A 56,719-nucleotide genomic window follows, 5' to 3' on the forward strand; every position below is an offset into this window, starting at 1 on the left:
ATGTGCCAAGACCACATCCGTCGTACATTCAAAATGTCAGAAGCTTTATTGAAGCGGCCAACAAGCATGCGAATATGCGAAAAAGTAAGGAGATATTGTGCCCATGCATCGATTGTGATAATAAGGTAGCTTGGAGAGATACAGGAGCAATCCAATCACATTTGCTCAAAAGAGGGTTCAAAAACAATTACACGATATGGACAGAACATGGTGAGCTGGATCCGTGTGAAGTGCTTGGTAATGACGAAAGTGCTGTGGGAATGTTAGCTAAAAAGGATGGTAAAGTGGATTCTGTGGATGCCAATCAAGATTTTGTAGAATTTGATTGCGAAGACATGTTGCGCCATATGGATCCAGAAATGTTGAGTTCTATGGGATCACAGAAGAAAGATCTACCTAAATTGGAGGGTTTGGAAAGTGCCTCAAAAGAACCTTTATATGATGAATCAAAGGGCTATGACAAAGAGTTTACTACACTGCGTACAGTTCTTGAACTTCTTAAGTTGAAGGCTAGCGCCGGATGGTCTGATAGTAGCTTCACAGATCTTTTAAAATTTCTGTCCCAACTCCTACCAAAACCCAACAAACTACCAACCAGCACTTATAAAGCGAAGAAGCTTATATCTCCCGTATCTCTGGGTGTGCAAAAAATTTATGCATGTCTGAAAGTACGCCTAGAGGGGGGGTGAATAGGCGATCGTTGCTTAAAACCTGCACACAAGAATTCAGTCCGAGGCTGCCTGGCGGACCGTCCGCTGGGACTGTCCGCTGGGCACTTCCAATGTCCGCTGGGACGTCTCGGGTAAGAAATGTAACCGATTGAAAACTAAAACTTGTATACAAAATCTATTTGAATAGAAATGCTCTAATACAAGTTAGGAACACTAAATGCGGAAGCAATCTAGCACAAGATAGGTATACAAGTAGATCGGGCAAGAATACTACACGGAGGTACAAAAAACAAGTATAACAAATGTGCAAGAGATGATGTGATGTAATCAAACACAAGAGACACAAGATTTTTCACCCGAGGTTCGAATCCACTCAAGGATTCTACGTCCCCGTTGAGGAGTCCACAAAGGACCGGGTTTCTCTCAACCCTTTCCTCTCTCAAGCAACCACAAAGGTCAAACTTGAGCTTTTCACTAGCAACAAGGGTAATACAAACTTCTCAATCCAACCACACCACGAGTTGGTTGTTCTTGAGCACCTCTAACCGTCTAGGAGCCAAGCTTCAAGAGTAATAGATGTGGAAAGCGATGGAGAATGCCAAGAGATGCCCAAGAGAGGTGAATCTCTTGGGAAAGCTTGAATCTTGCTTGGATCTTGCTCAAACCCAACCCTAGACCAAGGATTTGGAGTGGGGAAGCTAGGGTTTCACTTTGGGGAGCTTTGGAGTGCTTGGAATGTGCTTGAGGCTCAGCTTATGCAATTTTGACCGGTAGTTTTTCGTTGGGGGTCGAAGGGGTATATATAGAGCCTCTCTAAAAACTAGCCGTTAGGCTGTTTTTAGTGTCCTGGCGGACTGTCCGCCAGGCCTGGCGGACTGTCCGCCAGGAACACTCGGGTTTGCAATCTTCTGTTCAAGGCATGGGTTCCGGATTTGGTTTATTTGTGTTCTACCACATACTTTCCATATCCCCCTTGATAGTACGGTATACCTAGACTCAAGAAAATATAAAACAAAGAATTATCTTCGCTTGAACCACATTTCTTGAACCGGTACCGTTCTCCAATTTTAACGAATCGTCGGAATTGGTTCTTCTTCCTTCTCCTTTTTGGTTTCTTTGACCCCTGCTCATTATTCTCAATTGAAACATTAGATACACATTTAGGTTGTTATAAATCACCAAAATAGGTCATTAGGCCTAGATGCACTTTCAATCTCCCCCTTTTTGGTGATTGATGACAACCTAAATGAATCAATAAAAACAATGAATTCAATAGAGCTTGAGGAAATAAATATGTGATGAGCTCCCCCTAAATCCATGCATCCACAGGATATTCATGAACTCCATTTCATAATGAGCAAACCAAATAAAGTCAAAGCATCATGATGGGATAAAACCAAGATTAGATAAACAAGGATAAGCAATAGGTTCACAATCATAGCATAGCATCATCCATAAATAGGTTATTACAACCCAACTTAGTTCAAATACGAGATAAGCAATAAACACATAGTCTCACATACATCCAAATATCCAAATAAGTTTTTGACGACACTCAAGCTCACCATGAGTCTAAGAACACATGCTAGGATACAATCTTCTCCCCCTTTGGCATCAAGCACCAAAAAGAGAAAAGACACACGGAAGCTAGGAGCAGCAATAACTCATCATCGAAAAAGACCATATTAACCAATTCGATTCAAACGATCAAGAGAATCCAAGATTTTCACAAACAAGGAATACATTATTTTGAAAATCATTTTGTTGTTAAACGGATTACCATTGGACAAGCAGGTGAGCAACACTTCATTCCAAATTTCTAGAATCAATGATGTTTAACTCATTCCTTAATGCACAGAATCTTTTCTCATCTAAGGGTTTGGTGAAGATATCGGCAACTTGGTCGTTTGTTCTCACATGAGAGATCTCTATGTCTCCTTTAAGATTGTGATCTCTCAAGAAATGATGCCGGATATCTATGTGTTTGGTTCTAGAATGCTCACAAGGATTTTCGGCTATTTTAATGGCACTCTCATTGTCACATAGGAGTGGAATACGATTCAAGGTGTAACCGTAATCCTTTAGAGTTTGTCGCATCCACAAAAGTTGAGCACAACAATGTGCGGCTGCAACATACTCCGCTTCGGCTGTGGAAAGAGCAACGGAATTTTGTTTCTTAGATGCCCATGATACAAGGGATTTACCCAAAAATTGGCAAGTCCCGGATGTGCTTTTCCTATCAATTTTGCATCCGGCATAATCCGCATCGGAATAGCCAACTAGTTTGAAATTTGAACCTTTTGGATACCAAAGACCTAGGTGAGATGTATGAACTAAATATCTCATGATTCTTTTAACAGCTCTCAAATGGCATTCCTTAGGATTTGATTGAAATCTTGCACAAAAACAAACACTAAGCATAATATCGGGCCTAGATGCACAAAGGTAAAGTAGTGAGCCAATCATGGATCGATATACCTTTTGATCCACGGATTTACCTCCAATATCAAGATCAAGATGCCCGTTTGTCCCCATGGGGGTCTTGATTGGCTTTGCGTTTTCCATGTTAAACTTCTTGAGTATATCATGAGTGTACTTGGTTTGGCATAGGAATGTCCCTTCCTTGAGTTGCTTGACTTGAAATCCTAGGAAGAAGTTCAACTCTCCCATCATAGACATCTCAAATCGCTTAACCATTGTTTGACTAAACTCATCACAACAACCTTTGTTAGTGGAACCAAATATAATGTCATCAACATATATTTGGCAAACAAATAAATCATTACCAACTTTTCTAGTGAATAAGGTAGAGTCGGCTTTACCAATTTTAAAACCATTTTCAATGAGAAAATCCCTAAGGCATTCATACCATGCTCTAGGAGCTTGCTTAAGCCCATAGAGCGCCTTATGGAGTTTGTAAACATGGTTAGGATACGCTTCTTCCTCAAATCCCGGTGGTTGCTCTACATATACCTCTTCCTTGATTGGACCATTCAAGAATGCACTTTTGACATCCATTTGATAGAGCTTAAAATTATGGTGAGTAGCATAGGCAACAAGAATACGAATTGACTCAAGCCTAGCTACGGGAGCAAAAGTTTGGTCAAAATCCAAACCTTCAACTTGTGAGTAACCTTTTGCCACAAGTCGTGCTTTATTTCTTGTCACCACACCATTTTCATCTTGTTTGTTGCGGAACACCCATTTGGTTCCAACAACATTTTGCTTGGGTCGCTCCACCAATGACCACACTTCATTTCTTTTAAAGTTGTTGAGTTCCTCTTGCATGGCCATTACCCAATCCGCATCTTGTAGAGCATCTTCCACCTTAAGAGGTTCAAGAAAAGAAACAAAGGAGTAATGTTCACAAAAAGTAGCAACACGAGAACGAGTAGTTACTCCCTTTGCAATGTCACCAAGAATGTTGTCCACGGGGTGATCTCGTTGAACACTTTGGTGCACTCTAGGATGTGGCACTTGATTTCTTGACTCCTCTTGTTCATCATCTCTCTCTTCTTCATCTTGTTCAACACTTCCCCCTTGATCATTGCCATCTCCTTGATGATCATCATCTTGAGTTGGAGGAGATGCCTTGGTTGAAGATTGTTGACCTTGGTCATTGCTTGATTCTTGAGGACGTACATCTCCAATTGACATGTTCCTTAAAGCTTCAATTGGAGCTTCTTCATCATCTAGTTCATCAAGATCAACTTGCTCTCCTTGAGAGCCATTAGTCTCATCAAACACCACATCACATGAGATTTCAACACATCCGGAGATTTTGTTGAATACTCGATATGCATGTGAGTTTGAATCATAACCAAGTAAAAAACCTTCCATAGCTTTAGGAGCAAACTTAGAGTTTTTAGCTTTCTTGTTGAGAATATAACATTTGCTCCCAAAAACTCTAAAATATGAAACATTGGGTTTGTTACCGGTGAGAAGCTCATAGGAAGTTTTCTTTAGTAGACGATGAAGATATAGTCGGTTGATGGCATGACAAGCGGTCTTGACCGCTTCCGCCCAAAACCGGTCGGAAGTCTTGTACTCATCAAGCATTGTTCTTGCCATCTCAATGAGCGTGCGGTTCTTCCTCTCCGCCACCCCATTTTGTTGAGGTGCATAGGGAGCGGAGAACTCATGCTTGATTCCTTCTTCATCCAAGTAGTTATCTACTTGAGTGTTCTTGAACTCACTCCCGTTGTCGCTTCTAATCTTCTTGATCCTTAAGTTGAACTCGTTTTGAGCTCTCCTTAAGAATTTCTTGAGAACCCCTTGAGTTTCACTTTTATCATGCAAAAAGAATACCCAAGTGAAACGTGTATAATCATCAACAATGACTAAGCCATATTTGTTACCGCCGATGCTTATGTAGGCAATAGGACCAAACAAATCCATATGAAGTAGTTCCAATGGTCTACTTGTTGTCATGATGTTCTTGGTGGGATGGCTAGATCCAACTTGCTTTCCTGCTTGACATGGTCCACAAGGCCTATCTTTCTCAAATATAACATTTGTTAGTCCTAGGACATGACCACCTTTTAGGAGCTTGTGAAGATTTCTCATACCAACATGGGCTAGGCGGCGATGCCACAACCAACCCATGTTGGATTTGCAATTAAGCATGTATCAAGTTGAGCTTTATCTTTAGTGAAGTCCACTATATAAAGCTTTCCCTTTAATACACCCTTAAACGCAACCGAGCCATCACTTCTCCTATAGACGGTCACTCCTTCATCGGTAAACATACAATTGTAACCCATGTTACAAAGTTGCGACACGGATAGCAAGTTGTAATCTAGGGTTTCAACAAGAAAAACTTTTGAAATGAAGTGCTCGGAAGATATAGCAATGTTACCGAAACCCAATACTCTTCCTTGGCTATTGTCACCAAAAGAGATTAAGTCGGTAGGGTCGTCGTTCTTTTCATAAGTTGAAAACATGCTTCTTTCTCCGGTCATGTGGTTAGTGCATCCACTATCAATGATCCACTTTGATCCACCGGAGGCATAGCCCTGCAAAACAGATTTAGACTTTGTTTTTAGGTACCCAAACTTGCTTGGGTCCTCTTACATTAGTCACAAGTGATTTGGGCACCCACACACAAGTCTTTGGACTCTTGTGGTGTGGCCCAACATATTTAGCAAACACTCTTCCAAACTTGTTTCTCATAATCACATAAGATGCATTAAAGTCATAGAAATGATTAGTAGGAAGCTTTGATGCATTGGAAGAAGTGAGGCGAAAGGCTGAAATTCTGCCACCCGAGCGTTCCTGGCGGACTGTCCGCTGGGTCCTGGCGGACTGTCCGCCAGGCACTCTCGGGTGCCCAGTTCCGGAAGCAATTTTCCCATTTGTTGCTTCCCTTACAAACTTAGGAAACTCATGCCCATTGATCTTGATTCTTGCATTATGCTTTTCAAAACGTTGAAAACCAATACCATCCTTGATGTTGGGGCGTCTTGAGTTCAAGTATGCACCTCTTGCATATTTGAGTTTTTCCTCCTCAAGATCCTTCTTCTTTTGTTGTGCCTCACCTTCTAAGGATGTGATCTTAACTTTCAAGCTTTCAATCAACTTTACATTAGTAGCACAAGCATCAATATCAATATCCTTGCATCTAATGCATGATTGTGTTATGGAGAGACTAATTGATGAGTCATGTTGAGATGTTGAGGCATTGGACAAGAGAGTGTCAAATTGCAATTCAAGGCTTTTGTTTAAGCAAATAAGTTCATCTTGAAGTGCAACATTTGCACTCTTAAGATTAGTGTTAGTCTCCTTGCTTTCCACAAGTTCCTTGTCCAAGGCCTTACATTTTTCTTCTTGCTTAGTTATGATCTCCTTGAGTTCAAGGTTTCTCTTCTTTTCAAGAATGAGCAAGTCCTCTTGTTTATCAAGGAGATCATTCTTCTCATTTAGCTCTTCTATGAGTTCATTAAACTTAGCAATAGCATTTTTATCTAAATTCTTAAACATGGCAACCATATCAATATCATTATCATTTTCATTAGAGCTACTAGATGTACTTTCATCATCACTAGTAGTATATTTAGGAGAAGAGCATGGGATGGCTTTTACCTTTCTTTTACCTCCCCTTGCCATAAGACAAGTGTGAGTGATATTTTTCCCATGCTTGAGGTTGGGGAAGAGAGAAGTCTTGTTAAAGGCGAGTGTGGCCGCTTCTTCTTCATCCGAGTTGGAGCTCTCATCATCGGAGTCCCACTCCTTGCCAAGATGTGCTTCACCACTTTGTTTCTTCTTGAAGAACTTCTTGTCCTTGGTGAAGTAGTTCTTTTCCTTGTTGTCCTTTCTCTTCTCTTCCTTGTCCTCTTTCTTTTCATATGGGCAATTTGCAATGAAGTGCCCACTCTTGCCACAATTATAGCAATTTCTTTTTGTCCTTCTTTTGGAGCTCTCATGCCCCTTGTTGCCCTTGTAGTTGTGGTTTCTCATCAATTTGCTGAAATTCTTCATGAGAAGAGCCATGTCATCATCATCAAGACTTGAACTATCGCTATCATTATCACTTGATGAGGATTCTTGCACTACTTTCTTGCTCTTCTCCTTCTTGTTTGCCTTGAGGGCAATGTCTTGCCCTTTTGAGGTTGAGGTTCCCTTGGACAAGCTCTTCACATACTTAGCTTCACTTTCCATCATCTCATGGTTGATGATCTTGCCAAGTACTTCTTCCGGTGTCATCTTCTTGTAGTTGGAGCTTTCCCTTATCAAGGTACATAAGGTTATGTTCCTTATCGAGAAGGCCCTAATCATCCTCTTGACCACTTCATGGTCGGTCCACTTCTTGCTTCCAAGATTCCTCACTTGATTGATCATCTTCTTGAGCCTTGTGTACATCTCTTGGGGAGTTTCATCATCCAAGATGGCAAAACCTCCCAAGTTCTCCTTCAAGCATCTCAATTCTTGCTTTCCGAATGGTCTTGGTGCCTTCATGTGCCACTTTGAGAGTATCCCATATCTCTTTTGCACTTTGCAATCCATCCACTTTATCAAATTCCTCTCTACTCAAGGATGAGAGGAGGATGGTTGCGGCTTGAGCATTGCGGTGGAATAATTGTTGCATGGTTGGTCCAAAACTTTCATCATCGCTATCCAGTTGCTCAATACCTACACAAACAATCTCCCAAAGACTAGGGTGAAGAGAAAACAAGTGCCATCTCATGTTAGTCCTCCATTGGGAGTAGTTAGTTCCATCAAAGTGTGGGGGTTTTCCAAGAGAAACGGAAAGAAAATTGTTGTTGGAACTCATGTTATCATAATTGAAAGGAGTGCGAGAGTAGTTAGAAGTAACCGATTTCTTCTTCTTCCTTCTCTTGATGTAGATGGACCCTTCATCACTACTTGATGTTGAGGATGAGGATGACTCAATCACTATCCTCTTGCTTTTGCTTTTGCTCTTACTCTTTTTCTTGTGATCTCCACTCTTCTTGGAGCAATCGGATACATCAAACTTGGCGTTGTCATCTTCCTTGTGCATCTCACCTTCTTTGCCCTTGTTCTTCTCAAGACTCTTGTGTGAATCTTCTCCGACCATGATCTCCTCGAGTTGTTAGACTCAAATTTTGAGGAACCAGGCTCTGATACCACTTGAAAGTACGCCTAGAGGGGGGGTGAATAGGCGATCGTTGCTTAAAACCTGCACACAAGAATTCCAGTCCGAGGCTGCCTGGCGGACCGTCCGCTGGGACTGTCCGCTGGGCCACTTCCAATGTCCGCTGGGACGTCTCGGGTAAGAAATGTAACCGATTGAAAACTAAAACTTGTATACAAAATCTATTTGAAATAGAAATGCTCTAATACAAGTTAGGAACACTAAATGCGGAAGCAATCTAGCACAAGATAGGTATACAAGTAGATCGGGCAAGAATACTACACGGAGGTACAAAAATAAGTATAACAAATGTGCAAGAGATGATGTGATGTAATCAAACACAAGAGACACAAGATTTTTTCACCCGAGGTTCGAATCCACTCAAGGATTCTACGTCCCCGTTGAGGAGTCCACAAAGGACCGGGGTTCTTCTCAACCCTTTCCTCTCTCAAGCAACCACAAAGGTCAAACTTGAGCTTTTCACTAGCAACAAGGGTAATACAAACTTCTCAATCCAACCACACCACGAGTTGGTTGTTCTTGAGCACCTCTAACCGTCTAGGAGCCAAGCTCCAAGAGTAATAGATGTGGAAAGCGATGGAGAATGCCAAGAGATGCCCAAGAGAGGTGAATCTCTTGGGGAGAGCTTGAATCTTGCTTGGATCTTACTCAAACCCAAACCTAGACCAAGGATTTGGAGTGGAGAAGCTAGGGTTTTACTTTGGGGAGCTTTGGAGTGCTTAGAATGTGCTTGAGGCTCAGCTTATGCAATTTTGACCGGTGGTTTTTCGTTGGGGGTCGAAGGGGTATATATAGAGCCTCTCTAAAAACTAGCCGTTAGGCAGTTTTTTAGTGTCCTGGCGGACTGTCCGCCAGGCCTGGCGGACTGTCCGCCAGGAACACTCGGGTTTGCAATCTTCTGTTCAAGGCATGGGTTCCGGATTTAGTTTATTTGTGTTCTACCACATACTTTCCACATCCCCCTTGATAGTACGGTATACCTAGACTCAAGAAAATATAAAACAAAGAATTATCTTCGCTTAAACCACATTTCTTGAACCGGTACCGTTCTCCAATTTTAACGAATCGTCGGAATTGGTTCTTCTTCTTTTCTCCTTTTTGGTTTCTTTGACCCCTGCTCATTATTCTCAATTGAAACATTAGATACACATTTAGGTTGTTATAAATCACCAAAATAGGTCATTAGGCCTAGATGCACTTTCAATGTCCGAACCATTGTATTCTATATCGTGGTGAGTTTGAGAACGCAACAAGATGCCCAGTTTGCAATGTCAGTCGATACAAGAAGAGCTACAATCAAGAGTGTGTGAGCAAAATCGCGAAGATAAATAGAAACAAGAAAGCCGCTATCGGACCTGAAATTGATGATGACACTTTTGATGACATGGATGGCAACAGGAGGTCAAAGATCCCAGCTTTGGTGATGTGGTATCTTCCAGTAATTGATCGCTTGAAGCGTTTGTTCTCGAACCCTAGGGAGGCTGAGCTTATGCGCTGGCATGCTGAAAGTCGCAAGCAGAATAACAAACAGATTCGACACCCTGCTGATGCATCACAGTGGAAAACTTTTGATCATATGTATCCTGAGTTTGCCAAAGAAATCAGAAATGTAAGATTTGCTTTGGGTACAGACGGAATGAATCCATTTGGTGAAAAAAGAAGTATACATAGCACCTGGCCCGTGACTCTGACGATGTACAACCTTCCGTCATGGTTGTGTCACAAAAGGAAGTACATTATGTTGACTATTCTTATTCAAGGTCCGAAAGCAGCTGGTGTTGATATTGATGTGTTCCTGGAACCTCTTATGGAAGATATGGCGAAGCTCTGGAATGAAGGAGTTCGAATATGGGATGAGTATCGCCAGGAGTATTTCAACCTAAGAGCAATTATATTTGTTACCATCCATGATTCTCCCGGGGGCGCCACACTTTCAGGGCAAAAGACCAAAGGAAAGAATGGTTGTGTAGTGTGCGTGGATGGAACTGCTTCCTTATACCTTAAATCATCCAAGAAGTTGGTGTTCATGGGACACAGACGGTTCTTGATGAAGCAGCATAAGTACCGAAAGATGAAAGAGGAATTTAACAATGAACTGGAAAGTGAAGGTGCACCGAAGCCTTATAGCGGGAAACTCATTTTTGAAATTGTAAAAAACATTCAGGTTGTATTCGGAAAGGGGAAAAAACAAAGGAGAAAAGAGAAAGAGAACTGACCCTTCAACTGACACAACTTTCAAGAAGCAATCGATTTTTTTCAAGTACCTCCCATACTGGAAGGATATGGAAATTTGCCACAGCATTGATTTGATGCATGTAACAAAGAATGTTTTTGATAGCATCATTGGAACCTTACTGGGCATGCCGAGTAAGACAAAGGATGGACTTAAGTCACGCCAGGACCTAGTAGATCTTCAAATCAGATCGGAACTTCATCCAGTGGATAGTGGCAAAGGGAAGCCTTACCTTCCCCCAGCTAGCTACAACTTGACAGTTGAGGAGAAAACAAAAATTTGCAAATGTTTGCGTGGGATCAAAGTGCCCACAGGTTTCTCATCCAATATCAGCAAATTAGTTAGGATGAAGGACTTGTCTCTATTTGGTTACAACTCTCATGACTGCCATATGATGATGACGGTGTTCCTCCCAATTGCGGTAAGAGCCCTCGAAACAGAGCATGTCAAAGTTGTCATCACACGTTTGTGTTACTTTTTCAATGCAGTGTCACAAAAAGTAATAGCTTTAGAAGACTTGGACTATCTGAAGGCATACATCATCGAGACTATGTGCAAGCTTGAAATGTGTTTTCCTCCATCATTTTTTGATATGCAAGTACACCTTATCATACATCTCGTGGATCAGATAAAAATATTAGGGCCACTATATTTACATCATATGTTTCAGTTGGAGCGGTACTTGGCAGTGTTAAAAGGTTATGTGCGAAATCGCGCTCACCCAGAGGGTTCAATCATGGAGGGATACACTACAGAAGAAGTGATTGAGAGCTGTATAGATTACATCAGAGATGGAACAATGATAGGTGTGCCTGTACCTAAACATGAGGGTAAACTATGTGGGAGAGGGAGAATGGGCAGGAAAACTTTCCGTGTCGAGGATTACAAGATAGTACATTGTGCTCATGGTAGTGTACTACAACATCTCGCGATAGCCGAGCCTTACATTGAGGAACACCTAGATGAGCTTCGTAAAGAAAATCAGAACCGCACAGAGGACTGGATCATGAGGGAGCACAAACATCGTTTTAGCGAATGGTTAATGGACAAAAACATCCCATCCGGAGACTCTTTGGAAGAGAAAACAATGAGGAATTTGGCTTCTGGACCATCGTGTTTAGTGACATCATGGCAAGCATATGACATCAATGGGTACACATTCCACACTAAATCAAAAGACATGAAAAGTGTTGTGCAAAATAGCGGTGTTCGTATTGATGCTTTTGACCTACAGGGACAGAAGACCACATATTTTGGATTCATAGAGGAAATATGGGAACTTGATTATGGTCTGAGCTTGAAAATACCATTATTTAGGTGCCAATGGGTACAACATCCCGGGGGGGGGGGGGGTGACAGTGGACAACTATGGACTCACACTGGTAGACTTAAAGAAAGTAGGATATAAAGATGACCCGTGGGTTCTCGCCGAATGTGTTGCACAAGTGTTCTATGTACTCGATCCATCAAATGAGAAGTGCCATGTAGTTATTTCTGGAAAGCAAAAAATTGTTGGAGTTGAGAATATGGGAGACGGAGATGAGGAATACAATAAGTATGAAGAGATATCCGTCTTTAATGGTCCTGAGAGAATCAAGCGTGTGGAAAAGAAAATTGATAAGAACTTGAAGCCATACATGCGGAAAATGGTAGTTCATGAAAAATTGTATAAATCAAATTGTATTTGTCATGTGTCCGATCGACTATGTATTGTGGTTACCAATGAATTTAAAATCTCTCAAGTTCTCTATGTGTGCTATTTAAATTCATTCACATATATATATGGTGGTTTTCTACTAACAATATAAATGCTCATGTTGATGCTAAAGGTCACGGTGAACTGATTTGTTTTGCCTATATGTGCAGCAATGCCCAGGAGAGGTCTCAGCTAGAAGGATCATTTGTTGGAGCTCATTATAGTGTTACATATTAATTTGTTACTTGTAGATTATAGAAATTTCCCTTCTGTGATTCTGTATTTATCTATATTGGACTTGAAAGAATATCGATTCTGTGATTCTGTATTGATCTATATTGGACTTGAGTATATTTCATTCTGTGATTCTGGACGAAGGACCTCTGTCTATGCAATTTTACTCGGTTTGGTATTCACATACAAGCGGTTCTATTTAGCTTGACCGCTTGTGATACGTATCCAGCGTCACAAGCGTTCCCTGTTACAGACCGCTTGAGATATGAATCCATCACAAGCGGTTAAGATTCTAAAACCGCTTGTGACACATGTCCCGCATTACAAGCGTTTCGTATTACTGACCGTTTGTGATTTCAAAATTATATCACAGCCGGTCAGGTTAAAAACCGCCTGTGATGGTGATAAACTCACAAGCGGGTTGTCTTATAAACCGCCTGTGATGTTGACGCGGATATCACATGCGCTTTTTAATTTGGGACCGCTTGTGATACTTAAACATCACAAGCGGTTTGAATGGCCTGGCACATCTCAAGCGGTTTTACAACCTAGCCGCTTGTGATGGAAAAAGGCTACCGCTTGTGTAGAGCCATATTATACTAGTGGTAGTTGCTTACGGTGGATTTAACCAGTGCGACCAAAGTACGTGCATTTAACTGAAGGCCTAGTTTATTATTTGTAACATGCAGTCCATTATTCAGTATCCAGTTTAGTTTGTTTTCTAAACATTCAGCTCCTTATTTGTAATATTCACTGTATCAACTTCGATTTCTATGTCTATGTCCAATATAATTTTGTTTTGAGTTCTAGATTTTCTTTCTCGAGCACTCATGTTTGTTGGGGAAAAAAACTATTCATAAATGCAGCATCCAATTCAAAACGTTAAATTTTCACTGTCTATGTTCAATATAATCTCATTAGTCAGTTCAATTTTCAATGTTCTCTCTCTCCCCTCTTATTCCGGCTCAATTCATTATTTATTTTTCAAAAAATTCCTAGGATATTTCTCATCTTTACAGCTAGATCTTCAACATTCAATCCAGTATAGATAATGAAGCTCAAGTACAGTATAGATGTTCTTAGAAAATAGGTGAACTGTGTTTAGGCAATGTTTGGATCCACCAGCTAATTGGTAGGTGGCTAATTTTAACTAGGATGGATCCAAATGGGACCGGCTAAGACACAGCTAAACTCTTCTAACTAGCTAAATAACAATTATCCAATTAGTTGGTAGAATTCAGCTAATCAGCTATGCATTAACTGGATGGATCCAAACAGGATCTTAGTGAAATGATGGGAAACACACTGATTGTTCATGCAGATATGTGTCCTTTTTATTTTTTTCGTAGTTTTAATAGTATAGCAAATAAAGAGTGAAATTGCATTCTACAAGTTTAGGAGCGAGACAAGTTTAAGACCCATGTTGAGTCCAAACCAACTGATGATCATAATAAGAACTCAGAATGCAATGTATTTAACCTTTGTCTATCAGAGATTGGATAAACATATCGTGATATACCTGAATAACTCAAAAGAAACCTTATGATCTATAAGGTGACTAACCTTATAGACTTAAAAGATCTAGACATATCACTAACTTTTCTGATCTGAACATATTACTAAAAGTAAATCTATGTTTATCAAAGATTGGATGTTTGTCAGCTGAAGGTCGATGAGTACATTACTACATTGTAAGCCATCTATAAAAATAGGACATAACAAAGGTGGAAGAATCTTGTGTCACAATGTAGGTACACAAAAATAAAAAGTACTGATGTTTTGATACTTCTGCCTTGAATTTTTCAACCTATGAGTTTTTTCCAGGTCGATGGTGTATACAAAAAAAAAGAACAGGCAAAAGTGGATTCGGTGACTATAACATCTAGAAATTCTTAAAGTGGCAGCTTTGTTCATAACTCAAAAGCATATAATAGTACTGAGCGGTTCAAATTTACAGTAGGTTATCACAAAATGACAGTACTTACATTGCCATTAGCTAGCACAAATTGATCATTAGTAAGTATGCTCCAACTACTCCCAGCGATGACTCCTTGTCAAGTCCTGAAAAGTTGGGTTCTGCAAGCTATCGATCGTGGTCGCGTGGTCCATGCTTGGATGAACCTTCTTGCACGTTCTTAGGGTTAACATGGCTAGACTTTTAGCATGTGACATTAGTCTTTTCAAGTCTTCGAGACGATTCGTTTCTGATGGAAACGGGAACGCTAGGCTAACTACCGCGTTCAACAAAAATATCATATAAGCGGATGATCATGGATCATTACCACTAAACGCGCAGAACAGCTAGCGGAAGTAGAGTTGGGGTAGCTCACCCCAACGTAGTAGCGCGTCGGTGAAGAAAACAGATCACGGCTCGCAGCACCTCCTCCGTGTCCCACCGATCAGCACCACAGCAAAGCAGCGCCTCCTCAAAGTCCACACGTACGGGGCGCAAACTCCGGTCACCGGTGTGCTAGCACCACGCGCTCGGCTAGGGTTGCGTGGAGAAGAGGCGACAACAGCTAGGGTTTCTGGTGCAAGAGTGTTAGCCGCCCACAGCTCCGCCCCTTATTATATATACCCCACTTAACAGGCCTTCACGCTGGAAGCCCATTAGGGTTCTAATCCTCCTTGGATCAATATCCGGTCCACGCATGATTACCTCTTGGGTATTTCTATCCCATTATTGCTTCCGTATAGGTCTTAGGCTCATCATTATCCAATGATAATATATGACGCTGCCCCGTGGTTAGGAGCGTGAACTTTTCAGGTGCGCGACGTGTCCTAACAGACCTTCGTGGGGCTACTTCTTCCACAACGGGTTCTACAACTCCTTATTCATCTCGTGAAGGTTCAGCGGGGCTGAAACCGTTTGAGGTACTTTCTGAATTTCTTCAAGTTGCACCTTACTCCCACTAACCCCTTTCGAGATAAACTCTTTCTCCAAGAAGACACCATTGCGGACAACAAACACTTTGCCTTCTGCTTGATTGTAAAAATAATATCCTTTGGTTTCCCTCGGATACCCTATATAGAAATACTTGTCTGATTTTGGTGTAAGCTTATCGGGCATCAAACGTTTGATATAAGCCTCACATCCTCAAACTTTGAGGAAAGATAATCCGGGACATTTACCGGTCCATATCTCATATGGAGTCTTTTCACAGATTTACTTGGAACCCTGTTCAGTGTAAGCGCAACAGTTTCCAGAGCATAACCCCAAAATGACAGTGGAAGATCAGTTTGGCTCATCATCGACCTAACCATATCTAACAAGGTTCGTTTCCTCCGTTCTGAGACCCCGTTCCATTGAGGTGTTCCAGGCGGATTCAATTGTGGAACAATTCCACATTTTTTCAAATGATCACCGAATTCGTGGCTCAAATATTCACCTCCAAGATCAGATCGTAGAAATTTAATTATCTTGCCCAATTGATTTTGTACTTCATTCTAAAATGTTTTGAACTTTTTCAAACGATTCAGACTTGTGCCACATTAAGTAGATGTATCCGTACCTAAACTAAAGTTATTAGTAAAAGTGATGAAGTACTGAAAACCACCTCTAGCTACTGAGCTTATTGGTCTATATATATCGGTATGTACAAGTCCTAACAAGTCACTTGCCCTCTCACTTTGACTAGTGAAGGGCGCTTTAGTCATCTTCCTAAGTAAACAAGACCCACACGTGTCAAATGATTCCTCAATAAACCATCTTTATGGGATTTTTCTATGCGCTTCTCATTTATATGGCCTAAGCGATAATACCAAATAAAAGTAGGATTCAAATCATTCGGTCGAAATCTTTTTGCATTAATATTATAAATAGATTTATCCTCAAGATCAAGAATGTACGATCCATCACCAATGGACAAGAGTATAAAGTATATCATTATAATAAATTGAACAACTTCTGTTCTTTATTGCAATCTTATAACCATCACTTCTTCCAAATATGGAGAAGAAATAATATTCTTACTCAAAGCAGGAAGTCAATAATAATTAGTTAATTCCAAAACTAATTCAGAGGGTAATAACAAGTGATAAGTGCCGACCGCTATGACCGTAACCTTTGCTCTATTGCCGACACGAACATCCAACTCGCCCCTTGCAAATCTTCTAGCCCTTTGAAGTCCTTGCAATGATTTGCAAGCGTGAATCATCGACCTAGTATCAAATACCCATGATTCAATAGAAGATACAACAATATTAATTTCTATAATTTCTATAATATTTATACCTGAGGCGGAGGTCTCACTTCCCTTCTTCTTCGTCTTCAGATTCTCCAAGTATTTCTTGCAGTTTCTTTACCAATGCCTCTTAGTATGCAATGGAAGCATTCATCATCATTAGGAGTAGGGCCAGATTTGATCTTTAATTTTTACTTAGAACTCGAGGGCTCATTAGAACCTTTCCTTTAGTTTTGCCTTTGGGAGGCGTCGAACGTTTCCTCCTTTTGTTCTCCTTCTAAACCACCATCATATGAGTGAGGTTTTTCTTAATGCTTTCATCTGCTGTTTTAGCATCCTATGCAATTCAGCCAATATTTTCTCCATATCATTCTTCCAAAATTTTATAATAAAAGGCTCGTAGCTCGCCGGGAGCGCTCGGAGAATGACATCAATAGCCAGATCAGGTTTGAGTTCAGAAACAAATTTCTCCAATCATCTTATCATAGATCATATAAGTACTAGCCGAGCTGCCCTCTACCAGCTTACACGCAATCAATAACTTTTGAGATATCGTACCTATCTTGGTTCTCAAATATTCCACGCACCTCGTAAAGTGCATGCTCACTTCTTAGTGAGCGACCTTATTTGTTCCGGTGAGATCGTCATCGATGGACGCTGCCGTCACTTTCTCGCTGTCTTTTGCTGACGACACCGATGTCTACGCATGGCTTGCTCGAATAGTAGAGTGGATAATGCCCAGCTTTGTTCCAGTATTGTATGTGCACACCACCTTCACATCCATCTAAAAGACGCGAAAATCATCTGCTATCATGCTCCGATGACGTATACGGCCATGACAGCGACACCTCACATTTAAACTCCATTCTTCTACGATTCTCTTGCGCCGATATTATATATATATATATATATATATATATATATATATATATATATATATATATATATATATATATATATATATATATATATGCACCTGGTTGCAATAGAATGCACCAACTCTCTCAATTGCAACTGGATTGTGTCAAAAACAATCGGATTGGTTTGAATTGCAACCGGTTTGCGTCCAGTTTCAACCGGGTCGGTTTGAGTTACAACCAGTTCACATCCAGTTGCAACTGGTTCGTCCCTGGTTGCAATCAATTCCGTCGAGTTGCAATTAGTCTATTCTCCTAGTTGCAATCAGTGTAGTCTTTCGGTTGCATCTGCAGGTGGATATATTTTGTACGCAGGGTGGATATATTTTGTACAGAAAATACACCATGTTGTATTTTAGTCTCATCGTATGTATATATATACACACGCGCACTTTTAAGCAGTTGGTTCTTCGTCGAAACTGTTAGCACCAAAACCCAACAAGAAAATATATCTGGGCCATCGCGCGAGCAGGAGCCGCCGGATGCGCGCCGAGATCCGTGCGGCCGCGGCGGGGAGCGTCGAGCTCACTCACTGTGATGAGCGCTGACGCGACGGGCAATTATTAAAGGGATAATCCCAACTTGTTTCGCCACCCGCTGGTGAGGGGGGAAAACGACGCCTGCGCTTTTGTTAATCGATCCCGTCGCTCTCCCCGTCTCATCAATTTTCTCTTCTTTTTCCTCTGTCCCTTCATTCATCAAGCACCCAATTATCCTCCCCTAGCTCCCTGTTAGCATGCTGCCCTGTTTTGGCCCCGCGCGAGCTCTTTCCGGTCTACCAGAAATGGCTAGCTTGCTAGCTAGCCCTAGAAAACCTCGTGCGAAAAACACAATAGAAATGGACAGTAATAATCACAGTATGACGATCAGTTCAGGTGGCCATATGGATGATGGATCTATCTTCTATCAGTGTGTGTTGACTGTTGTGCCAAGCACAAATAGCAAGCATGGAATTCATAGCAAAATGAAATCCAATTCGAGGTCAGCTTGGATTGGGTGAGCATGGTTCAATCGAAAATATACTACTTCAGCTTTCAAAAAAAGAAAATATACTACTTTGTAAACTATTTTGATCTACATACCACAACATGTGAAAAAAAAATTTAAGATTTTTGCCATATGCAGTGCCTAAGGACAAAGATACAGCTTTGCATGTCTAGTGACATCACAATATGTAGTTTTGGCCTTGTGCACTGCCTATAAAGTAGATGCTCAAGCTACTTACAAGCAAGCATTGTATCCAGTGATTCCAAAAAACACATAAGTACATCAATCCCAATGATATGAGCGCAGCAAGATCACTGCTACAAAAACCCAGCAATCGAACAGCACATTAGACATCACACGAGCACAGAAAATATTGCCATGATTAAGCAACGCAACTAGTCACAATTCACGGTGACGATGCATGAACAAACAAACGACTACAATTACCATTCTTGCAATTCGCGAGGAGGAACTAGAATTAACAACGCAGCAAAAAAGGGTAAAAAAATCAAGATGATCAGCTGTATATACAGATCGATCCCTCTCAAACTCTCAAACTCCTGTCCTCGGCCCTCCTAATTCGGACCCACTAATCATCATCATCACACCCGTCTCAACAACGCAATCATTCATAGAACAATCCAAAAAAATTCAACAGAAACAGATTCCAAAAAAACTACTGGAACTAGCAACAAGTTTTGCTCTTGCACTGGCTTGGCTTGCTTCACTTGCTTCTTGCACGAAAGCTTGCGCTCCGTCTGCATGATTGACGCCACCGTTTCCTCCAGCCAATCATCCTAACCCCAATCCGGTGACAGCTCAGGGCGATCCTCCCGCGAGCAAGATAGCAAAATTCTAAGCTCTAACATCTATTGGATGCGGATGCTAGCTGCCAGAAAGATGCGGTCATGGCGGCGGATTCGGAGCTCGTCATCATGTTGTCGCGGGAGCTTACTGTGAGCTGTTGTTGCCATGGTTCTCCTCCCCGCTGTCGTCGCCGTCCTCCTCGTTGCCGCCGCCTTCGCCGCCGTGCTGCTGGTCCCCTTCAGGCTGCTGGTGCTGCTGCTGGTCCTCGCTTCCGCCGCGGTTGTATGCATTGAGCCCCGCGAGCATGCCTATGTTGGTGTCCGACATGCCGCCGCCGCCGCCGCCTCCAGCGCTGCTGGGGTAGCTGGCCCGGGACATGAACTGCAGAGGCGCCTGCACGGTGGCGGTCCCGCCGCCGCCGCCGCTGAAGGACCACATGGGCTGCTCCGCCGGCCGCGCCGCGGCGGCCGAGCTAGCGGACACGGGCAGCATCCAGAACCCGCCGGATGGCGCCGCGGCGTTGGGCCCCACGGCCCACATTGCGGCGGACGGCGGCGGTGGCGGCGTCGCCGCCTGCTGCTCGCGCGCCTTGGGCGCGCTCGGATCTTGGCGGTCGTCGTCCTCCTTGAACAGGTCCTCCCGGTAGCGCTTCCGCATGTAGGCGTCACCTGCGCTGGGGTCCTGCTGCTGCGGCGGGAGGAGGTGGTGGTGGTAGCCCATCATGGCGGACATGTCGTGCGGCCCCGGAGCCGCCTGGTGGTGGTGCGGGTGGAGCGCGAGCGCCGGGAACGGCGCGGCGCGGGTGGGGTTGGCGGCGGCGGCGGCTCCCGAGCGGATGGAGATGTTGAGCGAGGAGTAGTTGGCCGGGATGGTGCCGGTGCCAGTGGCCGCGAGGATGGCGGGCTCCGCCTGCTGCAGCAGCCACTCGATGGTCTCGCCGTCGGACTTATGGCCGAGCTCGCGGGTGAGCTGGAACACCCGCGCCGCGCACAGCGCGGGCATCCGAATCCGCCGGCCCCGGCCGTCCACCTTGGTGTGGCGGTCCTTGGACGGCCGCTTCGCCACCACGGGCCCCGCCGCGGGGGCCGCAGCAGGCACGAGCGCCTTCTTGTCGGCGCCCGCGGCCGACGATGGCTGCGCCTGCTCGGGGACGGGAGCGATAGCTAGCGCGCCCGCGAACGGGGACGGCTGCTGCTGCTGCGGCGGCACTCCGGAGTTGGACCCCGCCGGGCCGGCGTAGTAGAAAGGGTGGTGGTCGCCCGCGCGGCCACCACTCGCGCCGCCAGCAGCGGCAGTCGCCCCGGCGCTGTTGCTACTCGACGGCGCCCCGCCCCCTCCTCCCCCGCCGCCGCCGTGGTCCATGCTCCCACGCCTCCCGGCAAAGGAGCAAAGGCACCAAAGAACCTTCCTTTACAGGCAGGGGCGCGCCCGAATGGAAAGGCGGCGCCTTTGGGTTCCGGAGGCCGCGTGACGCGGTGTGGCGGCGGCCGGAGGCAGGGCGGAGGAGGAGGGGGGCAGGGAGCACGTGCAGGGCACGCACGGCAAGGTGGGGGAGGGGGAGGGGGAAGGCGGCGCGGGGTGGGGCGGGGGTGGGGTTGGGAGGGAAGGGGGAGGAGCCAAGGGGGAGCGGGGAGCAGGGAGAGGGAGAGAGAGAGAGAGAGAGAGAGAGAGAGGGGGACAGACAAGGGAAGGATGGCCGGGTGGGGTTGCGGCCTTTGCTTATTCTTGTTTATGCGGCCTTTTCGGCATTTCTATAAAACCCTAGAGCAGATATTGGGTGGCGTCGCCTCTCGTTTTCACATTCCCACTTTCGCTTCATTTTGATTGGTCGACAGACCAGTCCGAATTTCCATCCTCAAAAGTGGGGTGAAGTTTGTTTCTAAACAAAAAAAAAAACATGATGCCTTCAAAATTCAATAGACCTCCTTTAAAATATAAAAAACTAGGTTGGTTATAATATCACTCACATACATCTCAGGAGACGCCTGTATGTAAAAAAGGATCACAATTAACGCAATGTATTAACATGAGCGACTCGTCGACGGTCATATTATTAGAAAAAATGCTTACCAAAACTCTTCTATTACGACGAACGTATCATCTAGTAACATCGGTCAAAGTTAGGAAGTCACACATTTCTTCTATAATAATGAATAACTGATTAGCTAAGTCGATAGAAGTTACAAAGTATTACGTTTCTTCTATTACGACAAACAACTGTAACGAAAACTTGTCGTTTAGCAACATCAATCGAAGTTAGGAAATAGAACATAACAACAACGGAAAATGTGTCACTTAGCAACGTCGATTGAAGTTAGGAAGTAGTAGATTTCTTCTAATATAATGAATAACCAGAACAGAAAAGTATCACTTAGCAAGATCGATCGAAGTTAGGAGGTACATTTCTTCTAAATGTGTCGCTTAGCAACGTGGGTCAAAGTTATGAACATAAAAGTGTCACTTGGCAACGTCGATCCAAGTTAGGAAGTTTGGCATACTACGACATGCTATGATCTGGACTCGAGTCTTTTCTTTGGATTTTTCACCACATTCAATTTCGCTCTCGTCATAGTTTTAGGTGCTAGGCCGTTCACCCGTATACAATGCATGGCGACAAATTATGTCATCCCAGTTCCTATGTTTACCATCCTAATACACATTTTTTTTATTACAAGGACGTTGTCATATTTTGTAGCAATACATTGTGAAGAATTATGGCATTACCTTTTTAAGAAAAATCTTGGCATATAATTTTTACATTTCCAAACAAATATTTATAAGAATAACCAAATTTTAATCAAAATATAGTGTATTTGTGACCGGTTGAAGTAACTCGGGGAAGCCTTGCTCCAGCAAGAGAGCCTAGTAGTAGTAACTTAGAATTCTTCGTATGATAGATAAAATTGAAAAGATGACAAAAGTTTGAGGAACCGAATATTTCCGCCACGGTTTTGGCGGCACCCTTTCCCTCTCTTTTTTCCCTGCTTTTGGGTTTCCGCAGGGTCCTTTTTAATTTGTTTTGGAGGGAAGACCTGAGGCGCGGCCGTGAGAAAAGAGCGGGAGGAGTAGGCCACCCGTGGGTCCTCGGAATGATGGACGCGGAGCAAAGAAATGTCAAGCAAGCGGGATCGGAGTCCAGGCCTCCCGCTCCCCTCCCTGCTTTTCCGCCCTTTGCGCCAGGCACGGCCAAAAGCCTCTGCACAAGCCCCACATGCGATGCGCCCACGCCAGTACGTGCACCACACCTTGCAGCAAACCTTCAGGGCTGAGGCTCTATATTATATATATATATATATATATATAATCTATTTTACCGTAACGACTCCCATACATGTTTCTTACGATACCGTATCTGAACCGAACGAAAAGTATATATATATATAGAGTAAAAGTATATGATCATAGTAGAATAGGAACGTAGCAACAGGTTCTAAAAATATTTATTGCGCTGGGATGGATGGTTCAGCAAGAGTCTAATTGCAGTGGCACGCAGCTAGCTAATCGTGATTCGTGACGGGGAAGATTCAAACGGCAGAGGTCAGAGAGGTAGGGAAGAAGACAGAACTACAGAAGTGTGTGGGGGGGCATCAGGAAGGCTTGCATGTTTTTCACATGTGGCTCCCCCCTCCAGTATTTTTTTGCATTTGCATTATGGATGGCTACTTGGGCATATTTGGTGGTAACTGGTAAAAACTAACTTACATAATGCTCATGCATGCAGCATGCGCGTGTTTTTCACGAGGGCGTTTTCACCTTTTTGTGGTGGTTGTTGTTGGTGTTGGTGTTGGTGTTGAATTCCCCCCCCCCCCCCCTCTCTCTCTGTCCTCTTTTCACTTTTGTGGTAGGTGCTGGTGCGTTTCTGAAGAAGGGAAACTAATCGGAATGCATGGAAAACTACTTGAGGGTTCAAATGAAGCGTGTTCCAATTCCAACTTTTCGAAATCATTCAGTAAAATACAAGATGGCTGTCGAAAAAATAAACAGAATATAATAAGCTGTTTGCTTTGTTTGTGCATAATAATTGGCGCATGTATGTGGTAAAGCTGGCGACGAGACGGCTATAGAGAGGAGGAGCTGAGAGTATGAGCCAGCCAATGAGTGGCAGCTAGATGGAGGGAGGGAGCGTGTTGTAAAACCTTTGCGCATGATTGAGCGGAGTGGAGTGGTTTTGTGGTGTGGATGGAATTGAAAGAGGTTGGGTCGGGGCGGGGGACACTGCAGGTGGGGGGTGTCAGACCGGGGAGCATCTAATGCTGCTGACAGCTCATCCACCCCCCAACAGCACCAACCCCAACCCTGGCCTTCTCTCTCTCTCTCTTTGTAGTAGTATCTCCTCTGGCTCCCTGTTCTTCCCCCTCTCTCTCTCTCTCTCTCTCTCTCTCTCGTGTCCCGTACGGTGGCTGCCTTGTGTGTAGTGTATGCGGTATGCCTGTACAACTATACAGCCACCCTGTACCGTACGACCATTTTCTACACAGAGCAGTAGGCTATTTTTATAATCTCTTGATAAATATATAAACTCATACGGAACCCTTTTTTTCTCTCCAAACCTGATTGCCAAAACAGGGTAAAGCCGGTGCTAGTGCCTGGATCCATTGGTGGCACTATGCTACACTAACTGGAACCTGACAGCAAACACATGCATAAAGAAAAAGGCACGGTGGGAGCCAAGGAATATCTGCTGTCTTTGTGAGTACACATATATTAAGCGAAAGCGAGTACTAATCTTTACCACGGCGGCGATGATTAAACAAGCTGATCGCGCAGAATGTCTTTTACCCGCGCATAACGTGGCGGAATACTTTATGCTAGTTTCGTTAGAAAGGAAATACCACAATAGCCTAGCAGCAGCGGCGCTGATGATGAGGGGGCGAGGGAAACACGTACGTCGAGTAAACAAAAGGAGGGGCAGGACAGGAATACTACATACAGGGGGAAGGGAAGGGGTCTCCTGCCAGTCAACTCCAGGCTGGCCCCACCCGCCCGCATTAAACAACCAATGGCGAGCGGCTCTGTGGTGGGCTGCCACTGTAGCAGCAGCGCGAGGAGGATCCACACCTGCGCTGCGCTGGGCGAGCCACCATCCCGTGACGATGCACGCAGGCTTGCGCTCGCCATGAGCCAGCCTGCCCGTCCATGATCCGGAGGAGGAGGGTAAAAGTGCAAGCGAAAATGCAGGCCAGGCCCCGTTTAAATGCACTTCAAATTCCAAATTTTTACACTCTCTCTCCATCACATCAATTTTGGGACACATGCATGAAGCAGTAAATATATGTAAAAAAAATAACTAATTGCACAGTTTAATTGTACATCACGAGACGAATCTTTTGAGCCTAATTAGTCCATGATTAGATAAAATTTATCAAATACAAACGAAAACGTTACAGTATCACTATTGCAACTTTGTTGCAATCTAAACAAGGCCCCAGTAAAGAATGTGGGGAGGTCAGGTGATTATCCTCCAGCCAGCGCGGCCACGTTCCACGGTTCTCAGCTTCAAACGGACAGAGTTTAACCGCGTCCCGCTGGTACAGCACTTTACTTCGGTTGGGCAATTGGTCGTCGGGCTGTTCCTATCGAAGGCACGGCCGCCAGCTGGCCAAAGCAGAGGTCAAACGCCATGGCAGCTGCCTGAGAGGTGCGAAGGAGACCATGCGAGGACTGATGACTCGCTCACTTGGGGTCTGGGTCTGGCCGCTCGCACTTTTGTTGACTTCACGTCTGCACAGGCGGGGCGGGGGTTGCTGGCCGTCAACGAGCCTTATCGTCGCGCCCGGCCGCGACCGCCTTTTATTACCGCACCCGTACTTTAATTTACCACCCCCAGGTCGATCCGGATCGCCTGCGCCGTCCCCATCATGTGGTCAACGCTGCAGCGCCACTGGAATCTTTCTTTTTTTTTTTCACCCCCTCCTCTCCTCTCCTATCCTGCTGCAAGTTGGCCAGAGGGCGGACATGCTCTGTCATTCCAAGATTTCCTCTTTCTCTCTCTCTCTTTCATTTTCCTTTTCGATAAAGGCTGGCGTTAAGGTTTCAGTGACCACCCTTAACGCCCGCCAAGGTGAGAGTTTGGAACGCGGCCGGTCTCCATCCATGCCGCACACCGACCGCGGCGAAGGCCACCACCATGGCACCATCGGGTGACCGGTCAGCGCCGGATCGGCAGGCAAGCTAGCTGCGCACGTGATCGACCGGCCCAGCCTAGGTGCACGTACTACGTGCCTAGTAGCTGCTACTGACGAACGGGACCGGTAAAAAAGAATAAGAGAGTAAAGTTTACAGCGCTGAGAGGCAGAAGAGAGAAAAGAGTGCATGTGCAGAGGAGCAGCGAGCGTGCGCGGGCGGAGATCTTTTTTACTGCCATTTTGGTACCGCTTTCAAAACTTTACCGCGCTGCAGAGCAGTTCTAGTACTGCATGTGCTGATGGCTGCTGCTCGCCGAGCTCGGTGTTCCCCCCCCCCGCGCAAAGTTACCACGCGAGTTCTGGAATCCGAACTCGGATTCGAGCGCCAAAATCCCAAAATTCATACAATCGCCGCCAAGGCGTTTGATAGGCTGCACAAAGCAGGTTGTCTTTTTTTCCTCTCTCCTCATTTTGGGGACAATGGCACTGCATTGCATCGAGGATCTCCTGCTCCTGCTCCTCCTCCTAGGGCTAGGGCGAGGGCTGGCTAGAGTGGCCGGGCAGCAACAGCCTCCCCCTACCACTGTTGGCCGGCTGGCACGAGAGGAGCAGACCGCAAGGCTTGCAGCGGCTTGGGCAGCAGCACCCCCACCCAGCAGGGCGTGGCTGTGACCGTGATCCAGGGTGACGCTCCCGAGGGGAAAAGAAGATGCGGCGTATGATTGGTTGCACTGCATGCAGCGGCGACGGGGACCATTGGTGGCGGGGTGGGTGCTACTCGTGCTCCCCTCCTCCTGATGATTGATGACGTGGACACACGGACGGAGGGACCTGCCCTCCTCCCTGCTGCTCTGGTGGACCGTGCGCGTGCTAACGTCTCGAGTACTGGGACTGGGCCTACGGAGATGGGGGCCCACAAGAATGTGCTTGGGCCGGAACACATTGTCTCTTCCTAGGATTACAAACAATACCTTATTCTCTTTTTTTTTTTGCCCCCCCGAGGGTAAGATTACGAGCCTTCTCACGGAGCACGTATTTATATTAGGAGGGGAGATGAACAGATATGGACATGCCTTTTTCCGAATGGGCGCCTCCCTCAAAATTAAGTCAAAAGCAACAGAAGAAAAAAAAATCAGGTGAGGTGCTGTCAGATGGATCCCCACACGTACTGCATGCGATCGTCAGCCTCCTGCGCCTGGCAAAGAATTGAACTTTGGCACGGAGCGGCGCTGCCGTGCCAACTACCGCCGAGGCCTGCGTTACATCGTGCAAGTGCATGCAGGTCTTGCGTGCACGCCGCGCTGCTGCCCGTACACCGGCGGACCGTGCATATATGGCAGGACGATGCCACACTCCGTGGGAAAAGGTTGTGCGTGCAGAAAGGCGACAAGACGTGGAGCAGCCGCCTCCCGAGCCGCGCCTGCCTTGTCAATCCGGTCTCTTGGCCAAGCCCAGCCCAGGCATCTTCTTCTGGGTTGATCAGAACAAGGGTCAGCAGCTTTACACGCACGTACGTTCATGTTCAGTTCAACGGATCGAACCTGCAATAATTATCTTTTATACGTACGAACTCGACGGATACGTAGGAGCTGAGCTAATAGCTTGTCACGACAGGACGATGCGGGCCGCTGGGTGGGAACTCAATGGTTTGATCGGCTGCTGTACGTCTGTTCACGGCGATGCCTGGGACTACTACGAAGGAAAAAGGCTCTGCCGCTCTCTTCAACGAACGGGCCCGGTCGCCAGCGCGCTGGCCTGGCCCAGTGGAGAGTGGGGGCCCATCCACACGTGTTCTCTTTTGGCCCGGCGGGCGGGCTGGTTCAACACAAGTCTTGAGTGATGACGCGGCATTGAGATTTGAGAATGGAAGAAGCGGGCGTCAGGGTCCGTCGAGGCCGGATCCGCGGCTTATCCATCGGCCAACTTTTGGATCGAACAGCAAAAGAGTTCTTCAGTGTTCATTTCTGGGTATATTGGTATTGGGCCGCCCTCCTCGATAACCATTTCCATTTCCATCTCCACAACCACCTGACCCAGCCCAGGTTGTCTAACGGACCACATTATTAGAGTCGCGGCTCCTTTTTTCTGGATTTATTTTAGCATACGTGAAACCAGATGCTAAAGTTAAATAGTGGCATTTCCTGTCAAAGCAAATGTTGTGTCAATTACTGAATCGACAAATAATCTCTAATTACCAAGACCATATCAGACAGCAAGCCTATACTCCGGTTAGCTAACCCTAAACCTCACATCTTTATTTACAAACGGATGCCTCCGTTCCGTTTTATTTATTTATACGCCGAGAATTGAGATCACCACGAAAATCTCTTGGCGGCGCCGCGGGCGTGCCCGGAGTGGCGCGACCAGACCAGGATGAGTAGTGACGTCACGGAAGCCTTCGCGCCGCAGGCGGTTAGCAGCTGACGAGTGGGGCCCTTCCATTTCGCTGTTGCCGTTCTAGTCTAGCGGAAAAAAATAATAACGCGGCCGCATTTGTTTTTTAGACTGTTTGTTCCGCCTCCAAATTCCACCCAGCCATTTCTTCGTCTCGGCTTCTCCTCCCCAAATCGACCCGGCCACCGCTCTTCGTCCCCGTCTCCTCGTCGCGCCGCCCGGATCCAGCTGCGCCTCCGGGACGCCCTACCAGCGCGAGTTCCTACGGACCAGCGGTGAGCCGGCGGTAGGGTTGCGGTCCGGGAATTGATCCGGGGGACGAGTAGGCGCGGGCAGCGGTGGCGCCTGGCATGGCGGGGGCGCCCGGGGTGGGGCCGGGCGGCGGCGCCGGAGGCGGCGCCGCGGCGGGGCTCAAGACCTACTTCAAGACCCCCGAGGGGAGGTACAAGCTGCAGTACGAGAAGACGCACTCCGCCGTCCTGCACTACAGCCACGGCGGCAAGACCGTCTCGCAGGTACGGTGGCCGACGCCGGTGCCTTCTGCTGCTAGGGGATCTAGGTGGGTGCCTGGTGGCGTGGGGAAATCAAGTTGGTGCAGTGAGATGATTTTTTGTTTTGGTTTTACTGCTAACCCGATTTTGGTTGGGTTCGGGATTGGTTTAAAGCAAAGTTGAAGTAGATTTCGTGTCCTTTGGCATCTGTGCTGGGTGCTCCACAGTAGGAGTAGAATTAGCGCTGCCGTTAACTTGCTTATTAGGCAATTTAGTTTTAGCTGTTAAGCTTCATGGGTAAAGTTGTGCTTCTGTTTGGTTTTAGTATGACTTGAGGCTTTATTGTAGTGAAGAAGCAGTATTGAACTATTGATAACTTTTGTTGGTTTATTTCTCAAATTTTCATATATATTTAGGGCTTCTGCTTGTGTTTCTGATCAGTAGCATGGTTTATGGTGGCCATTGGTTTCCATTGTCACAGCTGACAGCGGCGATAGCTTATTTATTAAGAAATTGATAAATTCAGGACTGACTTCATTTCAATGAGCTTCTGTATTGATAATTATTTTTGTTGTTCTGAAAACAAATGATGATTGGTTTTGATTGTCACAGTTGACAGTGGCATACCTCAAGGAGAAGCCTGCTAGCCAGGGCTCTCAGCCATCAACACCAAGCTCCAGCAGTGGGATGCGATCTGCGGCAGCAAGGTTGCTGGGCAGTGGGAACGGTAGCAAGGCACTTAGCTTTGGTGGGGGCAACGGTGCAAACCGGGCTGTTGCTGGAAGCAGCCGTTTAGGAGGAGGCCTCGGTACATCTACGAACCTTGGTGGATCACAAGGGGTGACAAATTATGATGGCAAGGGTACATACATTGTCTTCAATGCTGCTGATACACTATTCATTAGTGATCTCAATTCACAGGAGAAGGTATTCAGTCTTTTTACTGGATGCAAGCTACAAACAGGTTTTGGTGTCTTGCTATTTTCTGATCAGCTGGTTACTTGCACTAGGATCCAATAAAGTCCATCCATTTCAGCAACTCAAACCCACTGTGCCATGCATTCGACCCAGAGGCCAAAGAGGGGCATGACCTGATCATTGGGATGGGATCAGGGGATGGTTAGTGGAATTGATTACCTGAAACCCCGTTATGCTTCAAGCTGGACTGTGCATAAATATGAGGCCTCTATTTCATTTTCTTTTCTTTTGTGGACTATCGTGCAGTCTATTCAATGTCGCTGAGGCAACAGTTACAAGATCCTGGAAGAAAGCCTGTGGCAGCTCAACATTATAATAAGGGTGATAAAGACGGCTCCTCCAATGGCAGGTATGTTTGAATATTGACTATTAATTCGAATGCTATAGATGATACATATGATCTTTTGAATTTATGTATATCGACATTGTTCATAACTATTTAGATTTCATATTTGATTACATTACTATCCCGTGATTTAGCTATCTAAAGTTTGATATTAATGCAATATATGCAGAACATTCTGTGGTTATAGTCCTTGTAGATGCCTATCTTGCTCTATTTATTTAACTTACTAGTTCTCTAATTAACATTTGGAAATAAATGTTTTGCAGTCGGTGCACATCTGTTGCATGGGTGCCAGAGCGTGAAGGCATTTTCGTCGTTAGCCATTCTGATGGAAATTTGTATGTTTATGATAAAGTGAGCAGCTGCTAGTTATCGGATAATATTTGTTAAGACTTTGTTTTGGTTGATTTGAATTGACATTCTATCTTCTTGTATTCAGAACAAGGATGGGAACACAGACTGTACATTTCCAGCTGTGAAGGATCAATCCCAGTTTATGGTTGTACATGCAAAGTCGAGTAAGGTATTTTTAGTTCATCCATGGCTGCTTTCCTAAAGTGCATTACTTTGGTGAAGCAAGATGTTTTAGCATCAGTTAATATAGTAAAAGGTTGCTCCTTTTGGCTCTGTTGGCATGAATTTGCAGACTGTTCAACTCTTCAACTATTCTAACTTCGACAGTGTAACAGCGTTCTAACTTTAAATCTTCCTTAACAATGGACACTCTTATTCTTCATTCATGAATCATGGAAATAGCAATGTTAGCTGCTAAACGGTGATAACTACCATAGAATTTTCCTGTCATTCAAAATTGCACACAACGGCACAAATCTCAAGTATATGAGAGCACTGCATCTAAAACATTCCAGGGCAGACTACCAATGCCTAAGTTTCCGAACTAAAATATAAAAACTATCCTTTAAGCGTTAGTTTTTTACTTAATTGATCACATGCATTTCAGAGTTTGCTTCTAGCATTCAGCATCATTTTTGGTAGAATGCTGTATGTCTCAAGCACTATGTATTTGTACTGCCTCCACCTATGCACTGTTATTGGTTTTGATCACTAGATGTAGAATCTATTTTGCTACAACAACTTTAGTGTAGGGTTCTATGAATTTATTGTTAAAGTATCTTAGAAATACTCCTGCCTGACATTTGACAAGAGTTCTGATCAAGGTATAAAACATTATTGGCCTTGAAATGTGGCACCATAATTAACTGGGATTTATGTCATGAATAAACATTACAGAGCAACCCAGTTGCTAGATGGCATATCTGTCAAGGTTCGATCAATGCAATTTCCTTTTCACCAGATGGCGCATACTTGGCGACTGTTGGGAGAGATGGTACTTGCTTTGCCTTAGGCATCTTAAATTTTTTTCTTTTATCTCATCATAGGGTCCATCTATCTTTCTGCTTAATCTATCATTGATGAACAATGTGCAGGTTATTTGAGAGTTTTTGATTTTTCAAAGGAACAACTAATATTTGGTGGAAGAAGTTATTATGGTGCACTGCTGTGTTGCACTTGGAGGTAAGTGTGAATGACTTGTGCAGTTAGAATTGTTTGACATCTATACCCTTACCCTCATGCATTTGCCTTGTTATTTCACTTCTATCATCATGCATCTACATCATTGGCTTCTTGAGTTCTTATTGGCTATTTTAAACATTTCAATGAATCTAGTTGTAGCTCTTTCTGACGAAGTCTTCTTGAACTCTATTGCTTATAGTCTCAAAAAGCATATCTATTGAGTAGTATAAAGAAGTGCTGTTATTGTGTCCTTAAAAGTTTTTTTTAATCTTCTATCTGCTTATTTGATGTTTTGTGGTACTTGCCACTTGCCAGTCATACCTGTTCCGCTTGGCAACTAAATTTGCTGAGTGCTGTTGCTCAACCTCAATTCTCACAGCTTGAAATATGTTGCTACTGGAACATCTAATAATTGTTGATTGACTTCCATCAGCTATAGATCCTTCATGCTTGTTGGAATATGTGTCTTTTTATATGATCTGAACTATATAGTTCCGGATGTCCACCTTACTTCATGTATGGTCTAATTACATAAGTAATACACTGTGAATCATAACAATACTTTTGTAGCATAGTTTTATTTCTTAAAATTATCTTTTGCTCAGTATCATGGTTAAATAATCTAGTTTCAGTGAAGTTGCATCTTGCTTCATTCTGTTGATTATTTCTGATCACTGATTTTTTATCTGCAAATTGTTTCGCACTATTATATGGGTTTGTCACAATAAATAACATTTCAACCTCTGACCTAATCTTATGTACTGTGTGTCTACAGCTCAGATGGAAAATATCTATTAACAGGTGGTGAAGATGATCTTGTGCAGGTATGGAGCATGGATGACAGAAAGATCGTTGCATGGGGTGAAGGACATAATTCCTGGGTAATGGTTTCTCCTGCAATAATTTTTCTCAATGTCCCCTGTCAAACTTGTTCATTGAGGATGGGGCTATTTTTATTCTGGTGGCAGGTTAGTGGAGTTGCTTTTGATTCATATTGGTCCCCACCAAGTTCTGATGGAAATGGAGAAAATGTCTATCGCTTTGGTTCTGTTGGTCAGGTATGCCAAGTTTATATAGCTGGGAGCTTTAGTTTGACTAAATATTACAGCACAAATGTTGTGTATTGTGATCATGTGATAATTGTGACAAGCTCTACAGAAGGCTTAGATACTGGATTTTTTTAAAAAAAATAATAGCTGACACCTGAAATTGCAAGACCTTTCTTTCCATTATCTTCCCTTGCCGGACCTTTTCAGACCTTATATTAATGAGACTGGGCAGATTTGTGCAGTCCACTGTGCGTTGGTTTGATCAATTAGTTTTATTTTTCTAGAGCATAGGAGTTAAAAAAAAAATTCAGTTCTGAGAGTCTTATTTTTTCACGGCTTTTTGAAATGTTTTCTGTGTATGTAAGTAAACTTAAGTATTGGGGGCATTTTCCTTGTTATATTCTTGTTTGGAACATGAAGTTGATTTGGCTAGAACCTTTTTGGTTTGATATCATTTCTTGAGCATACTATCACATGCTTAAATATAGCCAATTGACATTTTGCTTACGGCATGATTTATTCCTGGAGTAAATTTCCATTGTGACAAGAGTAAATTTCCATTGTGACATACTTGTAGGACACCCAACTGCTTCTGTGGGACCTGGCGCTTGATGAGATTGTTGTCCCACTACGTCATCCTTCAAGTGCCTCCCCGACATTTAGCGGTGGGAGTCCTGCGCATTGGGAGAATGCTTGCCCTCCAACAGGTGTTCTCCAGCCTTCTCCAAGAATGCGAGATGTCCCAAAGCTCTCGCCCCTTGTTGCCCACCGAGTACACGCTGATCCCCTCTCTGGTCTGGTGTTCACTAATGAATCAATCCTCACCATCTGTCGTGAGGGCCTCATCAAAATCTGGGCCAGACCAGACCAGAGTGAAAACAACCAGCAATCAAATTCTTCTGAATTCATTCTAGGCAGCCCTGTTCCAAAGGATAGGGTGATCACATCTTCCAATAAAGCAGGCTCCAGCTTCAAGAAACCATCGTCTGTTCTTGTCACATGACGAACCTGCAGGATGTTCCTTGTGGGCATTTTTCGACAGGATGTTCATTGTGGGTGTTTTCCTCTGCTTACCCTGGTCATCGGTGGTCATGTTTCTTAGCAGCACCGTGTTTGTGGGGGAGAAGTTCTCAAAAGAAGGCCGCGGGTGGAGGAAAGCATTTGTTTATAGATGTTCCCGGGCTTACAGAAATGCCAGTGTTGCCAGTTGTGTGGCGCGCAAAAGAATAATGGAATATGCTCTTGTACAGATACATATACTTAATGATAAAATTGTATAAATTTATTGTGTGTGTTCCATATAATTCAGTAGCCACCAAAAGATGATGGGATGGCCACGTATCCATTTTAGCTGGTGGTTTGGTGGTATCCTTCCTAAGGTTTATCACTTTCTAGGAGACCTGTAAATTATGAAGTATGAACCATTATTGTTTAAAGAATACTTCGGTCTCTCTTCGTGTATTACTATTCTTTTTCTCCTTTCTTCAATTATAGTGGAAACCATCATCGAGACTCGTAGGATATTTCTGAATGATATTGATGATTTATCTAATCTTGTGATCATAGTGGATTATAGTTATACCCATTCTGGAATATACATGTGGGCTTTCTGTGCGGAAGAAATTTTGATGACTGCCTTGGTGCCTTTAAGAAGGAATTTGCACACATTTGAAGCTCGAATCCTGGAACGTAGATGATGATATTGCACCTGCCCTAGGACATTAAACTCTGTGTTTATTGTCGGCTTAAATCCGAATTTCTCAACTGCCTGATCTCTGTGTTACTGTTGATCATCGGATGCCACTACTGTTTTTTAAGATATCAAATGTCAGTTCAATTAGGATGCATATTTTCTCTAACTCTTAAGCGTGCCTTTTGGTGGTCGGATACCTGAATTCCAGTCAATCGTTGCATGCCAAGTGAAGTATATGCAAAAATTACGAATCTTCAAAAAGGAAAGCATATCCAAGACTTTATCCTTTATTTTTTTCTTTTTATAGTCACTCTAATGGATATGAAATCCATAAGAAACTTGTTGGGGTGTAACCTCTTAGCGACTCGCTACATCGGAACCCGGGTGCGGTGTTAAATGGGCAAGGGCCGGGTCGCCATCCCCCCAACGGCACGTTGTATTGTGACCTGGGTACGATGAAAAGTGAGCAAGGGTCGGGTCGTTGCAGCCTTAGTGGCGCGCTACATCTACGTCCGGGTGTAGTGAAAATGAGCAAGGGTCTTCGTACTTCCCTCGATGGGTGCAAAGGGTAAGGAAGTTAGCCGAGCCAACTAGGATTCGTATAGGTAGCTGGAACGTAGGGTCCCTGATGGGTAAGTTGCGAGAGCTAGTTGATGCAGTAATTAGGAGGCGTGTAAATATTCTATGCGTCCAGAAGACTAAATGGAAGGGCTAGAAGGCGAAGGAGATTGAGGATAATAGCTTCAAGCTTTGGTACACGGGGGCAACACCGGGGAGGAATGGTGTAGGTATCTTGATCGATAGGAGCCTTTAAGGATGGAGTCGTAGAGGTTAGAAGGCGAGGTGACCGGATTATCCTGGTCCGGATGGTAGTTGGAGATTCGGCCCTGAATGTGAATGTGCGACTGGTGCCTATACCCCTCAGGTAGGCCTTAGTGAGAGCACCTAGAGGTAGTTCTAGAAAGATCTAGATAGCATGGTTAGTACCGTGCCTATCAGAGAGAAATTTTTTATAGGAGGAGATCTCAACGGCCATGTGGGTGTGACTAATGTAGGGTTCGAGCGAGTGCATGTGGGTTTCGGGTATGGTAGCAGGAGTCAAGAGGGGGAGGATATTTTGAACTTCACATTGGCCTATGACTTGTTGGCAACGAATATCTTTTTAGCAAGAGAGAATTCCATCTTATGACCTTTCATAGTGGACAACCCTCGAGCCAAATTGACTTTATCCTTGCTAGGAGGGAGGATAGACGTGATTGCTTAGAGGGGAAGCGGCACAAACGTTTAAGGAGAGGATGCTAGGTGAAGGGCCATAGGAAGAAGAAAAAGATGCAGACGACATGTGGCTTAAGATGGCAACATGTGTTCGGAAGGTAGCCTCAGAGGTGTTTGGCGTGAGCAGGGGAGGCAAACAAGAAGGGAAAGACACCTGGTGGTGGAATGACGAGGTGCAAAGGGCTATTAAGGAAAAGAAGGAGTGTTTCAAGCGCCTCCACGTTAACAAGAGTGCAGCCAACATCGAGGGCTATAAATTAGCGAAGAGGGTTGCAAAGCAAGCTGTGAGTGTAGCAAAGGGTAAGGCGTATGATGACATGTATCAGCGGCTAGGCACGAAAGAAGGGGAGAATGACATTTGTAGGATAGCTAGGATCCGCGAGTGGAAGACAGAGACATCAACCAAATTAAATGCATCAAGGATGGGAGAGGAGATTAATAACAGATGGCGAGAGTACTTTGAAAAGTTGTTTAATGGGGAGGGCCCTACCCTTGAGTAGTTAGATGACTCTTTTGATGATACCAACGTACGCTTTGTGAGGAGAATTCAGGAGGCAGAGATCGGGGAGGCTTTGACGAGGATGAAGGGAGATAAAGCGATAGGTCCTGATGGTATCCCCATTGAGATGTGGAGATGCCTAGGTGCCAGAGTAATAGTATGGTTAACTAAGCTTCTTAACCTTATTTTTCAGTCAAACAAGATGCCTGAAAAATGGAGGAGAAGATGCCTGAAGAATGGAGGAGAACTGTATTAGTACCAATCTTCAAAAACAAGGCAGATGTTCAAAGTTGTACTAATTACCGTGGGATTAAGCTGATGAGCCATGCAATGAAACTCTGGAAGAGGGTTATCGAGCATCGCTTAAGAAGAGTGACAAGTGTGACCCAAAATCAGTTTGGGTTCATGCCTGGAAGGTCGACCATGGAGGCGATTTTCTTAATACGATAATTGATGGAGAGATATAAGGAGCAGAAGAAGGACTTGCATATGGTCTTCATTAACCTCGAGAAGGCGTATGATAAAGTACCGAGAAATATCATGCAGTGGGCCTTGGAGAAGCACAAAGTCCCAACTAAGTACATTACCCTCGTCAAAGATATGTACAAGGATGCGATGACGTTTGTCTGGACATGTGATGGTGACACCACTGACTTTCGTATTAACATAGGCCTACATCAGAGGTCAGTATTGAGCCCTTATTTATTTACTTTGATGTTGGATGAGGTCACAAGGGACATACAAGGTGATATCCCTTGGTGTATACCTTTCGCTGATGATGTGGTGCTAGTTGACGAGAGTAGGGCAGGGGTTAATAGGAAGTTAGAGCTATGAAGACGCATGTTATAGTCGAAAGGGTTCAGATTTAGTAAGACCATGGCCGAGTACATGATGTGAGATTTCAGCGCGACTAGGCATGAGGATGGAGACGTTAGCCTCGATGGGCAAGTAGTGCCCCAGAAGGATACTTTTCAGTATTTAGGACCGATTCTGGCGACATTGATGAAGATGTTAGGCATAGAATATCTGCTGGCTGGTTGAAATGACATCAAACTTCTAGCGTCCTCTGTAACAGGAGGGTGCCATAAAAGCTAAAAGGTAAGTTATATAAGATAGCGATTCGCCTGACGATGTTATACGGTGGTGAATGTTGGCCTAAAAAAGGCAACATGTCCAGCAACCGAGTGTAGCAGAGATGCAGATGTTGCGGTGGTTTTGCGGGCACACAAGAAGGGATAGAGTACGGAACGAAATTATTCAGGATAGGGTTGGGTGGCACCAATTGAGGAGAAACTTACCCAACATCGGTTGAGATGGTTTGGACATGTCCAACAGAGGCCTCCTGAGGTGCCGGTGCGTAGTGGGGTTTTAAAGCAGGTGATAATATAAAGAGGGGTAGATGTAGACCTAAACTAACTTGGGACGGGACGAGTCGGTTAAGAGAGACCTTAAGAAATGGAATATCTTTAAAGATGTAGCTTTGGATAGGAGCATTTGGAGAATATCTCTAAAGATGTAGCTTTGGATATGAGCATTTGGAGAGTAGCTATCAACGTGCTGAACCGTGATCTTTTTTTTATCTCTAGCCTACCCTAATTTGCTTGACGAAGATTATGTTGTTGTTGTTGTAGCAGTAGTAGCAGTATAGTAGAGATTTTTTGAACCGTTCCTTTCCTTTGCCATTGATCAACTTTCGTGTGGTCTTTTGGACTTGGGCTCCACAGGCCCAACTAAAACCGCGCAGGCCCACAACCACATCAGCAGAATAAAATTGCCACCCACAGCCGCACACGAGCCCACCGCGATCCCCACCCACTTCCCCGACGTCGCCGCCCATAAGTCCCCAACGCCGCCGCCATTCGCCTCCGATTCCATCACCATTACACGACGGCGACGATCACCGTCGCTGCCACCCCGCCGCATCTGAAATTCCGAGTACGGGGCGCTGGATCTGAATCCCGTCTCGATCCTCCCACCCTGCAACCTATCACCACGGTAGCGACTCCCTAAGCTCCGGCGGTAGCCGAACCTAGCTGGCGGCCGGTGCCATGCGACGTGGTGGCGGAGGTGGAGTTAGAGGAGGAGGAAGAGTAGGCCGAGGTGGAGGCGGCTACGGCCGCAGGGACACGCGCCCCGGCGGCGGCGCCTCCCGCGACTACCGGGACAGGCGCCCCGACCATCGTCCCCGCCGCACCCCGTCCCCGTCCCCGGACCGCCGCCCGCGCCGCCCGAGGGGCGTGGGCGACGACAGCGACCAGCCCCGCGGCGGCCGCATCGGCTATGGCAGCGGCGACCGCAGCCCGCCCCGGCGCGAGCGCACTGGCTACGGCGACCGCCACGCGTCCCCCCGCCGCGGGCGCATGGAATATGAGGATCTCCGCGACCCGCCCGGCCGAGGAACCAACAGGGAATACGGCGGCGACCGTCACTCGCCCCGCGGGCGCAGGGAATACTCGCCCCCCGTGGCTAGGGACTACAGAAGGGGGGCGTACCGCGAGGAGCGGGACCGCTACGACCGCCCTGGCCGCGGCAATGATCATGGCTACGAGACACCGCCGGCATACATGCTGCCCGACCATCCTTCCGACCTGGGGCGGCCATCCCAACGTGCCGGGAAGAAGGAAAGCGACTACTTTGGTGGCTCTGGCGACCGTGGCCTTCTCAAGGACGACTACCTTGGGGGAGGCCATGCTCCCCAGAGCATTGGCAAGGAGAGCGAGTTGTTTGGGGACGGTGTGACGCTCAGAATTAGTGCAAATGAACTGGGAAGGACTACCACGATGTACTCCCAAGACCGCAGGTCGCCCCCGCTCCGGAAGTTACCACCACCAAGGGCTGTGTTGTCTCCACCACCTCTTTATCCCTCTGTGCCACTGGAGACTGGATTCTTGACAGGGGGATCTGCCATGAAGGCCAGTGCTGATTATGGTGCTGGAAGCACCCACCTGCTGGACGAGGATGGCAATTTTAAGTACCATAAGCATTCTCATGACACTTACATTGAGAGGAGTAGAGATATGGAGAGACATTATTCTGGCGGTAGGGATTTAGTTGCTGAGAAAGGTGGAGGAACTGAAAGGTTTTATTCTGCTGGGAATGTGCCTGCTGGGAGGGTTAGAGAGACAGAGATGCTTTACTCTAGTAGGGCTATGCTGGAGCCTGACCTGCTGCCATCAACACAGTTGAAGGTTCTTGGCGATTCTTCCTCAGCTTTGCTTGCTAAGGACCATGCATACAGGATGCACACTGAACCTGACTATGAGCCAGGCAATGGATACATCATGGATGGCCTTGGCAGGTCATCTCATGACTCACTAGGGCATGGGAGTGGACATCCTCATAGGTTATCAGGAAGTCCATTAGAGCATGGCAGTGCTCATGGTGATGAAGCATTACTGGATATTGCAAGGCATTCACACCCTAAGCGTGCACCAAGAGCTGCATCCATCGAGTATAATGCACATGATGAATATGCCAGAAGGAATCTCATAAATGATGCATATGCTGCACCGGAGAACTTACGTGTGAGTGCCTCACTGAATTCAAGGCACATATCAGCTGCAGCATCTTTGAGAGGCATCAGGGATGAAAGGATTAACCACCATCTGAGGCTACCCCATAGGATTGAAGAGTTTGAGAGTAGCTTTGAAGCCATGCATCAAGACACAAAGCACTTAAATCAGCATTCTTATGACGGTGATGCTTCCGTACAGTACCCAACAGCAAGGGGTGGTAATGATCGCCACTCCCGTTCCCCTGAATCTGAGCCCATTGGAATTGTGAGGCGACCAGCTCGTCATCATGAGTCTGCTTCATTTGAGAACTTAAGTGACCAAGAAGTTTCACCTATGGCTTCTAGGAAAAGATACAGAAGTCCTGCATATCCATACCATGATGTGTATCAAGCTGATGGGTTTGCAGAATATGAGCCCTATGATGATGATATGGATGCATATGACCTACCCTCACCTGGAGTGTCAATATATGACATGGTTGATGATGATGAATATGATGGAAGATATGATATGCCAACTAACCGCGGTGTTTTCTCAAGGCTTGCTTTGCCACATGAAAACAATGGGGAATGGACTGATATGGATCAGGGCCATCCTCATTCTGACATCTTGACTTACGGGCGTTCAAAACACATACCTATGTCTCAAAGGCTATCCAGACCCAATTCCCACTCACAATTCTGGGGAACTTCTATGCATGGAAGAGGAAGAGGAAGAGGAAGAGGAGGATTGTCTAAGAGTGCAAAAAAGAGACTGAAAACTGCGCCTCATCAATTTCATGGTGGATATCCATCAGAGAAAAATGAATTTATTAAGCCAAATAAAATCTCTAAGTTTTCAGAAGACAATCCTGATGCTTCTGAAGTGAAGCATGAAGATGCTCCAGACTATGAGGATCTTCCTGTGCAGAAAGATCCACCAGAAGGTTCAGAGGAATTCAGGAAGCAGGTTCATCAAGCCTTCCTTAACTATGCAAAGATGTTAAATGAGAGCCCAGCCACGCAGAAGAAATACCGCGAGGCTACAAAAGGATCTTTGTCTTGCTGTGTCTGTTGCAGGTTTGTCTTTCTTTGCCTACACTAACACTCTACGAGCTAAACAGTTCCTCCTATAATTTTGTTAGAAGTTGCCTACTTACTGATTTGGTGACTGAAATAGAGAAATCCATGGAAAAAACGATATCTCGTGTAGTCACGTGGAAACATGCCACCATAAGCTTTATTGACACTATAGTTTAGGTTAACATATTTATATTAATTTACTCTAGGAAACTGGGAGAGTCTCTTCTTTAGCTTTAGAGCCCCCTTCTAGCTAAAGCAACCTATATGGTCTACTTAGGGCATGTTATTATGTATTGCTATCACTAGGATGAATTGGGTTAGCAGAATTGAGTGTGCATGATGAGATTTTTGAGGGACCAAGACCCATCATTGGGATGTATGGACTATGGCAACTTATTGGTTCAGTTCACCCACATCCCCAAAGCATGTTGGCGCTGTTTAAGGATTCAGACATTAAACATTTGTGCCCAATGGTTTGAGCACTCCAACATAGGTCTATGATGTGAATTGACATTCTGTAAGGTGAGATTCAATGGTGTTGCAGCTTATATGGAGTTATGCATTGCAGTCTTGCTGATGTATTTGGACAATATGGCTGGAAAAAGTAAAAGTACAGCATTGTTCTGTTGATGAGACGATAGTTTCAGAATATTGTCGGCAACTTGGCATGTTGGAGCTAGTAGTGTTTTCAGAACTTCTTGTTGCTAATATTTTGGTATCAACAAGATTGCATCCTGTGAGGTCAGGTGCACACATGGCCAAAATGCTGTTTCTCCAAGGATAACCTGGACCGGACACATGGCAGTCAACATGTGCAAATTTGGAGAACATTGTCATGTTTAAGTTTGGAGAATACATGGGCAACTTTGGCAATGTGTTTGGACTTTGAAGTAATAACCTTCATTGATAGCTTCTTTATGGAGCCCTTAAGTATGCTTACTTCTTTACATCGTATCTAGCTTACGGGTAAATTAGAATTTCACTAGCACAATTGAAAACCATCGACGCGTGTAAGCTTGTCTGAGGCTGGCACATATATAGGTCTGGACTTCGAGGCACATACCAGCAGCCTGGGCTATGCAGGCTGTAAGGCATGCCTGATATGTTTCTTGCAGTAGTTTAAATCAATGGTTTTCTTTAAACTTTAAGTAGGGGTTATGGTATTTATATAATTATTTTCTGACCTTTTGATCTTTCTGCCCTGGTAAGTTGATCATGAATTCTACTTTTGCATTTGAAATGCATGAAATGTCATTTAGTTTTACTATTATAACAATACTAGTATAGTACCTATCAGCTCCATTTAGATTACTGTATCTCTTTCAAGTCTAAGGTTTTAAATAGTGTTTGTACTTTGTAATGGAATAGTGGTGAGGTGCCAAAATATGCTACACTACCTATAGATGTATATATCACAGGGCTATAGCTATATCTATTTAAAACCATCCTTTTATCAGTAATTACCATGACCTGCTAGGATTAAACGATTAAGTAATTGATTACTAAGTATGCCTAAATTTGATTATTCTTGCCCAAACCAGAAGTAGCTTATCTTTTCTTTCTTTAAAATTTACATCAAATTTAATCTTCAGGAGATGGCCAATTTTGTTTTTGCTTGAAGCAGCAGTAGTGTTCTTTGAGATAGTGCAGTAGAGATTTGGTTTGGTTATAGTCTGAAGCATTTCTAGGATGTTTCTGGATTACATAAGCATTTGTTTTGCAGTAAACTTGTTTACAAACTCTTCTGACAATTTAAATTGCTGTTACCCCTTTTTCTTCCACTTGATTTTGGTTGGTAATTTTGTTGACTATACCCTTGTGAATTGTTTCAGTTCTACCATTGATCATGATGTGTCCAGGAGGATTGTCAAAACATGATTTCTTTTATCTGCATAGTTAGATTGACTGAACATTTATGTCGAATCTCTAACCTGAAGAAATGCTCTGGTTTATTTTGCTTTTTGTTTACTTCCTACAACAGTGTTGCAAGGAAGTTTCCAGATATTGATGCCTTGCTGTCACATGCTTACAATACATGTAAAGAGGGGTTGAAGACAAGACACTTAGGGTTTCACAAAGCACTCTGTGTTTTGATGGGGTGGAATTGGCTTGTTGCTCCTGACACATCTAAAGCCCATCACTCGATTCCATCCGAGGAAGTGAATGCCATGAGGGGAGATCTCATGCTGTGGCCTCCAGTGGTTGTGATACATAACAGCTCAATTGTGAACAAGGCAAAGGATACTGAAGCAAAGATTGTGTCCATGGGAGAAATTGAAGGTGTCCTGGCAGGTTAGTTTTCACTGAGCCTCAAAAGAACCTACCTGTGCGCTCGTTAACATTGTGTTTATCTGTATGGGTACCTTAGGATTATGGCTAAATATGTGGTCATGATATCTTTTGTAATGTTTCCTTAAGATGTTATTATTATGAGATTGACTGATACATCGGGCTAATGTAGGCATAGGCGTTTGTTCCTTTACAATTCTGGTAGTATTTTCAGAGCAAAATGAATGCTTTTGTAATCATACAGCTTTCTGAGAGGATAATCTTTAGTCGTGAAGAGCAACCTTGTGTTATTTCTGCTGGTGTTCCTTGACTTCAATAGTTTATGTTTTTCTTGTTTATCCAGATATCGGGGTACCACGTGAGAAGTTGAAGGTTAGCCATGGAAGACCTGCTAATCAGAGTGTCTTCCTGGTAAAGTTCCAGCCAACAATATCTGGGTTTCAGGAAGCCAAGAGAATCCACAATCATTTCTCCAGCAGGAACCACGGCAAGGAAGAATTCCAGCAGATGCGAGATGGCAAAGGTAAGAAGGCTGCTCTTGTTGACAACCTTGAAGAGCTGCTGTATGCGCATATTGCGGTGGTTGAAGACCTGGTTTACCTAGATGAGGAAGCAAAGAGGAGATGCAAGATCAGGAGCAAGAAGGAAGTCGAGGCCAATGCGGATGCCACGCTAAACTAGATTAGGTTATTAGGCTCACTAGGATTTTACTAGGATCTGAACTGCTCAGGTGGGTGGTCCTCCATTTCGCCCAATCCTACGGCTGCTTGTCCGAGTGGCTGTAACGTTAGGAGCGCACGAATTCTGCTTCTGCCACTAAGTGATGGAATCCCAGTTGCATTTTGGTTTTTTGCCACTGGGACCCTTCATGTCGGGAAAACAAACTTTGTGGGGGTGTCCCGTGGCACAACGAAAGGATTCGGGTCCTTAATGGCAAAAAGCAGAACTGCCTCGGCGAAGAATCGATGGGAGTATGATACATTGTATCGACTGGATGTTTGTATTATGTTATGCAAGCCCTTTTCTTTTGTCGTTGATCTTCTCTTTGCCTCCTAAATTAAAGTTGCTTAGTTCAAGAGATACTACGCTGGAAAGTTTTTTGGTGGTCGTTCTCGCCGGGGGATTCCTCTCTGCTACAGATCTGAAAGCGTCCATGAATTCAAATTCGAAAAAAAGACGAAATGGTTTGCTTGCAAAGTGGACCCCACCGGGGGACCAGCAAGGCTCCCGGCGCCGCGGCGGTGGCGGGAAAACATCTGTGTCTCGCGGGTGGCTGCGGCCTGCGGGCCTTTGCTATGGGCTTGTGCAGCGGGCCTTGCAGGCAGGCCTACTCGGGCCGGCCCGTGATCCTCACTTTGCTTAATCCTCGGTGACAAATCTAACCGTAGCATAATCTTCTTGTGCCGTTGTTGGGGATCTTTTCTGTTAGGTCTTGAAAATCGGTTTGTTGTCCTGGAAGGTCTTGAATCTCGTACAGAAATGAAACAAAATAAATCTCGTGTAGGGGTGTGGGTGTCACATGCTGACAGTGACATCAGCATGTTTGCAGGCAGAGACAGCATGGTCAAGTGTTTTGTGCTTCAGCTGGTGATTAAGCCCCAAGCTACCGTGTGCTAAGCTTTTCCCCGATCCTACTTGACCTAACACGATACTACTCCTGTGTGGCTGCACCCCAGAGTAACCGGCCGCTTTGCGTGAGCAGCTGAGCGAGGCGACCACGGAGGCGATGAGCAGAGAGTCCGTGGCACGAGGTGGTACATGCAAAAGGCTGACTGACACTGTGGGGCTCTGGCCTCTCGGCTTTTGCGCAGAAGGCCAGCCAGCAGCGGCCTGGCTTTGGCTGACTGACTAGTGGCCCTGGCCCTGTCACGGACAAAGGGCTCGGCCGCTTGGCTTGTCCAGCCAACGGTCGGCACCTCACCCGAGAGGACGAGGCACAGTGATTTAGGTCGCCGCATAAATGCACACAGCACCCTCGTTTCCTTTGGGAACTCGAGGCATGTCTCTCTGTCTGTGAGAGTGAGACCTCTCCAAGACTCCAAAGCAAATTATCCAAAAGAAAACTCCAAAGCAAATTAGTATCCAAACGAAAAAAAGGATTTGAAACAAGAAATCAGAGAAACACTAGAATTCCAATCCATGTGCAGATGAGCTGTCTTTCTTAACCGGCACGAGACGTCGCAGGTGAAGGTGTGAGCTGCGAACTACCATGAGGCCTTCTCTAAAACGGTGATAAGTTAAGGTGATGAGTGAGCTAGCTCGTAGCAATGCCGCATCAGCTTTTTACGAGTGTAGAAGAAAGAGAAGGAAGAGCTATTTCTTATTCAAGAGATAGTGTCGTACACACATCCTTAAATCTGTGAGGTTGATACGTGGATGTATAAGGTAATATCTAGCTCTTAACTGTTGGAAACATAACTCTTATGCTATCTGTTAAATGCACGAGCTTGTAGATGATTATTTCCTCTGGAGGAGGCCTCAGGTATTGGTACTCCTACCTCGCAGTGATCTAATCTCTAATCACCAGTTCACCGCTGGTTTGACAGGAAGACTGGACTAGTAGAGTCATACACACTACCACCTCCTAGTGGTAGTGGCTAGTGCCGGCTCCACTTAGAGGAGTACTAGCTTGGTTTTGATTTTGACGGTTTGCGCGCTAAGCACCAGAGGTCCAGAGCCTGCCACCACATGTCCACGCCCCATCCAAGGACCGTTGAAACTTGGCATCACCCGATTCCAAAGGATGCTAGTGCAATTATATTCTTCATAGTCATGGGGAGCTCCGTCAAATCCTTGGATTCCCTGTGCCAGATATCTCTAGGTGCAAGCATGTGTTCGTTCAAGCTTCTTGGCGTATGTCCTATTGGAGTGGTTGCTACACTGGGATATTTTTGGTACATTTGCCGATTCAATGGAAAGTAGATGCTATGATTTTTCAGATTACTTGGGTTACAAGTTGTGGACAACCAATGAACACGAATACAACATGCTATCAAAGCTATCAAAGCGTAGGATACATACAAAATATTATTCGCAATTTATAGACCAGGACTCTCACTTTCTTTGACGACTCTAGGAAGTGTACGAGTCTAAATTTTGTTATATAGCATGTGAAAAAGAGTGCTCATTTGTATCTACTATCTATGCACAGTGCATCTGGTTACATATCTCTATGGCTTCGCTGACTTGAACATGATATATAAAGATTTGGCTATACAATAGCAAAAGATGTAATATCAATATAATAACAATCACTTGCTAAGTTACCAAGCGCAACTAGAATTTGACACGAGTAGACTAGTTCAAGTCTTACTCACCTATTTTTCTACCTTGAGATTTTTCTAAGATTTTTCGTTAAATCTACTAGTCACTATTCATATTTCTATTAGTATCGGCAAATAGTCATATGGTGTGTTCGTTTTACATTAGAGGCCTCTAAAAATTTTAGAGGGTTCGGTCCCTCTAAAGAATCGCAGTGTTATTAGAGGCCGGATTAGAGGGCTGTTCGGTGCCGAACTTTTAAAGTTTAGATGTTTCGAATTTTAGAGGGGTGAAACGAACGCACCCATAGAACATACACAAACGAAAATGTCCACCCACAGTACAACCTCAGAATGGCTAGGAGTACCTCGTGGGCCATGAAGCACCAAAGTAGACCAAACGCAGCTACAGCGCAGACAATTGGGCAATCCTAGGTCATCGCACGACGCCACGTATCTCCGCCGCCATTCGGCCACGCAGATTCGGCGGTTACACACTAAACCCCGCGTTTTTTCCTTCTTACAATCCACACCCCGCGTTTCTTCCCTTTTCGGTTTCCATCCAATCTGCTTCTCCTTCCCTCGCCTGCCCATCCCCTGCTCCTCCCCTCCATCAATTCCTGCGCCCGTTTCCATCCAACTGCCCCCCAAGCTGAGAGCGAGCTCGCATCACATGATCCCCACGCGCGACCTCCGCCGCCGCCGCTGAGTGTCGGTCTCCTCCCCCACCATGTCCCTCGCGGCCTCAATGCGCAAGCCCGCCGCGTGGCGCCGCGCGGGCCCCCGCGGCGGCGGCTTGCGGAGGCGCGGCGCGGTCGTCCTGCTGCTCGCGCTCGCCTACGCCGCGGGGATGCTCATGTTCCTGCTAGCCGGGAGGCTATCCGGCGGGGGCTCGGGCGTCGAGGTGACCGGCTCCTCCTCCCCGCTCCAGCGGGGGCGGCGCCGCCACGCGGACGCGCAGCCCCCGCCGCAGCCGGGGTCCGTCTACCGCAGCCACCTCGTCTTCGAGCGGCTCTGGCCCGCCATGCGCGACGACGCCACGCTCGCCGCGTCCGCCTCCTCGCTCGCCTCCTCGGCCTCCTGGCGCCGCAGCATGGTGAGCGCGCCGCTCCCCGTCGTGTCTACTTCTAGCGACCACCCCCTGTTTCTTCTTCGCTGCGGGAATGATCGGGGCCTGCCGGCTTCATCGGGGGCCAAGTTTAGGTTCTCGCGTGCTTCTTTGCTCCGTCTCTTCCTGGGGTTTTCTGCAAGTATTAGGCGAAATATTCCGCGAATCTCGGCATCCTTTACGTGCTCCTGCTCTGAATGATAACAGGAGGGGATGCGCATTTTTTTCCTGTTTCGTCGGGTGATGTTCTTGCTGTGAGTTTCACGGCCGAAAAAAATTACAGTATGCTTCTTGGTTCCCCCTTGTTTATTTCACCTTCGCTTTTGAGCGATCGATTCTAGCGGCATTTCTTTACTACAAGTACATCGTCACTTATTTTCTTCTTTACTAGTACTCTGCTTAACAAGCTGTTGCATAGCTGTATGCTTTGCTAAACACGGAACATAATGTTTGTAGCTTAGGCCTCCTATGCTTCCAAGGGAAGAAATAATACTATTTACATACAATCCTGTGCCCCGTGAGAGCTTCAATTTTGGATTCTATCGGTTTTCTGTTATTCAAATTACTGTTGAATCAATCTGAGAATGCACCGAAAATGAACTGCTATTGGTAGGCAAAGGACAATGTGGAGTTCCCTGCAACGTCTGTACATGTAGATTAGCTTGCTGCTTTCTACTTTGCTTATAATGATTCTTGTCAGATCCAATCTGTGCTCATCTTTAGATACCCTTGCTCTTATCAATTTCATGTTGTACAAAAGTTTTCTGTTGCTATTGTGCAGTTAATGACATCACAATATCAAAATTCTGGGGAGCCATGGATGCCCTGTGTCAATAGCAGGCTGACTCGATCAGGTTCCATTTTGAAACCTTTGCTATGATGTCATACATCATATGTACCCAATTGAAATAAATCAATAATATACCAGGAATTTGGGCCACATAATCATGAGAAAACTGGATGAGCTTCAAGTCAACACTGATAGCCTCATCACATTTTGGTTCTTTGCAGAGTTGCCGCCCTCAAATGGCTATCTCATGATCGAAGCAAATGGTGGTCTGAATCAACAACGACTTTCTGTAAGTACCAGGATTATTATTTTTGTACAGATGTGTGCTCATGGTTCTGAGTAGACATACCATTGCCATTGTCTTATATGAAAGTCCAGTGACTTAAGCATCTTTGGTGCACCAATGAGTAATGTGGGACAGTCATGTTAGTTTCATACTTGATGGCAATAAAAATAGCACTGCAGTTCTTGCAGCAGCTAGAACACAAAAAACACAGGGGATAACACGAGCAGGGGCGCAGTCACTAATTTCTTTGTTTATCACTTTTCACATACACACATATATGCCACTCAAGGCTAATTTTGAAGCTAGTACAGCAATCCCTTTCTAGCTTTTTAGCTAGCTTCTAGCTTACATTACAAATGAGCTAAGGATGCCTTTATATAGGCAGTGAGGTCGGTTTGCTACAGTGAACCGACCTTGCTACAGTAACCGACATACAAAATACAGCTCATGTTACACAAGATGCTAGCTAATACTATTATATTGTCAATTTGAATTCTTCTTCTCTATTGATGTATCTTCTCTTTGCTGGAAACTTCATGTGTAGATATGCATCATTGAATGTCAAATTGAAATTGACTTTGTCATCTCAAGAAAACTAATTAACTCCCAACAATGCTTTACTCAACTATGCTTGCTTTCTTAAATAGTTTTATCATGAAAATGAGGTAACTGGCAACATCCTAGCATTTTTTCCATAAAAAAAAGTTACTCCCTCCTTCCTTTTTTTTTATATATGACGTTGGATAGTTCAATTAGGTTTCTGGCATAAGTATGCCAAACCAGTGGTTTTAGATATTTAAAGGTCCTGCTGTCTAGGACCCGCCGAACCAGTCTGGAGTACTATCTTGGTTATCACATATATGCTATTATATGTCCTGGTGTCAATGTATTTCTTCTCACAATGGCTTTAGAATGCTGTTGCGATCCCTACACTTTAGCTGTAATGTTAATATATTTTATTTCTGAATTTCTTGGAATCTTCACACTATGTTGCATAACTATTAACTCAGATTTTGCAATGCAGATCTGTGATGCTGTTGCTGTGGCCAGCTTGCTTAATGCAACTCTTGTGATCCCAACATTTCATCTGAATAGCGTTTGGCGTGATTCTAGGTAACTATTTGTCTGATTGTCTCACTGTTGGTTTACATATAAAACGCCCTTTTAATCTGTGGCTTCCTGTATTTTTGTTGGAAAATACTTCTAAAGTGAAAGGTTGTTAACACACAACATTAAGCTGCAAATTTTAACATTCTGATTTGAGAATGATCAATGGTATTGCTTCTGTACCTCTTGGTAAACATTTTCACGAGGATATAGGTCTGACCTGGTGTATTTCTTTCAGCAAATTTGGTGATATATTTGACGAAGATCATTTCATCGAGACACTCAGAGAACATGTAAGAGTTGTGAAGAAACTTCCTGAGGATGTTTTGATGCGCTTCAATCATAATATCAGCAGCATACCAAACATGAGAACTAAAGCCTACTCTTCACCAAAGCACTATGTGCAAAAGGTGCTTCCAAAACTGCTGGAGTTAGGGTAAGGAAAACATTCCCGCATCTCCACCTCGAATGAAGGAGAGCTTGATTTAACTGGGACAAAGCCAAGGCACATGTTTCATTTTATGGTCTGTTCTCTGCAGGGTTGTGCGCATAGCCCCATTCTCAAATAGATTATCCCAGTCAGTTCCATCAAACATCCAGGCCTTGAGGTGTTTGGTAAACTACCATGCACTGAGATTTTCTGAATCCATAAGAACTCTAGCTGACGATTTGGTTGGCCGATTGATGAAAAAGAGTTCTTTGACTGGTGGGAAGTATGTTTCGGTGCATCTTCGCTTTGAAGAGGTTATTAATTCTCTCTTACATGTTTAAATTTATGGTATTTCTTCCATCCTACTGATACTGTGTATACTTTTAGGATATGGTAGCCTTTTCATGCTGTACATATGATGGTGGCTTGAAGGAGAAAACTGAAATGGACAATGCCCGTGAAAGGAGCTGGAGAGGGAAGTTTCGTCGACATGGTCGAGTGATAAATCCAGAGGCAAACAGAAGGGATGGAAAATGTCCTCTTACTCCTCTAGAGGTTAGGAGGACCTCCGTTTTCCTTTTTGTCTCTTTGTATATTGCCTACTGTAAACACTCTCTATATCTAGGCTTTGTTTAGGCTGCATGTAGATTCTCATGGGAGTCCATCATTTTTATGTTGGGAGAGACAGTTGCATTTGTGCACTGAATCATCTAGTCAGTATTTCAAAATATCCTTTAAATTGCTATTGGCTTGGTTTATCACGTTTTTCCTGCTTTTCTGTATTCAGTTACCAAGTCAGTTGAGTTGGTTAAGCTTCAGGTTATTACTAAGTTGCCTTTTAAAAAGCATTTAAAAAGGGTTTACTGGAGATGATGTCCTCACTGAATGGATTCTTGCAGGTTGGTATGATGCTACGGGGCATGGGATTCGATAATACCACCTCCCTCTACGTTGCTTCTGGTAAAATATACCATTCTGAAAAATACATGACTCCACTTCGACAGATGTTCCCCCTTTTAGCTACAAAGGATTCTCTTGCTTTGCCTGAAGAGCTTGCTCAGTTCAAGGTATTGCTTGCGCCAGGACTCCGAAGTTCTTTTTAACACTGAATGAATATGCATACATGCTGCTCTTCACCTTTACCACATACATATTTTGGAACCATTTGATGGTCTGAAAGTATCTTTCTCAGCTGAGAACAGAAGTTAGACTAGGAATACTGCTATTCTATATGATGGATTATTATCGCACTCACTAACCTATTCTCTGCAGGGACACTCATCTAGGCTAGCAGCATTAGATTACACTGTCTGCGTGCAGAGCGAAGTGTTTGTGACAACTCAAGGAGGAAACTTCCCTCACTTTCTGATGGGGCACAGGCGTTACCTGTTTGGAGGGAATGCAAAGACAATAAAACCAGATAAACGGAAGCTGGTTTTATCTTTTGATGATCCCAATATCAGGTCAGTTGTTTGGAGCACTCATATGTTTTGATCACTCAATTAATCCTTAATTGTAGCTCATCACTGATTGCCACTAACTGGCAGATCACAACAATTTGGTTTTCAAAGTGGACACTGCCCAGATGAGAATTCTTTACTAAACCAACTGCTTAAAACAATATGTTTTGACCAAAAGGGGTTCATTTTGGCTGCTGTTCTGGTTTCAACATAATCAAAGGTGTTAATCAATATGCATTCCCACCAGCCTATATTGAATTGATCTCTGACTTTTTGACACCAGACGCCTTTCCTAGCTTTTACATACTTTTCTGAATATATTAATCCAGCCAACAAATTATAGCGCACCTCGGATTTGACCTTTACATATAAGGCTGGATACTGCAATCTTGAATTCTTGATTCTGGTATATCTCATCTAGGATCGGATGAGTTGTTTAATTTTGCTTTTGCAATTTCAGATGGGATCGATTTAAGCAGAACATGCAGGAAATACTGCAGCACAGTGACGTAAGGAGCGTTGCATTCAGGAAACCTAACGATTCCATATACACCTTCCCGATGCCTGATTGCATGTGCCAGCAAGATGGACTGAGATAGGTTTAGCATAGATACGGATAAATCAGTCTTTCCCTCCTTTTGAGATTCATATACCACACAAATTGGTGCAGGCAGGCAATTTTTTTTATTACAATTTGTAATCTGTAGGGTAGTCACCATATAGAAAGATTGACCGGAAATTCGTTGATTCTTATTAGCACCAGGGCGGCCTGTAGAGGAGGTAGAGTTGGGAAGTTGGGTTGGCTGTGGATGTTGACATATTCCATACTTTTCGGAGAAAAGCTTGTGACTAAGTGAGAACCAACCTTACTCCTTTGAATGTAAATGTAAATGTAAATGTAAATAGGACTGCTAACTACAAAGAAAAGAGAACCTCCTTGTACAGTATTATTACTATGGATTTACTCGTTCCTGGACTCGTGGCAATTCCAGTTTTGTTTCCGAAGGTGCTGCTCCCGGACAGATGGTCATAAAATGGATGGAGTAATCGTTGCCTGTATTTCGTCGTACAGGAGTCTACTGTACTCCGCTGTTTTCTACCCTTGAGACAAGTTGACGACTGAGGTCTCCTCCATTCATATAGGGTAGGTTTGATCAAATGTCAGGTTTGGGTCAGGTATTGTATGCCCGAGCCGAATAACCCCCCTTGTTTTTGTCAGCCGAGTTCCCTCCCATGCGCTACACAGACATACCGGTACTGCCATCAAATGCTAGACCTGGTGATACTATGGAGGTCTTCTTCGTCAAGGTGACTCAGATCAGCGGCGACTTCCAATGGCCCCTAGATGTCCACGGCTTTGTCGCTGTTCGTGATTCCCTAGACAATAAGCGCAACTACCTCTTCCGTCGAGGCAGATATAATTGCCAGACCCTCACCTCTCAGCTCAGGCATGTGCAAACATGATCCGTCTTTTAAGTTTGGACCTTTTCCATCTCCCATTTCATCTACTATAAGCAGCATCTCAATGCATGTATATGGTATAAGTCTCGTTTGTTTTTCTCTTGCTGTTGCTTGGTAGTATTGGTAATATCTGCTGATTTTTTATGGCGTTAACCTCAAAGCTAGCATTCAGGTGAAATATTTATACAAGTGATACTGGGAATTAGGATCAGAACCTTTCCACCAGGGATACTTTATGCATGTTGCTGCAGGCCCTAAAAAAAGTAAAGATGTCATTGCAAGTCGTAAAACTATGTTATGCTTTTAAAATTGTTATAGAAGTAGTATATCAAATTTAGTTTTGATAGTATTTGTTTCAGTGGTTGGTTGGCCAGCCCTGACATGCAAGATTTCAGTAGGTTTTGTAAAATTTAGTATATCAGATTCCTCATCCCTAATCTTGTATTTTATAGAATGCTATTAAATGGTTTTGTATGTGCATCACTACCACTGGTGAAATAAAATTTACTCATGATGTATTCGCGATGTCTCTATGCCATTCTTATTGGTAAAACATTTATGAAAATAATCATGTGAAGTTTCACCGGTAACTACAGGTAAATATATATTCAATTACATGTGCATCTTCACATTCTACGTGACCTTAGAAATCCGGCCTTTGATTTTTATTGCTGATGCACCTTCATTGATTTGTGTTCCTAAAGGCGATTGAAACTTGCTGGCCTTTAATTTGTGCATCACTGCGTGCAGGATTCTCTTTTGGAACTTACAGGTCCTAGCCGTGCCATCCTGCTGTGGGATGAGCCTGTTTTTGAGATTGACCTGAAAGTGAAGTACAAAGGGAGTTCATCATCTGAAGACGACAAGATTTTATGCTTGGATTTCTTTGGGTACAATAACATTTGTTACAAAGGCAGTCTCAGTTACACCAGAACTGAGGTGGTTTCAAGCAAGCATAGCACAGTGGAGGTCAGGTTTGCTCATCTCAAACGTTCCGTGGAGGCAACCATCATGGCCCGCATCAGCAAGGGATCAGGCAACTTCAGTGCACGCCTCACTGCCTGCAACACGAGCATTGGTGAGGACGTGGTGCTGCTGGACACCCGAGGCCAGGGGGTGTCTGTCGGCAAGGATGGGGAGGTTACACTGCAGCGCCGTGTCGTCGTCGTGGAGGAGAAGGCTCAACTGGTCCTTGGGATCAAGGCTGAACAGCTAGGTGACACTGCTGAGAGTAGCACCATGGTTGAGAAGAAGTTTGGTTTTTATGCCAAGTCATCACTGAGAAATGAAGGTTATTTTCACATTGGATCCTCGAGCTTGCATATTCTGGTCGCATGGTCACTTCTTCCTTAGATTACTTTGGAATTGGTACTGTGTCATAATACTAACATGATTTGACCTCGTGATGACCTGGTAAACTAGTGTGTTCCTTCCGTCATATGGATTAAGCTATTATGTTGTTGTTTTGAGGTGCATACCGTGTTATAACATATATATATATATATAAAATATATTCTACACGCGCTTGTAGCTACTTCTACATATGTATCTGATGATGTAAAGCGTATCTGACCCAATGAAAAGTACGTACAAGGTGTATATGATCATACTAGACCATCTGTGATGGTATATACTTTAATTATGTGACCATACATGGAGTATATGGAGATACTCATTTTTATATACTAGTACTAATGTATAATCATGATAAATTTAAAAAATAGGGATGCTTTTGAAATTTTTCGTACACATCCCTTCGAAGTATCTTATAATTAGTATATGAACATACTCAAAGTGATAAATAAGTATGTGGACATACGCACGATGATATACTGATAGCGAGAGTAGTTACAAGCGAGTGTAGATAAAACTTACGTAAACCTTGAGTCCTGTTTATATCCGTTTCACTGTGGGCTTATGAGTTTCAATTGCTGTTTTATGGGCAACAGGGAAAAAACACTACAATGTTTACCGGGATTATTCATCCATTTGTGTGTTTGCGATGAACATTTCGAGAGAGAATAAGATACTTTTCCACCCGCTCCGTTGGGCTTCGTCACGCCGCCATGTTCAACATGGGCTTCTTCCACTTATTTCGTGGCCATCTTAGTTATTTATCCTTTTCATCACTTCCACCATATACAATTTCTGTTCCTACCGGCACTGGAATTGATCGGACTGCCGGTGGCGGGAAAACGAGTTTGCCCCAATGCTTTAAATTTGCATCCTCTTCCATGCTATTTCCATCACTTAATGAAGAATGATGTTTTTGCCCCGCTTAACACAACAATGCAAATTTTGTCCAATCTCCTTACATGCCGCTGCACTGTAGAAAGTGAAAACTTTCACATACAAAGTAAAATACAAACGGAGAAATGCATCCATGCATGAATACGATCGAATTAGACATATATACATGCATAGAGAATCTACTTCGAACACGGAAAATGTAAAAAGAAAAAAAATGTTAAACACGCGCGTTAGAAGTTTTAAATCCATCAGCCTGGAAACACGGGGTTATGACATGTGGGCCCTCCTGTCATTAACATTCTGCAATGTCAAAACATATCAACTACGGATCTTGATTTGTTCATCATAATCCGAGGACTGCAATGGTTTAGACATAATGTTGATCCGGCAATTGTATAAGGAAATATTCTCAGACTGACACGTCATGCGAAAGGTGCGCCCCACTTCAGATACCACCAGAGTTGCGGATGAACGGCAGCCATCCGATGGAGAAAGGAGGGAGGAGATGTGCGCACTGGTGGGAATACAATTCGGACAAAACCCCACCACCGCCTCCCACCTGGCGTCGTCCACGCTGCTGTTCTCCGCCCTCGCCTCTTGCTCTCCGGCGCCAGATCCGGTGCCTTAAGCAAATTTGATAGCTGTGCCGAAGAAGTATTAACTAATTTGGTAATACGATATAATATTTAATGCTTATGATACTTCTGGCGCTGGTATTAAGATTTGATATTTCTACTAGGCGGAGGATATTTTCGGTATGAATGATGTTTTGCCATGGCAGGACAAGGACCGTCTCGTTTCCAAAAAAGAAAAAAGAAAGACAGCACCCTTTCTCTGCACTGAGCTGTCTGTTCTTTCTGTAGACGATGCGCCTTTGTTCTCATCATACATACTCTGTTTTGAGTTTGACGCTGTTACCTCTGTGCTCTGCGGAGGCGGAAATTCTTAGGAATAGTAGTTGCAACAATGTCAAGGTAGTGTCTATGGTTGTGGGCTCCCCAGTTATGTGCTGCTTCGTTAAGGTTTCAGTAGAGCTGGGCAGCGTTGACTTTGGTCGGAAATCGATTTGCAATTGTCTCAAGTGGTGCTGTTGGTTAATGACGCTTTGATCTTTCTATGTGGTACAGTGGGTTCCATCCGTGAACAGCGACGCCGAGGATCCGTCCCTGCAGGAATATCTCATCGCTTTGGATGGGGTGACTAAACTTTAGTCACCATTATATCGGATGTTTGGCACCAATTAGAAGTATTAAATATATACTAATTATAAAAATAATTGTATAAATAAAAACTACTTCGCGAGACAAATTCATTAAATCTAATTAGTCCATAATTTGATAATGTTGTGCTACAGTAAATATATGCTAATGATGAATTAATTAGACTTAATAGATTCATCTCGTGAAGTAGTCTTTATTTATTAGTTTTATAGTTAGCTCATGTTTAATTCTAATTGGCATCTAAACATCCGATGTGACTCGGACTAAAAATTAATCTCTAAATCCAAACAACCCTTACTTATGTGCTTAATACCATTGAATCTAAGACTTGTCCCCTCGCTACCACAACTGTTTTTGAGTTGTTATGGTATAGTTAAATGGTTATGTAAAGACTCATTTGCCCTTCAAAAGAACGAAGTATATTTTGGCTTGGCTCCCGTATATGCCATTCCAGGTTCATTTCATAGTAAAATTAAATATCTTACTTGTGTGCTATAATTTTTTTTTGAATTGCTGTCAATGCCATTGAATTTAAGACTTATCCCCTCACTGCCACAACTGTTTTTGAGCCGTTATGGTATATTTAAATGGTCATGTCAAAGACTCATTTGCCCCTCCAAAAGAATGAAGCATATTTTGGCTTGGCTCCCTTATATGCCATTCCAGGTTCATTTCATAGTAAAATGGATGACACTGGACCAAGTAAAATTGATTTCTGTACCAAGTTCCTTATC

The 56,719-nt window shown here is 44.3% G+C and overlaps 5 protein-coding genes across 7 annotated transcripts; 4 read left to right on the top strand and 1 right to left on the bottom strand.

The window, feature by feature from the left end:
- Positions 1-18,921: 18,921 nt before the first annotated feature.
- On the bottom strand, positions 18,922-20,921 carry LOC112886477 (transcription factor PCF3-like). Its single transcript, XM_025952383.1, has one exon. It carries the CDS (start codon positions 20,722-20,724, stop codon positions 19,507-19,509), a length of 1,218 nt encoding a protein of 405 aa, XP_025808168.1. The 5' UTR covers positions 20,725-20,921; the 3' UTR covers positions 18,922-19,506.
- A 7,070-nt stretch (positions 20,922-27,991) lies between these two features.
- LOC112886123 (WD repeat-containing protein 20-like) lies at positions 27,992-33,745 on the top strand. Of its 2 annotated transcripts, none has more exons than XM_025951911.1 (11): positions 27,992-28,396; positions 28,985-29,299; positions 29,383-29,491; positions 29,597-29,699; positions 29,963-30,050; positions 30,136-30,219; positions 30,948-31,044; positions 31,145-31,232; positions 32,008-32,113; positions 32,201-32,290; positions 32,859-33,745. In XM_025951911.1, the coding sequence occupies exons 1-11, from the start codon at positions 28,232-28,234 to the stop codon at positions 33,282-33,284; spliced, it is 1,671 nt and encodes a 556-aa protein (XP_025807696.1). In that variant the 5' UTR covers positions 27,992-28,231; the 3' UTR covers positions 33,285-33,745. The 2 variants fall into 2 exon arrangements, with proteins under 2 accessions (XP_025807696.1, XP_025807697.1); XM_025951912.1 differs by having other exon boundaries at positions 28,325-28,440.
- Positions 33,746-37,556: 3,811 nt separating this feature from the next.
- Positions 37,557-43,653, top strand: LOC112884966. Of its 2 annotated transcripts, XM_025950616.1 has the most exons (4): positions 37,557-40,321; positions 42,306-42,616; positions 42,957-43,136; positions 43,218-43,653. In XM_025950616.1, exons 1-4 carry the CDS (start codon positions 37,797-37,799, stop codon positions 43,292-43,294), a joined length of 3,093 nt encoding a protein of 1,030 aa, XP_025806401.1. In that variant the 5' UTR covers positions 37,557-37,796; the 3' UTR covers positions 43,295-43,653. The 2 variants fall into 2 exon arrangements, with proteins under 2 accessions (XP_025806401.1, XP_025806400.1); XM_025950615.1 differs by having other exon boundaries at positions 42,957-43,653.
- A 2,768-nt stretch (positions 43,654-46,421) lies between these two features.
- On the top strand, positions 46,422-52,010 carry LOC112883876 (O-fucosyltransferase 9-like). Its single transcript, XM_025949133.1, has 10 exons — positions 46,422-46,969; positions 47,763-47,835; positions 47,993-48,060; positions 49,082-49,170; positions 49,403-49,600; positions 49,704-49,908; positions 49,982-50,149; positions 50,494-50,661; positions 50,867-51,057; positions 51,515-52,010. Exons 1-10 carry the CDS (start codon positions 46,604-46,606, stop codon positions 51,651-51,653), a joined length of 1,665 nt encoding a protein of 554 aa, XP_025804918.1. The 5' UTR covers positions 46,422-46,603; the 3' UTR covers positions 51,654-52,010.
- A 51-nt stretch (positions 52,011-52,061) lies between these two features.
- On the top strand, positions 52,062-53,868 carry LOC112884443. The gene is made up of 3 exons (XM_025949828.1): positions 52,062-52,198; positions 52,274-52,506; positions 53,266-53,868. Exons 2-3 carry the CDS (start codon positions 52,288-52,290, stop codon positions 53,866-53,868), a joined length of 822 nt encoding a protein of 273 aa, XP_025805613.1. The 5' UTR covers positions 52,062-52,198; positions 52,274-52,287.
- The last annotated feature ends 2,851 nt before the right edge of the window (positions 53,869-56,719 follow it).

The sequence above is a fragment of the Panicum hallii genome, chromosome 3 (assembly GCF_002211085.1).
Source record: "Panicum hallii strain FIL2 chromosome 3, PHallii_v3.1, whole genome shotgun sequence".
Taxonomy (NCBI): domain Eukaryota; kingdom Viridiplantae; phylum Streptophyta; class Magnoliopsida; order Poales; family Poaceae; genus Panicum; species Panicum hallii.

What these genes read in the sequence shown, in the direction of transcription:
- LOC112886123 (XM_025951911.1), top strand. Translation starts at nt 28,232, where the DNA reads ATGGCGGGGGCGCCCGGGGTGGGGCCGGGCGGCGGCGCCGGAGGCGGC. An exon ending in ATCTCAATTCACAGGAGAAG is followed by an intron (nt 29,300 to 29,382) that starts GTATTCAGTCTT and finishes TACTTGCACTAG; the next exon opens with GATCCAATAAAGTCCATCCA. An exon ending in GTGAAGGACATAATTCCTGG is followed by an intron (nt 32,114 to 32,200) that starts GTAATGGTTTCT and finishes TTCTGGTGGCAG; the next exon opens with GTTAGTGGAGTTGCTTTTGA.
- LOC112886477 (XM_025952383.1), bottom strand. Translation starts at nt 20,724, where the DNA reads ATGGACCACGGCGGCGGCGGGGGAGGAGGGGGCGGGGCGCCGTCGAGT.
- LOC112884443 (XM_025949828.1), top strand. Translation starts at nt 52,288, where the DNA reads ATGCGCTACACAGACATACCGGTACTGCCATCAAATGCTAGACCTGGT. An exon ending in TCACCTCTCAGCTCAGGCAT is followed by an intron (nt 52,507 to 53,265) that starts GTGCAAACATGA and finishes CACTGCGTGCAG; the next exon opens with GATTCTCTTTTGGAACTTAC.
- LOC112883876 (XM_025949133.1), top strand. Translation starts at nt 46,604, where the DNA reads ATGTCCCTCGCGGCCTCAATGCGCAAGCCCGCCGCGTGGCGCCGCGCG. An exon ending in AGCGTTTGGCGTGATTCTAG is followed by an intron (nt 49,171 to 49,402) that starts GTAACTATTTGT and finishes TATTTCTTTCAG; the next exon opens with CAAATTTGGTGATATATTTG. An exon ending in AAGAGCTTGCTCAGTTCAAG is followed by an intron (nt 50,662 to 50,866) that starts GTATTGCTTGCG and finishes TATTCTCTGCAG; the next exon opens with GGACACTCATCTAGGCTAGC.
- LOC112884966 (XM_025950615.1), top strand. Translation starts at nt 37,797, where the DNA reads ATGCGACGTGGTGGCGGAGGTGGAGTTAGAGGAGGAGGAAGAGTAGGC. An exon ending in TCTTGCTGTGTCTGTTGCAG is followed by an intron (nt 40,322 to 42,305) that starts GTTTGTCTTTCT and finishes TTCCTACAACAG; the next exon opens with TGTTGCAAGGAAGTTTCCAG. An exon ending in AATTGAAGGTGTCCTGGCAG is followed by an intron (nt 42,617 to 42,956) that starts GTTAGTTTTCAC and finishes TTGTTTATCCAG; the next exon opens with ATATCGGGGTACCACGTGAG.